Here is a 72,089-nt window from a genome sequence, read left to right as displayed (position 1 = left end):
CCCATGTCCATCAGGGGTCCCTGTCAACTACAAATTGACACTTACCATCGGCACTTGCAATCTTGTGCTGCTGCAGCTGCTGACCTTCAACATCCCCTAAAAGGAATTCAGAATGGAGAGCAGAAATGAGGCATTTTCTACCCAGGGAATATCTGGGAAGACATGTCTTCAGATAGATAATTTCAGGAATGAATTTTATGAGCCCAATTCTTGTATCTCCTCATATGTAGAAAAGCACTAAAATCCTTCATGGTGATGACTGTTCCTTTTAATTAGCAGAATACTTCACAAGAAAATGCTTCACTAGCAGAAAATTTCTGTAAAAAATATGTGCTTGATTGTGTGTATTCCTCTTCACAAAACCACATATATACTGATCTTTCCCATTGCCTCTTTGGAGCAGTCCCAATAAGGGACTGTACTTCGGATAACTCTGCTTTTCAGAGTTATCCAAAGTGCTGTCCCCAAAGTTGCAGTCTTCATTTTGTCTCCAATAAAACATAACTTGCAACTCTCACATTGTGTATTTTTTTTTTAAGTTAACAACTATTTTAGACAAAGGGACAGACACTGGAAGAAGTCATAAACTAGCATGGAATGTTAGAGCAGTTATTATTGCATTCTGAAAAAAAAGAAGGGGGGAAGTGGATAGGCAACCAATAAGGTCTATCACAGCATCTTTCAGTAGGGGAATAGATATCAAGGATATGAGGGGACTACCAGAAAAATGATTGAATGAATAGTTTGGATACACATGCTCATCTACTGAAATATGGGAGTTTTATGTTTAGTATTTGTATTGATAAGAATAGCTATAAAAAGTAGTGCATGGGTACTGCTTCTTAAATTTTCTGATTCTGTTGCTTTTTTGATATGTTTACATTTGAAAAATCACAATAAATATGTAATGAATTTTGTTAGTGATCTTCAGTTGTCTTCTCAAAATTTAATCCCATTTTGTTGTTTGGGGTCTTACATATAAATATAACATTTAATAAAGTTTTCTCATCAGCTTTATAAAATTGCCTTTTTTAAATAAGTTCTTCTGATTCTGTGATTCACAATTGTGTGTGTGGATGCATGTGTTTATAGTACTTTGAAAATGAGAATTTCTGAGCACATGTTTCAAATAAGACTACCTAAAGCTATAGAAGACCACAATAATTGCAACACAACACCTACTTTAGCTTCCCTGATAGCTCAGTTGGTAAAGAATCCATCTGCAATGCAGGAGACCCGGGCTCAATTCCTGGGTCAGGAAGATCCCCTGGAGAAGGGATAGGCCACCCACTCCAGTATTCTTGGGCTTCCCTTGTGTCTTCAGCTGGTAAAGAATCCACCTGCAATGCAGAAGACCTGGGTTTGATCCCTGGGTTGGGAAAATCCCCTGGAGAAGGGAATAGCTACCCACTCTAGCCTGGGGAATTCCATGGATTGTATAGTCCATGAGATCACAAAGAGTCGGACACGACTAAAAGACTTTCACTTTCACCTACTTTAGTATTAAATGTCACTCAGGAGCTATAAAAATATCCACTTTTGTACTATTTAAGTTGTAACCTCTCAGCCCTTTATCTCTACTTTACTAAACTCTTTGCTTCTCATACAGTCTCTTACACATCTATGCATTCAACAAACCTTTGGTGACCATCTACTCTGAAGCAACACTCTGCTATGCATGGGAGATTAAATTATGAACAACAACAATAGCAGAAAACAAAACTGACTAGCCAAAACTTAATGTAGGGCTTGGATTTCCCAGATGGTGCTAGTGGTAAAGAACCTGCCTGCCAGTGCAGAAGGCAGAGGAGATGCAGGTTAGACCCTGGGTCCAGAAGATACCCTGGAGTAAGAAATGGCAACCCACTCCAGTATTTTTGCCTGGAAAATTTCATGGACAGAGGAGCTTGGCAGGGTATAGTCTATGGGGCCACAAAGAGTCCGACACAACTGAACACATGCATACACACACACACACACACACACATACACACACGTAGGGCTTGCTTTTCATGTTCCAGGAAACATAAGATCATTGGCTCGTTTCACATTACACTTTACCCCTTTTAATTTGCTCCAAGTTTATTCAGATTATTGACTCACCTCAAGGTTTATTTTGGTAAACCTTTAAGTGTTAATCTTCACTTATAACATCCATGAGTAATTAAAATATAAGAGTTGATGAAAATATATCCAACTCTTTTTAACCTACTGGAGCTTCCTGGGTAATGGTAAGAATAGGTGGAAGAGACATTTCAGATTTTATTTTTAACCATAAAGTTATAATATTAACATTTATCTTCATTACATAGGTTTGCCAATCAGAATGCCTCATCAATATGAAATAAAGATATTACCTTACTGGGCTAATATTTTATATGCAAAGCATTCAAATTTCTTTGTTTTACATAGGATGTATCAACACGAGATTCAACTTAATTCCGTTTTTGAAATGTGTAATATAGCTCTGGATGACTCTATTACTACCTTCCTACATCCTTAACATTCTATGTCATGCCAGGTAAACCAGTTATTTGATCCATCTCTATTACACATTGAAACCCTAGAGGAAATTTAGCTTGTCCAGGGCCGCCATATTAGTGACAAAGACCAACATTTGAACACTGGTCTCCTGAATCCCAATTTAATTTTTTTTTACTTCTGAGTTCTTATGTGCTATGTTACTTCAGTTGTGTTTTACTCTATGCAACCCTATGGACTGCAACTTGCCAGGCTCCTCTGTCCATGGAATTCTCCAGGCAAGAATACTGGAGTGGGCTGCCATCCCCTCCTCCAAGAGATCATCCTGACCCAAGTGTCGAACCCACGTCTCTTATATCTACCTGCATTGGCAGATGCATTCTTTTCCATTTAGGCCACCTGGGAAGTATGTGTGTGTGCATGTGTGTATGCTTGTGTGCATGTGTGTATGCTCAGTCGTGTCCAACTCTTTGTGACCCCACAGACTGTAGCCCACCAGGCTCCCCTTTCCATGGGATTTTTCAGGCAAGAATACTAGAGTGGGTTTCCACTTCCTTCTCCAGGGGCTTCCAAGTATACCTCTTCAAAAAAATTTCATCTTCATCACCAGGGTCACCTGGAGACCAGTGCAAAGTGAAAGTGCAGCATAGTCATAAATTCTGACTCAAAATAAATGGCCAGCTTGGTCGCATAAATAGTAGATAACAGAACCTATGTTGACAAAACTTGAACATTTCAGTCTCAGTTTTTAAGTGACTCAGACTTTAATGATGAAAGAAAGCAACTGACAGAGCCAACATTTCCTTACATAATAATAATTTAAATTGTAGCATTTATTTTTTCATTCAATAAAAAACTTTGCATGCCATCACTGTGCTAAGCACTGGGGATATATAAGTAAATCAAATAGACAAAAAAATCATTGTCTTCATGGACCTTATATTCTAGTAGTTGGAGATTAAAAATAAATAAGTTATAAAGAAGTTAATAAGTGCTATGGGAAAAAAAAAATAATGAAACAGGGTGACAGGGAGGGTCAGAATAGAGGAGAAGGTAGATGAGATCTTTAGGTTCAATTGAAGACATGATCTCCTGACAGTCTGCCTGTGAATGTTGTTAAAGAGAGAAACTGATAACTGAAAAGAGAAAATGTTTGTTTCTTCTTCAAAGCTCGAGATCATCCTTGGAGAAGCTCAGAAACCAGGCCAAAACTCATTGTGTACAGTGCACATATATCCTTTTACTCTTCCTGCTTTACTTCCAGGTATTGAGTCTGAGAAAGGCTTGAGGTGGAAAATAGATGTCACAAAAGATAAAGAGAAAGAGATCATCAGCTTCAGTTATGCTTCGATATTGCCTCAATGATTGGGCCCCATATCTTTTCTAGTGTTTACTTCTGTGGTTCTTTTAGGTTCTTTTAGGTTCTTCTAGGTTCTTCTGTGGTCCTTTTCCCACTCATTTTCTTCCCTAAGGATATGTACACAATGAAACTTCAAACTTCAATAAAGATATGTACACAATGAAAAATTATAAGTTTGAGCATAATCTCCATAAGACTTAGAATAAGCCATTTACAGGTTTATGTTTTCATAGATATTACCTAGTTATTACTCCTTAATTAACTAGGAGTTAATCCTTGGAAATTTTGACAACACTTTTTTTGGTCCATTAATGCTGAATTTATATGTATTTGACTATTTTCATTGACTTAATAAGTACGTTTTAAAAATAAAGTAGGGGGAGGAGCTAAGATGGTGTAGGAGTAGGACAGGGAGAACACTTTCTCCCCCACAAATTCATCAAAAGAACATTTAAACGCCGAATAAATTCCACAAAACAACTTCTGAAAGCCAGCAGAGGACATCAGGCACCCAGAAAAGCAACCCAAGTCTTCGAAAGGAGGTAGGGAAAAATATAAAAGACAAAAAAAGGGACAAAAGAGGGAGGGACGGAGTTCCGTCCTGGGAAGGGAGTCTTAAAAAGAGAGAAGTTTCCAAACACCAGGAAACCTTCTCACTGCCGAATCTGTGCTGAGCCTTGGAAGCACAGAGGGCAACATAACAGGGAGGAAAAATAAATAATTAAAACCTGCACATTGCGAGCCCTACGGTAACTCCCCCAGTGGAGAAGCAGCACAGACGCCTGCATACGCCATTAGCAAGCGGGGGCTGGGCAGGGAGGCGCGGCACAGGCTGCATTGCAAGAATCTGGCCTGAATACCCCGAGCACCATCTGAGCGAAATAATTTGGGCTAGCAAACCAGACTGTGGGATATCTACCACGCGAAAAGCCAGCCCTAACCTATGACACCGCCAGGCCCGCGCACGGAATAAAGGACTGAACAGAGATAGCCGGAGGCAGACCATCCCCCTCCGGTGATAGGCAGCCAGAGCCGGAAGAGGACAATCGCAGCCCCAGAGAGACATTATCTATAAAACTGTAAGCAGGCTTCTTTGCTAACTAAAACTTCTTGGGGGTCTGGATGGTCAACATCTGCCTAAGAAAGTGTGCCGGTGCACAACTAGATAACCGAGCGGCAGGGAGGCGATAAGTCGCAGCAATTGCACGCACAAAACACCTCATCACCTGAGCTGCTCCGATCTGGGAAGGGCACAAAACGCAGGCGCAACTGAGAGTCTGCGCCTCTGAGGACTACCCGAGTGCCTGAACCTGAGTGGCTTGGACCTGGGAAGTACAGGCAGCCCAGGGCGGGCCGCAGATGATTCGCAGCGGAGCAACCTAGAGCCTGAGCAGCGTGGGCAGAGAGGCTACACGCGCCGTGAACTGGGGGCAGACCCAGTGTGGCTGAGGCACTGCGAGCACACGCCAGTGTTATTTGTTTGCAGCATCCCTCCCTACCTCCCCTCAGTGCAACTGAACAAGTGAGCCTATAAAAAAAAAAAAAAATAATAAGTCCTCTATTATTCCTTTAATTTCCACTTTTATAACCGATTATTTTTGCAAAAAAAAAAAAAAAAGACCCTATTTTTTTAAAGCAAACTTCATATATATATTTTTAATAATATTTGACTTTTTTTTTTTTTCCTTCTTTTCTTTAACATTGTATTTTTTGAAATTCCAAACTCTACTCTAGATTTTTAATTTTAGCTTTTTAGTATTTGTTATCAATTTTGTAGCTATAGTTTTTTTGTTTTTGTTTTTGTTTTTATATAATTTCTGTGACCCTTTTTTTTTTTTTCTTTTCCGCTTTCTCTGTTTCTTTCTCTTCTTCTTTAAATAACATTGTATATCTGAAATTCCAAACTCTATTCTAGATTTTTAATTTATGGTTTTTGGTATTTGTTATCAATTTTGTACCTGTATTTTTTATATATATAATTTATGCGACCTTGTTTGTTTTTGTTTGTTTTTTTCCCTCTCTCTCTTTCTTTTTCTTCTTCTTTTTTTAACATTGTATTTTTGAAATTCCAAACTCTACTCTAGATTTTTAACTTTTGCTTTTTGGTATTAGTTATCAATTTTGTACCTATATTTTCTTTATAATTTTTGCGACCTTGTTTGTTTTTGTTTGTTCGTTTTTTCTCTCTTTCTTTTCCTTCTTCTTTTCTTTAACATCGTATTTTTGAAATTCCAAACTCTACTCTAGATTTTAAATTCTTGCTTTTATGTATTTGTTACCAATTTAGTACCTTTAAGAACCCAATCTTCAGTACCCATTTTTCACTAGGGAGCGAGATTACTGGCTTAACTGCTCTCACTCCCTTTGGACTCTCCTTTTTCTCCACTAGGTCGCCTGTGTCTCCTCCCTAACCCCTCTCTACTCTACCCAACTCTGTGAATTTCTGTGTGTTCCAGACGGTGGAGAACACTTAGGGAACTGATTACTGGCTGGATCTGTCTCCTTCCTTTTCATTCCCCCCATTTATCCTACTGTCCACCTCTGCCAACTTATTCCTTCTTCTCTTCTCTGTATAACTCTGTGAACAACTCTGAGTGGTCCAGTTGTGGAGTGCACATAAGGAAGAGATTACTGAATAGCCCACTGTCTCCTCTGTTGACTCCACCTCATCTCATTCGGGTCACCTCTAACTCCCTCCTCACTCTTCTCTTCTCCATATAATGCTGTAAACCTCTCTGGGTGAAACAAGTTTCAGGGCAAGACATACCAAGCAAATTCCCCAGCAGCAAGGAAAACAGCCCTGAGCTCCAAGATACAGGCAGCCCAAAGTCACCCCAAAACCATAGACATCCCATAACTCATTACTGGGCATTTCATTGCACACCAGAGAGAAGAAATACAGCTCCACTCACCAGAACACGACACAAGTTTCCCTAACCAAGAAACCTTGACAAGCCACCTGTACAAACCCACACAGAGCGAGGAAACGCCACAATAAAGAGAGCTCCACAAACTGCCAGAATACAGAAAGGACACCCCAAACTCAGCAATTTAAACAAGATGAAGAGACATAGGAATACCCAGCAGATAAAGGAACAGGATAAAAGCCCACCAAAACAAACAAAAGAGGAAGAGATAGGGAATCTACCGGATAAAGAATTCTGAATAATGATAGAGAAATTGATCCAAAATCTTGAAATCAAAATGGAATCACAGATAAATAGCTTGGAGACAAAGATTGAGAAGATGCAAGAAAGGTTTAACAAGGACCTAGAAGAAATAAAAGAGAGTCAATATAAAATGAATAATGCAATAAATGAAATTAAAAACACTCTGGAGGCAACAAATAGTAGAATAACAGAGACAGAAGATAGGATTAGTGAATTAGAAGATAGAATGGTAGAAATAAATGAATCAGAGAGGAAAAAAGGAAAACGAATTAAAAGAAATGAGGACAATCTCAGAGACCTCCAAGGACAATATTAAACACTACAACATTCAAATCATAGGGTCCCAGAAGAAGAAGACAAAAAGAAAGACCATGAGAAAATACTTGAGGAGATAATAGTTGAAAACTTCCCTAAAATGGGGAAGGAAATAATCACCCAAGTCCAAGAAACCCAGAGAGTCCCAAACAGGATAAACCCAAGGCGAAACACCCCAAGACACATATTAATCAAATTAACAAAGATCAAACACAAAGAAAAAATATTAAAAGCAGCAAGGGAAAAACAACAAATAACACACAAGGGAATTCCCATTAGGATAACAGCTGATCTTTCAATAGAAACTCTTCAAGCCAGGAGGGAATGGCAAGACATACTTAAAGTGATGAAAGAAAATAACCTACAGCCCAGATTATTGTATCCAGCAAGGATGTCATTCAAATATGAAGGAGAAATCAAAAGCTTCTCAGACAAGCAAAAGCTGAGAGAATTCAGCACCACCAAACCAGCTCTCCAACAAATACTAAAGGATATTCTCTAGACAGGAAACACAAAAACAGTGTATAAGCTCGAACCCAAAACAATAAAGTAAATGGGAATGGGATCATACTTATCAGTAATTACCTTAAATGTAAATCGGTTGAATGCCCCAACCAAAAGACAAAGACTGGCTGAATGGATACAAAAACAAGACCGCTATATATGTTGTCTACAAGAGACCCAACTCAAAACAGGGGACACATACAGACTGAAAGTGAAGGGCTGGAAAAAGATTTTCCATGCAAATAGGGACCAAAAGAAAGCAGGGGTAGCAATACTTATATCAGATAAAATAGACTTTAAAACAAAGGCTGTGAAAAGAGACAAAGAAGGTCACTACATAATGATCAAAGGATCAATCCAAGAAGAAGATATAACAATTATAAATATATATGCACCTAACACGGGACCACCAATATGTAAGACAAATGCTAACAAGTATGAAAGGAGAAATTAACAATAACACAATAATAGTGGGAGACTTTAATACCCCACTCACACCTATGGATAGATCAACTAAACAGAAAATTAACAAGGAAACATAAACATTAAATGATACAATAGACCAGTTAGAACTAATTGATATCTATAGGACATTTCATCCCAAAACAATGAATTTCACCTTTTTCAAGCGCACATGGAACCTTCTCCAGGATAGATCACATCCTGAGCCATAAATCTAGCCTTGGTAAATTCAAAAAATATAAATCATTCCAAGCATCTTTTTCTGACCACAATGCAATAAGATTAGATCTCAATTACAGGAGAAAAACTATTAAAAATTCCAACATATGGAGGATGAACAACACCCTGCTGAATAACCAACAAATCACAGAAGAAATCAAAAAAGAAATCAAAATTTGCATAGAAACTAATGAAAATGAAAACACAACAACTCAAAACCTGTGGGACACTTTAAAAGCAGTCCTAAGGGGAAAGTTCATAGCGATACAGGCATACCTCAAGAAACAAGAAAAAAGTCAGATAAATAACCTAACCCTACATCTAAAGCAACTAGAAAAGGAAGAAATGAAGAACCCCAGGGTTAGTAGAAGGAAAGAAATCTTAAAAATTAGGCAGAAATAAATGCAAAAGAAACAAAAGAGACCATAGCAAAAATCAACAAAGCCAAAAGCTGGTTCTTTGAAAGGAAAAATAAAATTGACAAACCATTAGCCATACTCATCAAGAAACAAAGGGAGAAAAATCAAATCAATAAAATTAGAAATGAAAATGGAGAGATCACAACAGACAACACAGAAATACAAAGGATCATAAGAGACTACTATCAACAATTATATGCCAATAAAATGGACAACGTGGAAGAAATGGACAAATTCTTAGAAAAGTACAACTTTCCAAAACCGACCAGGAAGAAATAGAAAATCTTAACAGACTCATCATAAGCACGGAAATTGAAACTGTAATCAAAAATCTTCCAGCAAACAAAAGCCCGGGTCCAGACGGCTTGAAAGCTGAATTCTACCAAAAATTTAGAGAAGAGCTAACACCTATCCTGCTCAAACTCTTCCAGAAAATTGCAGAGGAGGGTAAACTTCCAAACTCATTCTATGAGGCCACCATTACCCTAATACCAAAACCTGACAAAGATCCCACAAAAAAAGAAAACTACAGGCCAATATCACTGATGAACATAGATGCAAAAATCCTTAACAAAATCCTAGCAATCAGAATCCAACAACACATTAAAAAGATCATACACCATGACCAAGTGGGCTTTATCCCAGAGATGCAAGGATTCTTCAATATCTGCAAATCAATCAATGTTATACACCACATTAACAAATTGAAAAACAAAAACCGTATGATTATCTCAATAGATGCAGAGAAAGCCTTTAACAAAATTCAACATCCATTTATGATAAGAACTCTCCAGAAAGCAGGAATAGAAGGAACATACCTCAACATAATAAAAGCTTTATATGACAAACCCACAGCAAACATTATCCTCAATGGTGAAAACTTGAAAGCATTTTCTCTAAAGTCAGGAACAAGACAAGGGTGCCCACTTTCACCATTACTATGCAACATAGTTTTGGAAGTTTTGGCCACAGCAATAAGAGCAGAAAAAGAAATAAAAGGAATCCAAATTGGAAAAGAAGAAGTAAAACTCTCAGTGTTTGCAGATGACATGATCCTTTACATAGAAAACCCTAAAGACTCCACCAGAAAATTACTAGAACTAATCAATGACTATAGTAAAGTTGCAGGATATAAAATCAACACACAGAAATCCCTTGCATTTCTATACACTAATAATGAGAAAACTGAAAGAGAAATTAAGGAAACAATTCCATTCACCATTGCAACAGAAAGAATAAAATACTTAGAAATATATCTACCTAAAGAAACTAAAGACCTATATATAGAAAACTATAAAACACTGGTGAAAGAAATCAAAGAGGACACTAATAGATGGAGAAATATACCATGTTCATTGACTGGAAGAATCAATATAGTGAAAATGAGTATACTACCCAAAGCAATTTATAGATTCAATGCAATCCCTATCAAGCTACCAATGGTATTCTTCACAGAGCTAGAACAAATAATTTCACAATTTGTATGGAAATACAAAAAACCTCAAATAGCCAACGCTATCTTGAGAAAGAAGAATGGAACTGGAGGAATCAACCTACCTGACTTCAGGCTCTACTACAAAGCCACAGTTATCAAGACAGTATGGTACGCGCACAAAGACAGAAATATTGATCAATGGAACAAAATAGAAAGCCCAGAGATAAATCCATGCACATATGGACACCTTATCTTTGACAAAGGAGGCAAGAATATACAATGGATTAAAGACAATCTCTTTAGCAAGTGGTGCTGGGAAAACTGGTCAACCACTTGTAAAAGAATGAAACTAGAACACTTTCTAACACCATACACAAAAATAAACTCAAAATTGATTAAAGATCTAAACGTAAGACCAGAAACTATAAAACTCCTAAAGGAGAACATAGGCAAAACTCTCCGACATACATCACAGCAGGATCTGCTATGACCCACCTCTCAGAATATTGGAAATAAAAGCAAAAATAAACAAATGGGACCTAATTAACCTTAAAAGCTTCTGCACAACAAAGGAAACTATTAGCAAGGTGAAAAGGCAGCCTTCAGAATGGGAGAATATAATAGCAAATGAAGCAATGAACAAACAACTAATCTCAAAAATATACAAGCAACTCCTACAGCTCAACTCCAGAAAAATAAATGACCCAATCAAAAAATGGGCCAAAGAACTAAATAGACATTTCTCCAATGAAGACATACAGATGGCTAACAGACACATGAAAAGATGCTCAACATCACTCATTATCAGAGAAATGCAAATCAAAACCACTATGAGGTACCATTTCACGCCAGTCAGAATGGCTGCAATCCATAAGTCTACAAGCAATAAATGCTGGAGAGGGTGTGGAGAAAAGGGAACTCTCTTACACTGTTGGTGGGAATGCAAACTAGTACAGCTACTATGGAGAACAAGTGTGGAGATTCCTTAAAAAACTGGAAATAGAACTGCCTTATGATCCAGCAATCCCACTGCTGGGCATACACACTGAGGAAACCAGAAGGGAAAGAGACACATGTACCCCAATGTTCATCACAGCACTGTTTATAATAGCCAGGACATGGAAGCAACCTAGACGCCCATCAGCAGATGAATGGATAAGAAAGCAGTGGTACATATACACAATGGAGTATTACTCAGCCATTAAAAAGAATACATTTGAATCAGTTCTAATGAGATGGATGAAACTGGATCCTATTATACAGAGTGAAGTAAGCCAGAAAGAAAAACACCAATACAGTATACTAATGCATATATATGGAATTTAGAAAGATGGTAACAATAACCCTGTGTACGTGATAGCAAAAGAGATACCGATATATAGATCAGTCTTATGGACTCTGTGGGAGAGGGAGAGGGTGGGGAGATTTGGGAGAATGGCATTGAAACATGTATAATATCATGTATGAAACGAGTCGCCAGTCCCGGTTCGATGCACGGTACTGGATGCTTGGGGCTGGTGCACTGGGATGACCCAGAGGGATGGTAGGGGAGGGAGGAGGGAGGAGGGTTCAGGATGGGGAATGCGGGTATACCTGTGGCGGATTCATTTCGATATTTGGCAAAACTAATACAATATTGTAAAGTTTAAAAATAAAATAAAATTTTAAAAAATAAAAATAAAGTAGTCCTTTATCAAGACTATTTTTTTTGTTGTTGAAAAGATTTTTATTTTCCCATTGAATTGCTTTGACATCTGGGTCAGAAATCAAATGACTATATAAATGTGGGTCTGTTCGTAGGTTCTTTATCACAGCAAGTATTGCATTAATAATAGTACCAAAACACTCTGATTTTTTTAAACAGGCACAATATTTGAGGAGTATTACTCAGCCATTAAAAAGAATACATTTGAATCAGTTCTAATGAGGTGGATGAAACTGGAGCCTATCAAGACTATTTTTAATTGATTTTTACCTCAACAGTTTTCCTAAAGTAATGCTTATTTTTTTATTGACACCAATAATCCAAAAACATAAATGTTCCACATATAATTCCTATTTTCTTTTGCCACACTTTACATATATTTCTATTACTATATTTTTAGCTTTTCAATATGGGCATACTTTGTAGGAATTTTTAAATGCAAAAGATTATATTCATAAATCAAATTACCCATAATCTCACTATTAGCATTTTGATGTGTTTACTTCCTTTCTTTTCACAATAAATGTATTGGTTTTATGTAGTAGATAGCAAACTATATGTACAGCTTTATGTTCTTGGTTTTTTCATATGAATGGTAATGCTACAATGATGAATAAAACAAACAAGATTCCTGTGGAATAAAATTCATAGTCGAATTTTAATCTTGTGATTTACTGAAACCACTCCCTAATTTGTACACTTAGAGTGTTTTCAAATTTTAATATTTTATGTAAAACTATAATGAATGTCTTTGTGTGACAATAATGTTACTTAGGATGCATCTCTAGGAGTGAAATTGGTGGACCTGAGGGTAGGAACATTTTTAAAGGCTCTTTATACATAGTTGGTATTCTTTTTATTCCTTTATATGATTATGGTCCATTTCTTACTTAGAAATTGAGTGGCTTTGCAATACTTTCCTTCAGAAGGCAATACCTTTTGACAGATTTGTGGAATTTGGCTAACAGAAGGATTCTGGGATATACTGCATACCATTGCTCAAGTAGAAACTAATTTGATGCCTTGAATCATACTTCCTTCCATTTTCTAAAATAAAATGGGCCAGTTTTATATAAGAAACATAAATTTTTAAAAATAAAGAAAAAATTGGAGATACGTTAAGATGGCTGAGGAATAGGATGGGAAGAACATTTTCTCCCCAAAAAATTCAACAAAAGAGCATTTAAGTGCTAAGCAACTTCCCCAAAACCACTTCTGAACACTGGCGGAGGACACCAGGCACCCAGAAAGGCAGCCCATTCTCTTCAAAAGGAGGTAGGGCAAAATATAAAACACAAAAATACAGACAAGAGTTAGGGATGGAGACCCATCCTGAGGAAGGAGTCGTGAAGGAGGAGCAGTTGTTTCCAAACAGCAGGAAAACCTCTCACTGGTGGGTCTGTGGGGAGTTTTGGAATCTCAAAGGGCAACATAACCCGGAGGAAAAAAAAAACAACAAAACAAACAAACAAACAAAAAAACCCACAGATTACACGTCTAACTGTAACTCACAGCGGAGATGTAGCCCAGATGCTCACATCTGCTACCAGTGGCAGGAGCTGTACAGGGAGGCATGGGTTGCATGCTTAGGGTAAGGACTGGGCCTGAATGCCCTGAGGACAATCTGAAGGAGCTAACCTGAGATAGCAACCCAAACTGTGGGATAGCCAAAGAGAGAAAACAAAGAGAGAGAGAACTTTCCCATGAAAAGCTCTAACCTAAGGCACAGCCTGGCCCACTTACAGAACAAAGGATTAAGCGAATACCAAGGAGAGCTAGCCGGCTGCAGACCAGCCCCTCTCCCTGCTGGAGGTAGAGAGGCAGATGTGTGACAGCCAGAGCCAGAAGGCAAGGGGCAATCTCAGCCCCAGAGACTGCATCCTCCACCAAAAAGTAAGTAGGCTCCCAGTTGCTAACCAAGTCTTCCTGGGATCCTGGATGTTTAACATCTACCAGGAGGGTTGCAGCCATAGATCAGCTCCCCAGAGGAGACACATGGCACACCTGAGATGGTGCTCTTGCAGCACACCCAGGAAACCGAGTGGCTGGGACCAGGGAGGTAATTAAGATACACAGCCCACCTGGGAGTGTGCTTGCGAAGCACCTGGTCACCTGAGCTCCTCAGGCCTGGGGAGGGCAGAAAACGCACGCCCAACCGAGTGCCTTTGTGAAGTACCCAAGAACCTGAACCTGAGTAGCTTAGACCTTGAAAAGAAGTATAAGCTGGAACAAGGAACTCTCTAAAACTGAACTGACCCCACACTACACTCAAAATCTCCTGAAAAATTCCTAGATATATTTTTAGTATTATCATTTTATTTTTTTTCTTTTTAAGTTCTTATTATTCCTTTAATTTTCATTTTTATAACCCGCTATTACCTTGCAATTAAAATTTTTGTGATTCATTTTGTTTTGTATTTTTAATGTATTTTTGAGAGTTTAACCTCTACTCTAGATTTTTAATCTTTGCTTTTTGATAGTTGTTATCAATTTTGTACCTTTAAGAATAAAATCCTCAGTACCCATTTTCACTCAGGAATGTGATTACTGTCTTGATTGCTCTCTCCCCTTTTGACTCTTCCTTTTCTCCCAAAGGTCACCTCTATATCCTCCCTCGCCCTTCTCTTATCTACTTAACTCTGTGAATCTCTTTGGGTGTTCCAGTCTGAAGAGAGCACACAGGGAATTGATTACTGGCTAGATGGCTTTCTGACCTTTTGTCTCTCCCTCTTCAACACCTAGTCACCTCTATCTCCCTTCTCACTCTTCTTTTCTCCATGTAAGTCTGTGAACCTCTCTGGGTGTTCCTCACTGTGGAGAATCTTTTACCCATTAACCTAGATGTTCTATCACCTGTGCTGTATGGATGGAGAATTCTTGAGGCTACTGTAAGAATAACACTGAAAGCCACAAGCAGGAGGCTTAAATCCAAAACTTGAGAACACCAGAAAACTCCTGACTCCAGGGAACATTAATTGACAAGATCTCATCCAAAAGCCTCCATACCTACACTGAAACCAAGTTCCACCCAGGAGGGAACAAGTTCCAGAGCAAGACATACCACACTAATTCTCCAACAACACAGGAACACAGCCATGAGCATTAAAACACAGGCTTCCCAAAGTCACACCAAATCCATAGAAACCCTAAAACTCACTAATGGACACTTCATTGCACTCCAGAGAAAAGAGGTCCAGCTCCACCCACCAGAACACTGAAGCAAGCTTCCCTAAGCAGGAAACCTTGACAAGCCATTAGTCCAACCCCACCCACAGGGAGGAACCTACACCAAAAAGAGGAACCACAAACTGCCATAATACAGAAAGGCCACCACATACACAACAATCTAAACAAGATGAAAAGGCAGAGAAATATTTAGGTGGTAAAAGAACATGATAAATGCTCACCAAACCAAACCAAAGAGGAGGAGATAGGGAGTCTACCTGAAAAAAAGTGCAGAATAATGATAGTAAAGATGATTCAAAATCTTGAAAACAAAATGGACTTACAGATAAATAGACTAGAGACAAGGATTGAGAAGATGCAAGAAATGTTTAACAAGCATAGAAAAAATAATAAAGAGTCATCAATAATGAATAATGCAATAACCAAGATCAAAAACACTCTGGAGGGAAGCAACAGTAGAATAACTGAGGCAGAATACAGCATAAGTGAGGTGGAAGATGGAATGGCAGAAATGAATGAAGCAGAGAGGAAAAAAGAATTTAAAGAAATAAGAACAGCCTCAGATACCTCTGGGACAGTGTTAAATGCCCCAACATTCAAGTCATAGGAGTCCCAGAAGAAGAATACAAAAAGAAAGACCGTGAAAAAATACCTGAGGAGATAATCATTGAAAACTTCCTTAAAATGGGGAAAGAAATAGCCACCCAAGTCCAAGAAACCCAGAGATTTCCAAACAGGATAAACCCAAGGTGAAACATCCCAGACACATATTAATCAAATTAACGAAGGTCAAACACAAAGAGCAAATATAAAAAGCAAAAAGGGAAATTAAACAAATAACACACAAGGGAATCCCCATGAGGATAACAGCTGATCAATCAGTTGAAACTCTTCAGGCCAAAGGGGACTGGCAGGACATAAAGTGATGAAAGAGAAAAACCTACAAAACAGATTACTGTACCCAGCAAGGATATCATTCAAATATGAAGTAGAAATCAAAAGCTTTATAGGCAAGCAAAAACTGAGAGAATTCAACACCACAAAACCAGCTCTTCAACAAATACTAAAGGATCTTCTCTAGACAGGAAACACAGAAAATGTGTATAAACTCGAACCCAAAACAACAAAGTAAATGGCAATGGGACCATACTTATCAATAATTACCTTAAATGTAAGTGGGTTGAATGCCCCAACCATAAGACAAAGACTGGATGAATGGATACAAAAACAAAACCCCTATATATGCTGTCTACAAGAGACCCACTTCAAAACAAGGTAGACATACAGACTGAAAGTGAAGAGCTGGAAAGAGACATTTCACACAAATGGGTACTAAAGTAAAGCAGGAGTAGTGATACTCATATCAAATAAAATAGACTTTGAAATAAAGGCCATGAAAAGAGACAAAGACGGACCCTACATATGACCAAAGGATCAATCCAAGAAGATATAACAATTATAAATATATATGCATCCAACATAGGAGTACTGCCATATGTAAGGCAAATGCTAACAAGTATGAAAGGGGAAATTAACAGTAACATAATAATAGTGGGAGACTTTAATACCCCACTCACACCTATGGATAGATCAACTAAACAGAAAATTAGCTAGGAAACACAAACTTTAAATGATACAATGGACCAGTTAGACCTAACTGATACCTATAGGACATTTCATCCCCAAAAAATGAATTTCAACTTTTTCTCAAGTGCACACGGAACATTCTCCAGGATAGAGCATATCCTGGGCCATAACTCTAGTGCAACTTTTCTTATCACAATGTGATTAAGATTAGGTGTCAACTATTAAAAACTATTAAAAATGCAAGCATACAGAGGCTAAACAACACACTTTTGAATAACCAATAAATCACAGAAGAAATAAAAAAAGAGTTAAAAATATGCATAGAAACAAATGAAAATGAAAACACAACAACCCAAAACCTGTGGGATTCAGTAAGAGCAGTGCTAAGGGGAAGATTCATAGCAATACAAGCTTACCTCAAGAAAACAAGAGAAAAATCAAATAAATAATGTAACTTTACACATAAAGCAACTAGAAAAAGAAGAAATGAAGAAACTCAGGGTTAGTTGAAGGAAAGAAATCAAAAAAATTAGGGCAGAAATAAATGAAAAAGAAATAAAGGAGACTGTAGCAAAACTCAACAAAATTAAAGCTGGTTCTTTGAGAAGATAAATAAAATTCATCCATAGAAAAGGATGAATTTCTAAGAAAATGAACTCAGAAAAGCATAACTTTCCAAAACTGAACCAGGAAGAAATAGAAAAACTTAACAGACCTATCACAAGCACAAAAATGGAAACTGTAATCAGAAATCTTCCAAGAAACAAAATCCCAGGAACAGATGGCTTCACAGCAGAATTCTACCAAAAATTTAGAGAAGAGCTAACATCTATCCTGCTCAAACTCTTCCAGAAAGTTGCATAGAAAGGTAAACTGTCAAACTCATTCTATGAGACCATCACCCTAATACCAAAACCAGACAAAGATGTCAAAAAATAAAAAAACTACACGCCAATATCACTGATGAAGAAAGATGCAAAAATCTTCACCAAAATTCGAACAACCACAATCCAACAAGATATTTTAAAGATCATTCATCATAACCAAGTGAGCTTTATCCCAGGGATGCAAGGATTCTAAAATATTTACAAATCAATAAATGTGATATGCCATATTAACAAATAATTGAAAGATAAAAACCATATACCTGTGGCGGATTCATTTTGATATTTGGCAAAACTAAAACAATTATGTAAAGTTTAAAAATAAAATAAAATAAAAATTAAAAAAAAAACATATGATTATCTCAATAGATGCTGAGAAAGCCTTTGAAAAAATTCGACATCTATTTATGATAAAAAAAAAAAAAACTTCCAGAAATCAGGCATAGAAGGAACATACCTCAACATAATAAAAGCCATATATGATAAACCCACAGCAAGCATTATCCTCAATGATGAAAAATTGAAAGCATTTCCCCTAAAGGTAGGAACAAGAAAAGGGTGCCCACTCTCACCACTACTATTCAGCATAGTTTTGGACGTTTTAGCAACAGCAATCAGAGAAGAAAAAGAAATAAAAGGAATGCAGATTGAAAAAAGGAGAAAAAACTCTCACTGTTTGCAGATGACATGATCCTCTACATAGAAAACCCTAAAGACTCCACAAGAAAATTACTAGAGCTAATCAATGAATATAGTAAAGTGGCAGGGCATAAAATTAACACAGAGAAATCCTTGCATTCCTATACACTAACAATGAGAAAACAGAAAGAGAAATTAAGGAAACAATTACATTCACCATTGCAACGAAAAGAATAAAATACTTAGGAATAAATTTACCTAAAGAAACAAAAGGCCTGTATATAGAAAACTGTAAAACACTAATGAAAGGAATCAAAGATGGCATAAATAAATGGAGAAATATACCATGTTCATGGATCGGAGGAATCAATATAATGAAAATGAGTATACTACCCAAAGAAACGGAGAAGGCAATGGAACCCCACTCCAGTACTCTTGCCTGGAAAATCCCATGGATGGAGGAGCCTGATAGGCTGCAGTCCATGGGGTCGCTAGGAGTCGAACACAACTGAGCGACTTCACTTTCACTTTTCACTTTCATGCATTGGAGAAGGCAATGGCAACCCACTCCAGTGTTCTTGCCTGGAGAATCCCAGGGACGGCGGGGCCTGGTGGGCTGCCATCTCTGGGGTCACACAGAGTCAGACACGACTGAAGCGACTTAGCAGCAGCAGCAACCCAAAGTAATCTATATATTCAATGCAAACCTTATCAAGCCACCAATGGTATTTTTCACAGAACTAGAACAAATAATTTCACAATTTGTATGGAAATACAAAGAACCTCGAATAGCCAAAGCAATCTTGAGAAAGAAGAATGAAACTGGAGGAATCAACCTGACTGACTTCAGACTATACTGCAAGGCTACAGTCATCAAGACAGTATGGTACTGGCATAAAGACAGAAATATAGATCAATGAAACAAAATAGAAAGCCCAGAGATAAATCCATGCACTTATGAACACCTTATCTTTGACAAAGTAGGCACAAATACACACTAAGAGAAGACGATCTCTTCAACAAGTGGTTCAAGGAAAAATGGTCAAGCATCTGTAAAAGAATGAAACTAGAACACTTTCTAACACCATACACAAAAATAAACTCAAAATGGATTAAAGATCTAAAGGTAAGACCAGAAACTATAAAACTCCTAGAGGAGAACATAGGCAAAACATTCTCTGACATTAATCACAGCAGGATCCTCTATGACCCTCCTACCAGAGTAATGAAAATAAAAGCAAAAATAAACAAAAGGGACCTAATTAAATTTAAAACTTTTGTATAATGAAGGAAACTCTAAGCAGGGTGAAAAGACAGCCTTCAGAATGAAAGAAAATAGTAGCCAATGAAGCAAATGACAAAGAATTAATCTCAAAAATATACAAGTAACTCCTGTAGCTCAATACGAGAAAAATAAACAACCCAAGAAAAAATTGGGCCAAAGATCTAAACAGACATTTCTCCAAAAAAAGACATATAGATGTCTAACAAACACATGAAAAGATGCTCAACATCACTCATTTTCAGATAAATGCAAATCAGAAACACAATGAGGTACCATCTCATGCCAGTCAGAATGGCTGCCATCAAAAAGTCTACAAGCAATACATTTTATAGAGGGTGTGGAGAAAAGGGAACCCTCTTACACTGTTGGTGGGAGCGCAAACTAGTACAGCCACTATGGAGAACAGTGTGGAGATTTTTAAAAACCTGGAAATAGAACTGCCATACGACCCAGCAATCCCACTGCTGGGCATACACACTGAGGAAATCAAAATTGAAAGAGACATGTGCATCCCAATGTTCACTGCAACACAGTTTAAAATAGCTAGGACAAGGAAGCAACCTAGATGTCGATCAGCAGATGAATGGATAAGAAAGCTGAGGTATATATACACAATGGAATATTACTCAGTTATTAAAAAGAATGCATTTGAATCAGTTCTAATGAGGTGAATGAAACTGGAGTCTATTATACAGAGTGAAGTAAGCCAGAAAGAAAAACACCACTACAGTATATTAACGCATGTATATGGAATTTAGAAAGATGGTGATGATGACCCTATATTCAAGACAGCAAAAGAGACACAGATGTAAAGAACAGAATGTTGGACTCTGTTGGAAAAGGTGAGGGTGGGATGATTTGAAAGAATAGCATTGAAACATGTATATTACCATATGTGAACTAGATCACCAGTCCAGGTTTGATGCATGAGACAGGGTGCTCAGGACTGGTGCATTGGGATAACCCTGAGGGATGGGATGGGGAGGGAGGTTGGAGGGGGTTTCGGGACGGGCGATACATGTACTCTCATGGCTGATTCATGTCAATGTTTGGCAAAAACCACTATAGTATTATAAAATAATTAGCCTCCAATTAAAATAAGTAAATTAATTAAAAAATAATGACAAATTCAATGACAAATTAGTTAAAAAAAAAAAAAAACTAATGAGAATAGCTAATGAATTACTCTTCCTCCCAGGGTCAAAACAATGCTCACTTATGTTCATCTAGGACAGATAAGAGACAATTATACCTGTACACATCATTACCTACTGCACAAGTTTTCATTTCGTATGATGAAAAGTTCACATTTGTAAATTTCCTACCAAGTACAATTTGATAAGTTGTTCTAACGTAACTCTGTACACAACCAACAGTTATGTTCAGATTTGGAGATGGAAAAAAAAACATTTTTCATACTCTTTGGTACTATTTTAATAGGCATTTTACCTTTGCTTAATTTATATATCTAAGAATAAACTATATTTAAGTTTTTTTTTTTTTTTTGAGGAACGTATCTTCAAGCATATATATAGTTTTGTAGGAAAAGGAGCCTGAATGTGAAGAAAATGTACACACTACAGTTGCTCTTTAGAGAGGAATATTCTTGTATTTTCCTTTTGGCCCATATATCTCTCATGCACACATACACAGGTGCATGTGTACACAGTTACACAGATTTGTGTGGACATATACATGTCCAAAACTCATGTTAAACTGATATCAAGCAATTAGATGTGTCTTAAGCAATTAGATTCATTTCTAGTTTAAGTAATCACCGTACTATACTCCATAATGGCTCTATCAGTTTACATTCTCACCAAATATGTAGGAAGGTTCCCTTTTCTGCATATCCTCTCCAGCATTTATTGTTTGTAGATTTTTTTGATGATGGCCATTCTGACTGGTGGACTTCCCTGGTAGCTCAGACAGTAAAGCGTCTGCCTACAATGCGGGAGACCTGGGTTCAATCCCTGGGTCGGGAAGATCCCCTGGAGAAGGAAATGGCAATCCACTCCAGTATTCTTGCCTGGAAAATCCCATGGACTGAAGAGCCTGGTAAGCTACGGTCCATGGAGTCACAAAGAGTCGGACACGACTGAGCAACTTCACTTTCATTTCACTTTCATTCTGACTGGTGTGAGGTGATACCTCACTGTAATTTTGATTTGCATTTCTCTAATAATTAATGAGATTTAGCATCTTTTCATGTGTTTATTGGTCATCTGTCTTCTTTGCAGAAATTTCTGCCCAGATCTTTTGCCCATTTTTTGATTGAGCTGGGTTTTTTTCTTTCTGATTTTGAGCTGCTTATATATTATGGAGATTAATCACTTGTCAGTTGTTCCATTTGCAATTATTTTCTCCTATTCTGAGGATTGTCTTTTAATCTTGTTTATCATTTCCTTTGCCTTTCAAAACCTTTCAGTTTAATTAGATTCCATTTGTTTGTTTTATTTTCATTTCCGTTACTCTATGAGATGGGTCAAAGAATAAATCTGCCATATAACCCAGCAGTCCCACTTACAGGGACTATACCCTGAGAAAGCCACAACTCTAAAAGACACAAGTACCCCAATATTCATTGCATCACCATTTACAGTAGCCAGGACATGAAAACAACCTAGATATCCATCTACAGATGAATGGATAAAGCAGAAGTGGTACATATATACAATGGAGTATTATTAAACCATAAAAAATAATGAATTTGAGTCAGTTCCAGTGAGGTGGATGAACCTAGAGCCTGTTATACAGAGCGAAGTAAGTCAGAAAGAGAAAAACAAATATTGTATATTAACACATATGTATGAAATCTCAGAAAATGTTATTGATGAATTTATTTGCAGGGAAGGAATGGAGACATAGATTTAGAGACTGCATCTGTGGATACAGTCAGGCAAGGAGAGAGTGGAATGAATGGAGAAAGTAACATTGACATATATACACTACCATATGTAAAACAGATAACTGGTAAGAAGTTGCTGTGTAACACATAGAGCCCAGACTGGAGCTCCGTGATGACTTAGAGAGGTGGGATAGGGAGAAGGTTGGGAGGTTCAAGACGGGGGTGATATATGTATAATTATGGCTGATTTGTGTTGTTGTAGGGCAGAAATCAACACAGCATTGTAAAGCAATTTTACTCTAATTTAAAAAAATAATAAAAATAGATTCAATCAATGAAAACCTGATTCTCTCAGTTCAAACTGTGAAATATTGTGTGTGAACACATCTAAAGTTATTGAATAGATTTCAGAAGCACTTATGCACTGCAAAATGTAATTACTGTGTCTTATCCCTTTAAGTTCCTGCTGTTTACAGTCTCTTTATGATGTCATCACTCAGCGTTACCAGTTTGAACTTACAGTGTTAAAGTCCTGGCAACCTATAGGCAGGGGAAATGTCTCTTCCAAGATTGTAAGTCCTCTTTTCAATAATTTTTAGTGTTTTTAACGGTTAGTATGCTCAATTTAGCTTCATATTTATATTTTAATATAATGTTCCTCTAATAGTAGCTACTTATAGATTAAAATTTGTATTTTACTAGCATCATGCTCTACCCAACTGAGCTACCTGGCCATGAATGAAAGTTGTATTTTAAACAGAGGTACAAAATTTCCATAACATCTTAAGTGTTTTACTTTGAAATTTAACTAGTTCAGGCTCTTTCACAAAATAGCTGCATGGCCTTGAATATTTTAATCACTCTGAATGTGTGTATATGTGTACTTATAACCACATCTTATTTTAGGGAGAAGGGAAGTAATTACTGTGTGTGAAGGCACTTCAAAATGAAAAGCATAATGAAACATAGTAAGACTTTATTATGGTACTCTGGTATACTTAATTTTCTATGTAAAGAACATTAGGCCATCCTGTTTTTCTGATAAAAAGGAAGACTTTATATTATTGCCAATTAAGACATTATAGTTAGTTGATTTTTCAAGGTATCATTAAGTGGATGATAAAATTTTATTCATAGGAATTAAACAAAAGTATTTCTTCAGGATTTAGTGGCTACATCATTCAGTGTTAGTCTCTATTTTAAAAGCCAATCTCCTTTAAAAGAGTATTACTGACAGTAATACAAAAAATTATGATGATGTAAGTGATATTGACTTAGAGCTAACAGCTAATATCCATATATATTAAGTTGAACCATATAAAACTATCAATATTCAGCCATTTTAACTCACAAAAATGGAAAATTCTTATGACACAACCTATTTTTAAAAGCATGTAAAAACCAGTAAGAAAGCTATAGTTAAGATGGAAGAGGTAATTTGCAGAAAAAAAGTCAAAGATCAGTAAAAATATGAAAAACTGCACAACTTCAACAGTGAAAATAAAGTTTAGAAAACCTTTGTCTCAGAAATTAAAATTCTAAAGAATTATAGAGATCTATTCCCTTTTAAAATGATATATTTCTATAATGTTTGGATTTTTTTTTCCAAAAAGTATGTATTATTTTTAGAATCAGAAAATGCAACATAGTTTGAAAAAAAAAACAAAGGAAAGAATTATTTTATCTAGAAATTAATGATTTAGTTCCCTAGTGCTTTTAAAATGTATTTCTAGTTTGATGTTGCCTATGTCTATTCTTGCCTCTTACATCACAAAGGGCTCAGATTATGTCACTACTGGACATTATTATCTCTTTTAAACACAGTGTTATAAGTAAATCCTTCTCTAGTGAGAAGTATTTTCTCCCATATCCCTTCATAAAACAGAACTCAGAGGTACTGTAGATTTGTTTCCTCAATGGCATTTCCAAATCTTTTCTCTTCTCTATTCCTTAAAAAGAGCTTGCTTGGAATCTCGTGCCATCAGATTATGTCACCTGATAGCTTTCTCTACTATATCCATTTGCTGATTCCATTGTTGCTCCACTTCATTTTGCCATGATTTTCTTATGCGGCCTACTACCATGCTGTACAGTACTATCAACTGTACTCTTGTCAATTCCTTGTGATTTTTCTGTTGTTGTTCAGCCTCTCAGTCATCACCAACTGTTTGTTACACCATGGACTGCAGCACACCAGGCTTCCCTTTCCTTCAACATATCCCAGAGCTTGCTCAAACTCATGTCCATTGAGTCGGTGATGTCATACAATGATTTCTACCTCTGTTGTCCCCTTCTACTTCTGCCTTCAGTCTTTCCCAGCATCAGGATCTTTTCCAATGAGTCAGTTCTTCAAATAAGGTGGCCAAAGTATTAGTGTTTTGGCTTCAGTATCAGTCCTTCCAATGAATATTCAGGATTGATTTCCTTTAGAATTAAGTGATTTGATGTCCTTGCAGTCTAAGGGACTCTCAAGAGTCTTCTACAACACCACAGTTCATAGGCATAAATTCTTCCATGCTCAGCCTTCTTTATGGTCCAACTCTCACATATGTACATTACTACTGGAAACACCATAGCTTTGACTAGATGGATTTTTGTCCACAAAGTAATGCCCCTGCTTTTTAATTTGCTGTCTAGGGTTTCAATGATTTTTTTCTCCAAGGAGCAAGTGTCTTTTAATTTCATGGCTACAGTCACCATCTGCAGTTATTTTGGAGCCCAAGAAAATAAAGTCCGGCACTGTTTCCATTGCTTCTCCATTTATTTGTCATGAAGTGATGAAACTGGATGCCATTATCTTCATTTTTTTGAATGTTGAGTTTTAAGCCAGCTTTTGCACTCTCCATTTTCACTTTCATTAAGAGACCCTTTAGTTCCTCTTCACTTTCTGCCATAAGGGTGGCGACATCTGCATATCTGAGGTTACTGAAATTTCTCCCAGCAATCTTGATTCCAGCTTGTGCTTCATTTAACCTGACATTTCACTTGATGTACTTTGCATATAAATTAAATGAACAGGGTGACAATATACAGTTTTGACGTGCTCCTTTCCCAATTTGGAACTAGTCCATGGTTTCATTTCCTGTTCTGTTGCCTCTTGACCTGCATACAGGTTTCTCAGGAGGCAGGTAAGGTGGTCTGGTATTCCTATCTGCTTAGGAATTTTCCACAGTTTGTTGTGATTCACACAGCCACAGGCTTTAGCATAGTCAATGAATCAGAAATAGATGTCTTTCTGGAACTCTCTTGCTTTTTCTATGATCCAACAGATGTTGGCAATTTGATCTCTGGTTCCTCTGCCTTTTCTAAATCCAACTTAAACATCTGGAAGTTCTTGGCTTACATACTGTTGGAGCCTAGCTTGGTGAATTTTGGGCATTACTTTGCTAGTGTGTGAAAGAGTGATTGTGGGGTAGCTTGAACATTCTTTGTGATTGCCTTTGTTTGGGACTGGAGTAAAAACTGACCTTTTCCAGTCTTGTGGCCACTGCGGAGTTTTCCATATTTGCTGGCATATTGAGTGCAGAACTTTCACAGCATTGTCTTTGAGGATTTCAAATAGATCAGCTGGCATTTCACCAACTCCACTAGCTTTGTTCGTAGTGATGCTTCTTAAGGCCCACTTGACTGTGGACTCCAGGATATCTGGCTCTAAGTGAGTGATCACACCATCATGGCCATCTAGGTCATGAAGATCTTTTTTCGTATAGTTCTTCTGTCTATTCTTGCTGCCTCTTCTTGATATCTTCTCCTTCTGTTAGGTCCATACAGTTTCTGTCCTTTATTGTTCCTATCTTTGTATTAAATGTTTCCTTATTATCTCTAGTTTTCTTGAAGACATCTCTAGTCTTTCCACTCTTGTTTTCCTCTATTTCTTTCCATTGTTCACTTAAAAAGGCTTTTTACAACCCCCCATGTATATGTGTCCTTTTCTACTTTGCCTTTTGCTTCTTTTCTTTTCTCAGCTATTTGTAAGGGCACCCTAAGGCAACCATTTTGCCTTTTTGCATTTCTTTCTTGGTGATGGTTTTGATCACTGCCTCCTGTACAATGTCACAAACTTTCATCTGTAGTTTTTCAAGCTCTCTGTCTATCAGATCTAATCTCTTGAATCTATATGTCACTTCCATTGTTTAATCGTAAGGGACTTGTTTTAGGTCATACCTGAGTGACCTATTGTTTTTGCCTACTTTCTTCAAATGAAGTCTAAATTTGACACTAAGGAGTTCATGATCTGAGCCACAGTCAGCTCCCAATTTTCTTTCAGACTGTATAAAACTTCTCCATCTTAAGCTGCAAAGAACAATCAGTCTGATTTTGGTATTGACCATCTGTTGATGTTCATGTGTAAAGTCGTCTGTTGTGTTATTGGAAGAGGATGTTTGCTATGATCAGTGTGTTCTCTTGGCAAAACTCTGTTAGCCTTTGCCCTGCTTCATTTTGTACTCCAAGGCCAAGCTTGCTCATTACTCCAGGTATCTCTTGACTTCCTACTTTTGCATTCCAGTCAGCTATGATGAAAACGACATCTCTTTTTTTGGTATTAGTTCTAGAAGGTCTTGTAGGTCTTCATAGAACCATTCAATTTGAGCTTCTTTGGCATTAGTGGTCAGGGCACAGATTTGGATTACTATGATATTGAATGGTTTGTCTTAGAAACAGAGATCATTCTGTCGTTTTTGAGATTGCACCCAAGTCCATTCTAAAGGAGATCAGTCCTGGGTGTTCTTTGGAAGGAATGATGTTAAAGCTGAAACTCCAGTACTTTGGCCACCTCATGAGAAGAGTTGACTCATTGGAAAAGACTCTGATGCTGGGAGGGGTTGGGGACAGGAGGAAAAGGGGACAACAAAGGATGAGGTGGCTGGATGGCATCACCGACTCGATGGACGTGAGTTTGAGTGAACACCAGGAGTTGGTATTGGACAGGGAGGCCTAGCGTGCTGAAATTCATGGGGTCACAAAGAGTCGGACACAACTGAGTGAACTAAACTGAACTGATTACAATTTTTACTCTCTTATTAACTATGAGGTCTACTCCATTTCTTCTAAGGGATTCTTGCCCACAGTAGTAGATGTAAAGGTCATCTGAATTAAATTCATGCATCCCAGCCCACTTTAGTTCACTGATTCCTAAAATGTCAATGTTCACTTTTGCCATCTCCTGTTTGACCACTTCCAATTTACTTTGACTCATGGACTTAACATTCCAGGTTTCTATGCATTATTGTTCTTACAGCATTGGACTTTACTTTAACTACCAGACACATCCAGAACTCGGCATTGTTTCCACTTTGGCTCAACTTATTCATTCCTTCTGGAGATATTTCTCCACTCTTCTCCAGTAGCATATTGGGCACATACTGATCTGAGGAGTTCATCTTTCAGTTTCGTATCCCTTTGCTTTTCCATACTGTCCATGGGGTTCTCAAGGCAAGAATGTTGAAGTGGCTTGTCATTCCTTTCTTCAGTGAACCATTTTTATCAGAATCTCCATCATGACTCATCTGTCTTGGGTATCCCTACACGCCATGGCTCATAGTTTCACTGTGTCACATAAGGCTGTGATGTATGTGATCAGTTTGTTTAGTTTTCTGTAATTGTCCTATTCATTCTGTTTGCCTTATGATGGATAAGGATAAGAAGCTTGTGGAAGCTTCCTGATGCTAGGTACTGAAAGTGAAAGTGAAGTCGCTCAGTCGTGTCTGACTCTGCAACCACATGGACTGTAGCCTATCAGGCTCCTCCATCCATGGGATTTTCCAGGCAAGAGTTCTGGAATGGATTGCCATTTCCTTCTCCAGGGGATCTGCCTGACCCAGAAATTGAACCCAGGTCCCTCGCATTGCAGGCAGATGCTTTACTGTCTGAGCCACCAGGGAAGCCCTGCTTGGTACTGGCTGTGGGCAAACTGGGTTTTGCTCTGATAGGTGGGGCCTTGCTTAGTAGAATTGTAATCCAATTTTCTGCTGATGTGGTGCTGTGTCCCCTCCCTGTACTTTGGCCTGAGGCAAAACTATGGTAAGAGTAATGGCAGTAATGGTGACCTCTTTCAAAAGACTTATGCCAGCACCATGTGGATCCCAGGACTGTTGAAGTCAGTGCCCCTTACCCTGCAGCATGCCACTGTTGAGCCATGCCTTCACCAGAGACTCCTGGACACTCACAGGCAACTCTGGCTCCGTCTATTGCGGGGTCACTGCTCCTTTCTCCTGGGTCCTGGTGTGCACAAGATTTTGTTTATGCCATCCAAAAGTTTGATTCCCCAGTCCTGTGGGTGTTCTGTAGTCAAATCCCACTGGCGTTCAAATTCCCTGGGGGTTCACAGTCCCTTTGCCAGATCCCCAGGTTGGGAAATCTGTTGTGGGCCATAGAACTTTTGTAACACTACAAGAACTTCTTTGGTATTACTTTTCTCCAGTTTGTTAGTCCTCTGCTCTGTGGCTTTATGATGGGGCTAATGTCAATCTCCTCCAAAAGGTCTGATGCCACATATCGTGCCTCCCAGGCCTTCTGCAGTCAGAGATCCTGTCACTGAGGCAGGCCACTTACTGACCTGTGCCTCTGCAGGAAACGCTCAGACACTCAAAGGCAGGTATGGCTCAGTCTCCTGTGCGGTCCCTAGGTCCTGTGAACACAAGACTTTGTTTGCACCCTTCAAGCATCTCTGGCCTGTGTAAGGTTTGAATCTAAATGAAATTTTGCCCCTCCTGCCATCTTGTTGGGACTTCTTCTTTGCCCTTGGATGTGGGGTATCATATTTTGGTTGGATCCAACTTTTTCCTGTGGATGGTTGTTCAGCAGCTAATTTCAATTTTGGAGTTCTCACAGGAAAAGGTGAGTGCACATCCTTCTTCTCCGCCATCTTTAATGTCCAATTATCTTGCCTTTCATCTAATTTCAATGGCTCACTTCCATACATAGCCCTCCAAAACCTCACTTTATAGCATTTCACTCTGCAACCACTGCCTCAGGTAACTTTAATAACCCCACTCCAACAATGTTTCCACCCCTCCAAAACTTACCATTGATTTACAATCATTGAACTCATCAATCCCTTCTCCATGGCTTTACTAATATTCTTACCCATTATAAATTCTTACCTATCTTAGATTCTTACACTCTCATGGTGAATCAGCACAAGTGTTTCCCTTCATAAAGCCTCAATTCCATCTCCCCACTCTCCTTTTGACATTTCTGCTAACAAAAACCCTAATTTTAGTTAAATCCGATTCTCCTATTACTCCACAGTGGTTGGTGGCACTTTTGCAACTGAACATGACTAAGGAAAGACATGTAACCATGATGATTGGCTTCAATTCATATTTATGATGACAAACTGCAAGTGTACTGTTAATGGTACCTGGCAATAATATTAAACTTCTATCATCTATTTATAGCTCTCCTATTCTTGAAGATGAGTGTTCCTCACTTTTTCCTCTCTTCTCAAATCTATAATAGCTACACTCTATCCTACTCTCAGCTAGGGGAAAATTTCATCATCATCACTACTGAATATATACTAATCTACAGGCATATTACAACCCTATTTTCTGCCTTCTCTTTTATTATAGATGCCCTTTTCCTGCTCATGCCTGAGTATAATTTGAAGTGTGACAATTTCTTAAGGCAGTCAAAACAAATTACCATAAACTGAGTGGCTTAATTGTCTCATACTTCAGGAAGCTTTAAGTCCAAAGTTAAGGTGTCAGCAGATTTGGCTCCTTGAGGCTCTGAGGGAGGCCTATGCCTCTACCCTAGGTTACAGCAGTTGCTGGCAATCATTGGTATTCTTTGGTTTATAGATGCATCACTTCAATCTCTGCCTCCAACATCACAAAATTCACTCTCCCTGTGTGTGTGCCAAGTTTCCCCTTTTCATAATGACACCAGTCATTGTAGTCGGCCCCACTTTAATCCAGAATTATCTCATCTTAACTTGATTACATCTGTAAAAGACACTATTCCCAAATAAGGTCAAATTCACAAGTACCAACTGGTAAGACTTGTGTTTATCTTTATAAGGGACACAAATAAACTCACAACACTGGGTGCTGGATTTTCTCCACCAAAAGTATAGCTCCTATACTGGTAAGACTTGTGTTTATTTTTATAAGGGGCACAAATCAACTCACAACACTGGGTGCTGGATTTTCTCCACCAAAAGTATAGCTCCTATTCTGTTCTTCTCTATTCTCATTGTCTTTCCTTTTATTACAGAATTTTGCTGATACAGTTAACATGTAATATTGTTTAAGTTTAAGGTGTACAATGTGATGATTTTTTATGCATGCATATTGCAAAATAATTACCACAGTAGGATTACTTAACACTTCCATTACATCACAAAAATACTATTTCTTTTTGTGGTGAGAACATTTATGGTCTACTCTCATACCAAATTTCAAGTATATAATATAGTGTTGTTAACTATAGTCAACACAATAAATACCAGAAATTATCCATATTTTAACTGAACGTTTGTACACTTTGAATGATACCTCTGAATTTTCCCCCACCTCTCAGTTTGTTCTTTAAGTATGGCTTCTTTAGAATCCATTTATAAGTGAGATTGTACTGTATATGTCTTTCACTAACTTACTTCACTTATCATAATGCCTCAAGGTCCTTCCATGTTGTCATAAATGCCAGAACTCCCTTCTTTATCATGGCTAAATTAGATAAATGATTGATAGATGATAGATAAGTCTCATATCTCTTCAAGTGTGATTTCTTTTCCTTTAGATATATGTCCAGTAGTAGAGTTGCTATAAAAATATGGTAGTTTTGTTTTTAATTTTTGAAGAACCTCCCTCTTGTTGCCCACAGTGGCTATACCAATTGACATCTGTACCAAAGTGCCCAAATTTCCTTTTATCCACAGCTTCACCAATACTTGTCTCTACTATTTTTGATAAGAGCCATTCTAACATATATGAGATGATATCACACTCTAGTTTTGATATTAGTTACCCTGATTATTATGTTGGGCATCTTTTCATATACTTGTTGGCCATTTTTATAAATACTCTGGCAAAGTATCTCCAGTTTCTTTGCTCACTTTAAAAAAAAAATAGGGTTGTTTGGATTATTTCTGCTGATGAGCTGTATCAGTGTCTCATATATTTTGAATATTAACCCTTTATCAGATAGACAATTTGAAAACATGTTGTCTCATTCCATAGGCTGTTGTTGTTGTTTTTTGGTATTGTTTCTTTTGCTGTAAAAAAGCTTTTCAGCTTATTCATTTCTCTTTTTGTTAGCCTGTACTTTCTTGCTGTCATATCAAAAAAAAAAAAAAAAATCAGTGACAAGAGAATATCAAAAAGCTTTTTTCCTGTTTTCTTCTAGGAGCTGAACAGTTTCAGCTTCATTGAAGAGCTATCTTTTCCCCATTTTTTTATCTTGGTATTTCTGGGTTGTCGATTCTGTTATAACAGTCTGTATAATTTTTTTATGCAAGTACATTCTAGTTTTTAAGAGTAGTTTACAATCAGGAACTGTGAGTCTTCAACATTTGTTCTTTCTCAAGAATGCTTTGGATATTCATAGTCTTTTGTGGTTTTGTACAAATTTTAGATTTGTGTTTTCAATTTTTGTGAAAAACGCCATTGACATTTTCATAAGGATTGCATTTAAACTATAAATGGCTTTTGGTTGGTAGTCTGGACATTTTAACAACATTATTCTTCTGATTCATGAACTTGAAATGCCTTTCCATTTATTTGTATCTTATATATTTTCTTTCATCAAAATCTTATAGCTTTTAGTGTGTAGCTATTTAACTTCTTTGGCTAAATATATTTATAAGGATTGTGTTACTTTAAACTTTTGTAAATCAGATAGTTTTCTTTAGTTTTCAGATATTTTGGTTTTAGTGTATTAAAGTGCAACTGATTTCTATATGTTTTGTATCCTGCAAATGTACTGAACTTGCTGATTAGTTCTAATAGTTTTTGGTAGAATCTTCAAGACTTTCTATATTCAAGACCACATATTTGCAAACAAAAATAATTTGACTTATTCCTAATTTGGATGCTGTGTATTTATTTTCTTGCCTAATTGCTCTGGCTAAGGTTTCCTCTACTATGTTGACTAAGAGTGGCAAGAGTGGTTGTACTTGTTCCTGATCACAGAGGAAAAGCTTTCAACATTTAAACATTTAGTGTAATGTAAAATGAGAGTTTGCCATTGATGGCCTTTATTACATTAAGGTACATTTCTTCTATAGCCAATTTGTTGAGAGTATTTTTTCTATATGGAAGAATGTTATATTTTGTCAATGCTTTTTCTGTGCCTATTGAAATTATTATGTGATTTTCAGTTTTCATTCTATTAATATAGAGTCACATTTACAGATTTGTAATCATACTGTATAATATTTGTAATATCATGGTGATTGGAAAAGATGTCTGATATTATTTCAATCTTCTTAAACTTTCTAAAACATGTTCTTTGACATATGATCTTTTGTGGAGACTGTTCTGTGTGCTCTTCAGAGGCATATGTATCCTGATGTTATTGGATGGACTGTTAGGCCCTTTTGGTATAAAATATATTCCAAATTTAATTGTTCCTTATTGATTTTTATATCTGTAGAATCTATCTATTGTTGCAAGTTGGTATTGAAGTCCCACACTATTATTGTATTAGTGCATATTTTTGCCTAAAGACCTGTTAGTATCTACTTAATATATTTAGGTATTCTAATCTTTGCTGAATATATATTTATCATTGTTATATCTTCTTATGAATTGATCTCTTTATAATCATAAAAGGACCTTCTTTTTCTCTGATTATGGTTTTTTACTTAATGTCTATTTTTTCTGATGAAAGCTCTCTTTTGATTTCCACTTGTATGGAATATATTTTTCCATCACTTCATTTTGAATCTATATGTGATCTTAAAACTGAAGTGACTCTCTTGTGAGTATCATATAGTTATGTCTTGTTTTTACATTCATTCAGCTACTCTATGTATTTTATTTGGAGAATTTAATCCATTTACTTTTAGAGTAATTACTAATAAATAAAAACTTACTAATGTCATGTTATTCTTTCTTATTGTTTTATAGTTCTCTTGTTTCTTTCTTCCTTCATCTCTTGCTGCCTTCCTTTTTAAATTGATTAATATCATAGTAAGTTGTTTTTATTCCCCTTTTCCTTTATCTTTTGTGTATCTACTAAAAGTTTTTGCCTTGCAGTTCCATCAGTTTAAAAAAACTCTTAATGTTATAGTTTATTTTTCACTGATAAATACTTAACTTCGATTAAGTTAACATATAATCATATTATAGTATTAAAGTATTCTGAATTTGACTATATACTCCTTTTCCAAGTGTGTTGAATATATTCATGTCTTTTCATGTTATCAGTTATTATCCTTTAATTTCACATTGAAGAACTTTCATTTCTTGTAAGAAACATCTAATGGTAATGAACTCTGTAATTTTTTTTTTGGTCTGAGTTCTTTTTTTCTCATTTATTTAGGAAGGAAAACTTTTGTTAGATAAAATGTTCTTTGTTGGCAGGGTGTTTTTTTTTTTTTTTTTTCAACTGGAAGTTAATTACTTTATAATATTGTGGTGTGGTTTTTGCCATACAATGACGTGAATCAGCCATGGGTGTACATGTGTCCCCCCATCTTGAACTTCCTTCCGCATCCCATCCCTCTGGGTTGTCCCAGTGCATCTGCTTTGAGTGCCCTGCTTCATGCATCAAACTTGCACTGGTCATCTATTTTACATATGGTAATATTCATGTTTCAATAATATTCTCTCAAATCATTCCACCCCTTCCTTCTCTGACATAGTCCAAGTCTGTTCTTTATGCCTGTGTCTCTTTTTCTGTTTTGCACACAGGGTTGTTATTACTGTCTTTCTAAATTCCATATATATGCATTAATATACTGTATTGATGTTTCTCTTCTCACTTACTCTGTGTAATAGGCTCCAGGTTCATCCACCTCATTAGAACTGACTCAAATGTGTTGTTTTTTATAGCTGAGTAATAGTCCTTTTTTCTCCTTCAGCCCTTTGAATATACCATCTCATTCTCTTCTGAATTGTAAGATTTCTTCAATAATTCATGAATTGTTTCTCTTAATGGTATCCTGTAGATCACATAGGATTTCTTCAGTCTTTTTCATTTGTGTTCTTTGTTCTATTCTGAATGAATAATTTCAAAAGTCCTGTTTTTCCATTCTTAGGCTTTTTCTTCTGTTTGATCTATTCAGCTTTGTGCTCTGCTGTGTATTGCATTTTTATTTAATTCACTATATTCTTCAGCTTGAGAATTTTTTTTAATGATTTCCACCACTTTATTAAACTGTTAAATTTGTTAGTGTATTGTTTCCCTAATTTCAGTGAATTGTCTTTCTGTGCTTTCTTGTAGCTTATTGAACTCTAAAACAGCTGTTTTGAATTCTTTATTAGATAAATCACAAATCACTATGTCTTTGTGATTGGTTGCTGGAAGATAATTATGATACTTTTGTGGTATCATGTTTCTTTGATTTTTCACGTTTCTTGAAGTCTTACATTACTGGCTTCACATTTGAAGAAGCAGTAACCTCCTCTATTCTTTGGGAGATAAATACCTTCCATCAGACCTGCTAGGGGTTCTGGGGTTTCCTCAGACCCTCTATGGCTGTTTCTTGATCCCTTTTGCAGCAGAATTCTTAAGCTTGTAACCATCTTTCGATCTTACAGTGTACCAGGGCCACTGCTGAAAGTCTCCATTTTACTTTCTTAGTGGCAGAACCAAAGCTCATATTTGTGGTTTCTTTTTGGCCCACAGATTCATGCCAGCTTTCTGTGCATGCTCACTAACTCTCTTTCAAAGCTCACACTCACCATTATTAAAAATATATACAAGGAACCAGCCACAGGGTGGGAGTATGTATGGATAAAGCACATGATATTCTGGGGATGCCTGAGGGCCAGTTGTGGATATTCCTGAGCAAGTCATCTCCAGCAGCTTGTGGGTAGGCTTCATGATGTAGTTTGCAACACTATCAGATCAGATCAGATCAGTCGCTCAGTCGTGTCCGACTCTTTGCAACCCCATGAATCGCAGCACACCAGGCCTCCCTGTCCATTACCAACTCCCGGAGTTCACTCAGACTCACATCCATCGAGTCAGTGATACCATCCAGTCATCTCATCTTCTGTCATCCCCTTCTCCTCCTGCCCCCAATCCCTCCCAGCATCAGAGTCTTTTTCAATGAGTCAACTCTTCGCATGAGGTGGCCAAAGTACTGGAGTTTCAGCTTTAGCATCATTCCTTCCAAAGAAATCCCAGGGCTATAGGATTTACTTTCCTTTAATGCCCTAGGAGGGTCATATCTGCTGCTCTCTCAGCTTCTTCTTGCTTCCATCCATGCTGCTCATGACTCAGTATTCTATATGTGGTGACAGAGAAATGATCCTTTTTGACAGCATCATACACTGCAAGGAAGCTGGATGCTCACTCACACAACCTTACTGTCTCTTATGGGAGAAATTATAGGCCAAGGAGATTTCTTTTAGCAGTATACTGTGCTACCTTAAGGGAGGGATGATGTCTATAAAGTCAAGTATTGCTCTGACCCTCTCCAAGCACCCAAATTTATATTTTTTGCTCTCATTATAACCTATAATCATTCTCCTGGAAATTTGGACTTCCACAAAGGCTGTCTTATCTGTGGGAGATTGTCTAAAACAATGTTCTCCAGGGACTCCTGGACGCTAGTTGAGGGGGGTTGAGGCTAGTTCTTGGGCCACAATGGAAACAAGGCCTATCATCAAACTGCTTTATTCTTCTCTAACCCCATTGTTTCCCTCTTTATAAGAACTCTGGTGACTATATCTAGTATCTTCTAGGGTAATCAAATAATTTCCTGTTCACAAGGTTTTAATTTAGTCACATGTGCAAAGTCCTTTTTTCCATATAAAACAACATTCACAGGTTTCAGGGATTTGGATATGAATACTTTGAGGAGTCATTTATCAACTTTTTACAATGCTCAATATTAATTAGCTGAATGAATAAATTAATGAAAATCACATAATACTTTCTTGTTCAAATTTGAAGGATTGACTCATTCAGTTACCAGGGGATACAACTGCAAGAATAGTAATGAATGAAAACAAGTGGAGCAAAAACAATAGGACAATAAGGAAGTCAGCTTTATAAAAGGTAGATTTGAAGTAAGATACACATAAACTGAAAAAGAATGGAGATTTTTTTTTAATGTAAAGTGATTAGCCTCCAGTTAAAACAAACAAATTTATATTAAAAGAACAGAAAATTTTGAAGGAAAATTTTCACTTCAGAAAAATTTAAATGAGTAAAAAATTGTAAAATTATATGAAATGATATAGTATCTTTGAAAGCATATTTTAAACAGCAACTATTTTAAACAGAAAGGATAATAAGCATATTAATTATTATTGTTATTACTATTGTCATGACTATACTATCTCTCTTAAGATATTGAAAGAACAAATGTCTTTTCTATACTTTTTTTTTTTTTTTTACATTTCCATTACTGTAAAAAGAAAGAGTATTAGAGTTAATGATAACTGGATAACAGAAGCCAAATCTGTCGTTCTATTCCATTATGGTTATATATTTTTGTGTCATGTTTAAGAAACATTTACTCCACTATCACTAAGATAGTCTCCTTTGTTACCTCCTGGAAACTTTACTCTTTTACCTTTCACTTTTGGGTCTACTTTGCATCTAGGATTGATTTGAGTGTGTAATGTGAGATCAGGTCAAGAATCACTTTTTTTTTTTTTTTCCCCTAGAAGATATCCAGTTGATTAGTACTGTTTATTGAAAATCTAATTTTTCTTCAATGTGTAACAACTTTGAGACAATTCATATGACCATATCTATATAGGTCTCTCTTTTTTTAACTCCTTAGTCTGTATTGTAGGCTACTTGTCTTCAGGCTGATACTTCTTGTTATTGCTCAGTTGCTCAGTGGTGTATGACTCTGTGATCCCATGGACTGCAGCATGCCAAGCTTCCCTATCCTTCACCATCTCCCAGAGCTTGCTCAAACTCATGTCCATTGAGTCAGTGATGCCATCCCACCATCTCATCCTCTATCATCCCCTTCTTCTTCTGACTTCTATTTTTCCCAGAATCAGGGTCTTCTCTAATGAGTTAGCTCTTTGCATCAAGTACCAAAAGTATTGGCGATTCAGCTTCAACATAAGTCCTTGCTTCCCTGATAGCTCAGTTGTTAAAGAATTCACCTGCAATTCAAGAGACCCTGGCTCAATTCCTGGGTTGGGAAGATCCCCTGAGAAGTGATAGACTACCCACTTCAGTATTTTGGGGCTTCCTTTGTGGCTCAGCTGGCAAAGAATCCTCCTGCAATGAGGGAGACCTGGGTTCAAATCCCTGGGTTGGGAAAATCCCCTGGAGCAGGGAAAGGTGACCCACTCCAGTATTCTGGCCTGGAGAATTCCATAGGCTGTATAGTCCATTGGGTTACAAAGAGTTGGACGTGAATAATCAGGGTTTGTTTTCTTTAGGATTGACTGGTTTGATCTCCTTGCAGCCCAGGGACTCTCAACCTGGTCTTCTCCAACACCAGAGTTCAAAAGCATCAGTTCTTTGGCGCTCAGTTCTCTTTATGGTCCAACTCTCACATCCATACATGACCACTGGAAAAACCATAGCTTTGACTATATGGACCTTTGTCTGCAAAGTAATGTCTCTTCTTTTTAATATGCTGTCTAAGTTTATCACAGTTTTTCTTCCAAGAGCAAGTATCTTTTAATTTCATGGCTACAGTCACTCTTCACAGTGATTCTGGAGCCCAAGAAAATAAAATCTCTCACTGTTTCCATTGTTTCCCCATATATTTGCCATGAAGTGATGGGGCCAGATAACATGATCTTCGTTTTTTGAACGTTGACTTTTAAGCCAGCATTTTAACTCTCCTCTTTCACCTTCATCAAGACACTCTTTAATTCATTTTTGCTTTCTGCCATAAGGGTGGTGTCATCTGCATACATGAGGTTATTGATATTTCTCCTGGCAATCTTGATTCCAACTTGTGCTTCATCCAGCCAGGCATTTCACACATTATACCCTGCATGTAGTTCAAATAAGAGGGGTGACAATACACAGCCTCATTGTACTCCTTTTCCAATTTTGAATCAGTGCATGTTCCATATCAGGTTCTAATTGTTGCTTCTTGACCTGCATACATCATCTTAATTGCTGTCACTTTTTAATAATTGATATATGGTAAAATATGTCAATATATAATATTGATATTTAATAATACATATCCTTCACATTGGTTATTTATCTTTCAAATTGTCTTGTATATTCTTGGTTCTTATTTCCATATAAAATTTTAAATTATCTAGTCAGTTATCACAAAAAGTCAGGGCAAATTTTATTGGGATTACATTGAATGATTTGGGAAGAATTGTTACATTTATAGCATTGAACCTTCTGAATATAGTATATAGCTCTATTTACTTATGTTTTCTTTAATTTATCTTAACATTGATTTGTATCCTTCAGTGTAGAGGCATTGCACATATATCTCTAAATTTATTTTGAGTATTTTGTACTTATGCTATATGTCATTAACATAAGTACAAAATGCTTAAAACCACATGCAGGTATGACCTAAATCAAATCCCTTATGATTATACACTGGAAGTAACAAATAGATTTAAGAAATTAGGTCTGATAGACAGAGTGCCTGATGAGCTATGGATAGAGATTCATGACATTTTACAGGAGGCAGTGATCAAGATCATCCCCAAGAAAAAGAAATGCAAAAAGGCAAAATGGTTGTCTGAGGAGGCCCTACAAATAGCTGTGAAAAGAAGAGAAGCTAAAGGCAAAGGAGAAAAGGAAAGATATCGATTTGAATTCAGAGTTCCAAAGAATAGTAAGGAGAGATAAGAAAGCCTTCCTCAATGATCAATGCAAAGAAATAGAAGAAAACAGAGAATTTCTGGGAGAGGCTAGAGATCGCTTCAAAAAAAATTAGAGCTACCAAGGGAATATTTCACTCAAACATGGTCACAATAAGGGACAAAAATGGCATGGACTTAACAGAAGCAGAAGATATTAAGAAGAGGTGGCAAGAATACACAGAAGAACTACACAAAAAGATCTTCATGACCTAGATAACAACGATGGTGTGAACACTCACCTAGAGCCAGACATCCTGGAATGTATAGTGAAATGTGCTTTAGGAAGCACCCCTATGAACAAAACTAGTGGAGGTGATGGCATTCCAGTTGAGCTATTTCAAATCCTAAGAGATGATGTTGTTAAGGTGCTATACTCAATATGCCAGCAAATTTGGAAAAGTCAGCAGTGGTCAAAGGACTGGAAAAGTTTAGTTTTCATTTCAATCCCAAAAATGGGAAATGCCAAAGAATGTTCAAACTACCACACAATTGCACTCATTTCACGTGCTAGCAAATAATGTTCAAAATTCTCCATTCAGTCTTCAACAGTACGTGAACCAAAAATTTCCAGATGTTCAAGTGGAATTTAGATAAGGCATAGGAACCAGAGATCAAATTGTCAACATCTGTTTGATCATAGAAAAAGCAAGAGAGTTTCATAAAAACATCTACTTCTGCTTTATTAATTACACCAAAGCCTTTGAATGTATAGATCACAACGAACTGTGGAAAATTTTTCAAGAGGTGGGTATACCAGACCACTTTACATGCCTCCTGATAAATCTGTATGAAGGTCAAGAAGCAACAGCTAGAACTGGACATGGAACAATAGTCTGGTTCCAAATTGGGAAAGGACTATGTCAAGGCTGTATATTGTCACCCTGCTTATTTAATATATATGCAGAGTTCAGGTCAGTTCAGTCCCTCAGTTGTGTCCGACTCTTTGCACCCCATGGACTGCAGCACACCAGGCCTTCCTGTCCATCACCAACTCCTGGAGTTTACTCAAACTCATGTCCATTGAGTCAGTGATGCCATCCAACAATCTCATCCTCTGTCGTCCCTTTCTCCTCCTGCCTTCAGCCTTTTCCAGCATCAGAGTCTTTTCCAGTGAGTCAGTTCTTTGCATCAGGTAGCCAAAGTATTGGAGTTTCAGCTTCAGCATCAGTCCTTCCAATGAATATTCAGGACTGATTTCCTTTAGGATGGACTGGTTGGATCTCCTTGCAGTCCAAGGGACTCTCAAGAGTCTTCTCCAACACTGCAGTTCAATTCTTTGGTGCTCTGTCTTCTTTATAGTCCACCTCTCACATACATACATGACTACTGGAAAAACATAGCTTTGACTAGACAGGCCTTTGTTGGCAAAGTAATGTCTGTGCTTTTTAATATGCTGTTTAGGTTGATCATGAGTTTTCTTCAAAGAGCAAGCTTCTTTTAATTTCATAGCTACAGTCACCATCTGCAGTGATTTTGGAACCCCCAAAAAATAGTCTGTCACTGTTTTCACTGTTTCCTCATCTACTTGCCATGAAGTGATGGGACCAGATGCCATGATGCAGAGTGAAAAGTGAAAGTGAAGTCGCTCAGTCATGTCCGACTCTTTACGACTCCGTGGACTGTAGCCCGCCAGGATCCTCCATCCATGGGATTCTCCAGGCAAGAATACTGGAGTGGGTTGCCATTTCCTTCTCCAGGGGATCTTCCTGACCCAGGGATTGAACCCACGTCTCCTGCATTGCAGGCAGACGCTTTAACCTCCGAGCCACCAGGGAAGCCCATGATGCAGAGTACATCTTTCCTCAAGAGGCTCTTTGGTTCCTCTTTACTTTCTGCCACAAGGGTGGTGTCATCTATGTATTTGATTCCTCTTTACTTTCTGCCACAAGGGTGGTGTCATCTATGTATACTTTGATGACACCACCCTTGTGGCAGAAAGTAAAGAGGAACCAAAGAGCCTCTTGAGGAAAGTGGAAGAGGAGAGTGAAAAAGCTGGCTTAAAACTCAACATTCAAAAAACTAAGATCCTACATCCAGTCCCATCACTCCATGGCAAATAGATGGGGAAACAATAGAAAAAATGACAGACTTTATTTTTCTTTGACTCTAAAATTATTGCAAATGGTGACTGCAGCCATGAAATTAAAATACGCTTGCTCTTGGAAGAAAAGCTATGACCAACCTAGACAGCATATGAAAAAGCAAAGACATTATTTTGCAGACAAATTGCGTCTAGTCAAAGCTATGGTTTTTCCAGCAGTCATGTATGGATGTGAGAGTTGGACTATAAAGAAAGTTGAATGTCAAAGAATTGATGCTTTTGAACTGTGGTCTTGGAGAAGACTCTCGAGAGTCTTGGACTGCAAAGAGATCAAACCAGTTAGTCCTAAAGAAATCAGTCCTGATATTCATTGGAAAGACTGATGCTGAAGCTGTAGCTCCAATACTTTGGCCACCGGATGTGAAGAACTGATTCATTGGAAAAGACTCTGATGCTGGGAAAGGTTGAAGGTGGGATGAGAAGGGGACTAACAGAGAATGAGATGGTTGAATGGCATCACTGACTTGATGGACATGAGTTTGAACAAGTTCTGGGAGTTTGTGAGGGACAGGGAAGCCTGGTGTGCTACAGTCCATGGGTCTCAAAGAGTCAGACACATCTGAGTAACTGAACTGAACTGACAAATTGTATTATTAAAATATTTTCTAATTGGTTGTATACCTAAATATAATTGATTTTCACATTTAATCTTATATCTATTTTGCTAAATTATCTTATTAATTCTAATTGTGTGGATTTTCTACATAAACATGCTGCCTGTAAATACTAACAGTTTTATTTATTTTTCCCCCTATTCTTGACATTTTGTTTATATTTTTCTTTCCTTATTGCACTAGCTAGAACCTCCAGTGAAATATTACATTGAAGTTTTACTAGCAGATATCCTTTTGTTGTTTCTGAGCTTAAGGGGAATATTTCTAATGCTTCAGCACTGTGTATTTGTATTTTCTCTAGTCTTCTTAAATATCCTCTATCAGGTTAAGGAAGTTTCTTTCCAATTTTTATTTGCTAAAATTTTACCATGAATTTGTTAGACTGCATATTGAAATGTTCATATAATTTTCCCTTCTTTATTTTGATGTGTTAATGTGGTGAATTTCAAATGTTAAACTAACCTGAATTAAATCCTGCTTTATTGTGGTAGATTATCCTTTCTATGTATTGAATTAGATTGAATGTTTAAGGGTAGGGGTATTTATATTTATGAGAGATATAAGTCTGTGATTTTTTTCTATTAATGACCTCATCAGATTTTGGTATCAACGTTATGTTTTTTTTCATATAATAAATTCAAAAGTCATTCTTCTTTTTCTGTTCTTTGGAAGATTTTTTGAATAATTGTTACTTTCTCTTCCTTAGGTGTTTGGGAGAATTAATCAATGAAGACATCCACACCTGGAATTCTCTATGTCGGTAAGTTTTTAATGATCAAACAATGTCTTTAGTATACATATAGCAATCCATATTTTCTTTTTTTTTTTTATCTTTATTTTTATTTTTTATGCTGAATTTATTTTTTTAATTTTATTTTATTTTTAAACTTTACATAATTGTATTAGTTTTTGCCAAATATCAAAATGAATCCACCACAGGTATACATGTGCTCCCCATCCTGAACCCTCCTCCCTTCTCCCTCCCCATACCATCCCTCTGGGTCATATTTTCTACTTAACCCTTGTTTCAGATTTAATATGTTTTCTTTTTAAAGGAATTTGCTTATTTCACCTAAATTTTCAATACATTAGCATAAAGCTTTTGCATCTTTTATTTCTTTCTGATGATAATTTTATTATTTTTTCCTCATATATGTTGGCTTTGTTTTGCTGTTCTGTTTTTAGCTTCTTAAACTAGATACTTAAGTCATTAACTTTTCAGCTATTCCTCTTTTCTAATTTACAAATTTAAAGTTATAAAGTTTTAAATAGGTTTTTACATCCAAAGTTTCAAATAGGTTTTTACACCCCACAAATATTTAAATACTGTATTTACCTTATGCTCTTCAAAATGTTTTAAAAATATTTTCTTGTTTCCATTGTAATTTATTCTTTGATCCATAGATTGTATTTTTAATTTCCAATTGTTTAGATTTTTTTTTTTTTTTTAGTTTCTGTTGTTGATTTCTAGCTTTAGTCAACTGTGAGTAGCAAACATATGCCATATGATTTAGTACTTTGATACTTGTTTAGACTTGCTTATTGCCTAGCCTATGGTCACTTTTTGTTAAATGTTCCATGTGAACTTGAAGAAAATGTATAGTATTGTGCAGTTATTTGGTGTAATGTCTTTATATTATGCCAACTTTTGTCAGTCATGTTATTCAACTTTTTTGTATCTCTACTGTATATTCTTTTCTTCTTGTTCTATTAATTATTTAAATAAATATGCTGAAGTTCCCAACTATAATTGTCAGTTTCCACATTACTTTTCCTTTTATAAATTATAGTTTTATGGTTTTTAGAGCTATGTCAGTGGGTACATGCATATTTAGAATTATTACATCTTTCTGTTGGATTAACCCCTTTACCATTATAAAATATTCCTATTTACCTTTATGTATCTTAAAGGTAACTTTGACATTAGTTTAGCTCCACAAGCTTATTATCCATTAAGGTACACAGTGTATCCCTTTTCCATTAAAAAAAATCATGTTCTCTTATATTTTAGGTTTATTATAATCCACTGTGCAGATTCATGTTTTAAGTGGTGTACTTAGTCCATATAGTTTTCTGTGGTAAGAAAATTAAACATGAGAACTACTCACCAAATTTTTAAGTGTAAAATACAGTATTGTTAATTATAGGCCCAATGTTATGCAGAAAACCTCTATAACTTGTTGATTTTAGTCCATTTGATTTTTAAAATTGTATTTATTTTTGGCAGCAATGGGTCTTTCTTGGATTTCCCTGGTAGCTCAGGTGGTAAAGAACCCATCTACAATGCAAGAGACCCTTGTTCGATTCCTGGGTCAGGAAAATCCCCTGGAGAAGGGACAGGCTACCCACTCCAGTATTCTTGGGTTCCCCTGGTGGCTCAGAGGGTAAAGAATTTGCTGTATTGTTGCTGCGTGCGGGCGTTTTTCTAGCTGTGGTGAGCGGGAGCTACTCTTGTTGGGCATGAGCTTCTCACTGCAGTAGCTTCTCGTTACAGACCACAGGATCTAGATGCACAGGCTTCAGCAGTTGTGGCAAACAAACTCAGTAGTTGAGGCACTCAGGCTTAGTTGTTTTACAGCATGTGGAAACTTCAGAGGCCAGGGATCAAACCTGTGTCTCCTGCTTTGGCAGACAGATTCTTACTCACTGCACACCAGGGAAGTCCCCAGTCCATTTGCTTTTAATGTAATAGCTTTATGTTTGAATTTACACCTATCATTTTAGTTTTATTATTTATCCCATGTTTTTGTTTATTTATCCTTTATTGCTTTCCTTTATATTAATCAAACATTTTAATTACATTTCCTTCTCTATTATTTTATTTATACAATTTTAGTTATTATTTAGTGGTTATGTTTTAATTTATAGAAGTATATCACAGATTTGTCTTTACAACTCCTAATCAAGCTTCTTATAACACCTTAACTCCAATTATTTCACCAATCTTTATTACCACTATCAATTTTGAATTTAAATTTATAAATTTTATTTTAAGCTTACCAGATTATCATTATTATGTGTAAATACTTAATATTCATGTTCTGCACCCAAATATGTGCTGTCTTATGCTCTTTTTTTTATCTTAAGTATGTATTATCTTAGGTCATTTCCTTCTACCTGAAGAATTCTTACTTGTATTTTTGTACTTTCTGCTAGCCATACAACTCTCACAATTTTTTTTATTTTAATATAAAAACAATGTCTATTTCACACTCACTTTTGAAAAATATTTGTGCTATGATAAAAACCTTAAATTGTCAGGGCTTTTAGCTGTTTTGTTGTTTGTTTGTTTGTTTGTTTTTAGAACTAAATATGACTTCCATTCTCTTCTGACTTCCGTCACTAATTTTCCCCTTTATTTCAAAATATAGGTTCAGATCACTTATGTAACAAACTGTATGCACACAATCATTTATTGCACTAAAATGTACACTTTGGAATGAATAAAAACTCTCAGGATTTTAACTATATTACAGCCCTAATGATGTGAGACTGAGGCCAGTTGTATACAAGGCAGTGCATGCTAAGTCACTTCAGTAGTGTCCAACTCTTTGTGACCCTATGGGCCATAGCCTGCGAGGCTTCTCCAATCATGACATTCTCCAGGCAAAAACAGTGGCAGAAATCTTCCCAACCAAAAGATCAAACGCACATCTCTTTCGTGTCCTGAATTGGGAGACAGGTTCTTTACCACCTGGGAAGCCCATATACAAGATAGACATGTTGCGATATTTGACTGTTTTCCCATTTCTCATTGTTTCTTGATTGCCTTCTCTAGTGTGTTCCAAAATGAGATGCACATGCAAGATAATCAATTGAAATGTGTGAATAGCATATTACAGCTTCAATTTATGTATTTTATTTCATCTCTTAAAATTTTCTGTCTTCAGTTCAGTTCAGTTGAGTTCAGTCACTCAGTCGTGTCTGACTCTTTGCGACCACATGAATCACAGTGCGCCAGGCCTCCCTGTGCATCACCAACTACTGGAGTTCACTCAGACTCACCTCCATCGAGTCAGTGATGCCATCCAGCCATCTCATCCTCTGTCGTCCCCTTCTCCTCTTACCCCCAATCCCTCCCAGCATCAGAGTCTTTTCCAATGAGTCAGCTCTTCGCATGAGGTGGCCAAAGTACTGGAGTTTCAGCTTTAGCATCATTCCTTCCAAAGAAATCCCAGAGCTGATCTCCTTCAGAATGGACTGTTTGGATCTCCTTGCAGTCCAAGGGACGCTCGAGAGTCTTCTTCAACACCACAGTTCAAAAGCATCAATTCTTTGGCGCTCAGCCTTCTTCAGAGTCCAACTCTCACACCCATACATGACCACAGGAAAAACCATAGCCTTGACTAGGCAGACCTTTGTTGGCAAAGTAATGTCTCCGCTTTTGAATTTCCTATCTAGGTTGGTCATAACTTCCCTTCCAAAGAGTAAGCATCTTTTAATTTCATGGTTGCAGTCACCATCTGCAGTGATTTTGGAGCCCCAAAAAATAAAGTCTGACACTGTTTCCACTGTTTCCACTGTTTCCCATCTATTTCCCATGAAGTGATGGGACCGGATGCCATGATCTTCGTTTTCTGAATGTTGAGCTTTAAGCCACCTTTTTCACTCTCCTCTTTCACTTTCATCAAGAGGCTTTTTAGTTCCTCTTCACTTTCTGCCATAAGGGTGGTGTCATCTGCATATATGAGGTTATTGATATTTCTCCTGGAAATCTTGATTCCAGCTTGTGCTTCTTCCAGTCGTTTTTCTCATGATGTACTCTACATATAAGTTAAATAAGCAGGGTGACAATATACAGCCTTGACGTACTCCTTTTCCTATTTGGAACCAGTCTGTTGTTCCATGTCCAATTCTAACTGTTGCTTCTTGACCTGCATACAAATTTCCCAAGAGGCAGGTCAGGTGGTCTGGTATTCCAATCTCTTTCAGAATTTTCCACAGTTTATTGTGATCCACACATTCAAAGGCTTTGGCATAGTCAATAAAGCAGAAATAGATGTTTTTCTGGAGCTCTCTTCCTTTTCCCATGATCCAGCAGATGTTGGCAATTTGATTTCTGGTTCCTCTGCCTTTTCTAAAACCAGCTTGAACATCAGGAAGTTCATGGTTCATGTATTGCTGAAGCCTGGCTTGGAGAATTTTGAGCATTACTTTACTAGCATGTGAGATGAGTGCAATTGTGCCGTAGTTTGAGCATTCTTTGGCATTGCCTTTCTTTGGGATTGGAATGAAAACTGACCTTTTCCAGTCCTGTGGCCACTGCTGAGTTTTCCAAATGTGCTGGCATTTTGAGTGCAGCACTTTCACAGCATCATATTTCAGGATTTGAAATACTCAACTGGAATTCCATCACCTCCACTAGTTTTGTTCGTAGTGATGCTTTCTAAGGCCCACTTGACTTCACATTCCAGGATGTCTGGCTATGCATGATTTATAAACTATATTATTACAGTAGAATTTGAATTATCCACATATCACACACATTGAGTTGTGCTCAAAAGAAAGTTTGAAAAAGATTACTTTAGCCTGTAGCAAAGAAGTCAAAAACAATACAGGTGCAAAGTATTTTTCCCAGTATGTGAAGGCAGTGACCCAGCCAGCATTTCAAAGTTTCAAACAATTAAGTTTCCAGGATCCCAGGACATTTAACCTTTTAGCTCTGCTATAGAATAAATGTGGTTTCAATACAAATGAATAGACCATTGATCTATTTTTTTGAAAAAGCAAACATCACAAGCTTGGACTATTTCAAAAATCTATGAAGTTTTCTTTTTCAAGACCATGAATTCATACATAGAACTGAGTGTGATTCATAACTAGAACTGAGTGTCCAAATAACCTGTGAGAGTTTTTAAATAGACTTGATTGAGCCACACCTAGAGACTCTGGGTTGCAAAGAGTCGGACACAACTGAAGTGACTTAGCACACACAAGTACAATCTCAGAATTAGCAATGGTCACAATCTACTGTTCCTGCTAATTAATAAGGAAGTAATACTTAAATAAAATAAAATTTTAAAAAGATACAAATTTTAAAATTAAAAACAAATTATACCATGTGTGTCTTTGATAAACAACACAATCATTACAATATTACATGTGTAATTTCCAAATGGAAAATACCGTGGACCAATTTTCCCATGTGTAGGAGCAACTCAAAATACAGATCAACATTTATATGTTCCCCTCTCACAGATAATTAGTGGTTTAAATACTAAGAATATTAAAATGTGGTAGGTTGTCTTCAAAATATATGTAGTGAATTTAGAAGATATATGGTTCATACTGATTTAGATGTTTTCATTAGAAAATTGCAGGGGAACTAATTTTATTTATTGCTCTATATAATTAAATAAGATATTTTGCAGGTTATAGAATTTTTCAAATTAGTGGTTTTTTTTTTTTTACTAAGTTAAATTTGTCATTAGTAAGTTTATTTAGATATGCCCATAAGATTATATTTCCTTCTCTTTACCAAGTTTTTTTAAATTGATTTATTTATTTTAACTGAAGTGTTTTTATTTCAGTTTTGATCTATAGTCTATTTTTATTCAAGTTTTGATGAGAAATACAGTCATATACATCTATAACTTGATTTAGAGGACGGGAATTGTGGATTATAGTTAAACAGTCTTAGATAATGGAATTCAGAGAACACATCAGATTTCTGACAGCATTACTATTAAAGGTATCTTAGTAATAATAGTCGTTATTATTATTATTAGACATAGTACAAATTCAATTAAAATATTTTCTTTTTTAAACAGGCAAGAAATAACCATCAAAACATATGATAATTCCATACCAAGTAAGAATTAAAATTATATTTGAAAATAATTTTAGGGAAAATGACTGGTCTCTTCCATTCCATGTGATAAAGTGTAAAAAACCCTGAGTTTTTGTTAAAATCTAAGAGAAGCATGAATATTGGTATGTGTGTGTGTGTTTAAAGTATTTCTATAGTCAGAAAGAAAAAAGTTGACAGTTCATGTGTTGAACAGCTAAAACTTTAGGAAATTTCTTAATATATTGAGTTGAAATCCACCTGCACTGCTACAAATTTTATCCATTGAGTCTAGTTATTCCCTCAGGAAACAAAGAAGTCTCTGACATTATAATTAAGAGCATGGACTCTTGAGCCAAACTATCTGTGCTTGAATCTTAACTCTTATGCTAAATTTATGATTTGGGGGCAAGTAATTTAACCTCTCTAGGTGCTTTATTTTTCTACATCTGTACAATGGAGTCAATCATAAATAATATTAACTAATTCAAAGTGTTGCAGTGACTAAGACTTGATATATATAAAGTGCTTAAAACACAGTCCAGCATATAGTAAGTGCTATGTATGTGTTAGCAGTTGCAGCTATCTTATTACTACTATTACTACTACTCTTTTATGTAACAGCTCTTTAAATATTTGAGTATAATGATCACATCTCTTGTTAATCTCCAGAAGAACTATCTAAACGATCCCACTTTTCTTCCTTTGATAGCTTCCAGATGGCTTGATCCTCCTGATCACTCTATTCTGGGTGCCCTCAAATGTGTACATGCCCTTTCTCTTTTGTTTTTTTTTATTAATTTTTTAAATTTATTTATTTTAATTGAAGACTAAATACTTTACAATATTGTATTGGTTTTGCCATACATTGACTTTAATCCGCCATGGGTGTACATGTGTTCCCCATCCTGAACCCCCTCCCACCTCCCTCCCCATCCCATCCCTCTGGGTCATCCCAGTGCACCAGCCGCAAGCACCCTGTATCATGCATCGAACCTGGAGTGGTGATTCATTACACATATAATAATACACATGTTTCAATGCCATAAGGGTGTCAGAACTGAATGAAGCATTTGGGTCTGTGGCCTTAGTTTTTATGGCTTGGGATGTCATTGAGGTTAGAGGAGGAGTAACCTAAGCACTTAATCAATTGAGACATTTAGCCGATGCTCTGTTAATAGCTACTATGCTATTGTGCTATTAATAGCTATTATGGGGACTGTAGAAGAAGTCATATGCTCTGCAATCTAAACAAAATGAAGGTAGTGGAGATGATGAAGATGTTTGGAAGGAAAAAGTTAATCTTTATATTCCATTCCTATTCTTTGTATTACTGTAACTATTATTTTCATTAATTTTTTAAATTGGAGGATAATTGCTATACAATGTTCTGTTAGTTTCTGCTGCGTGGCAACATGAATCAGATATAAATATACATATCAGATAAGTTCAGTTCAGTTCAGTAACTCAGTCATGTCAGACTCTTTGCAAACCCATGAATTGCAACACACCAGGCCGCCCTGTCCATCACCAACTCCCGGAGTTCACTCAAACTTATGTGCATTGAGTCACTGATGTCATCCAGCCATCTCATCTTCTGTTGTCCCTTTCTCCTCCTGCCCCCAATCCCTCCCAACATCAGAGTCTTTTCCAATGAGTCAACTCTTCGCATGAAATGGCCAAAGTATTGGAGTTTCAGCTTCAGGATCAGTCCCTCCAATGAACACAAAGGACTGATCTCCTTTAGGATGGACTGGTTGGATCTCCTTGCAGTCCAAGGGACTCTCAAGAGTCTTCTCCAACACCACAGTTCAAAAGCATCAATTCCTCGGCACTCAGCTTTCTTCACAGTCCAACTCTCACATCCATATATGACCAATAGAAAAACCATAGCTTTCACTAGATGGTCCTTTGCTGGCAAAGTAATGTCTCTGCTTTTGAATATGCTATCTAGGTTGGTCATAACTTTCCTTCCAAGGAGTAAGTGTCTTCTAATTTCTTGGCTGCAATCACCATCTGCAGTGATTTTGGAGCCCCCCCAAAAATAAAGTCTGAGACTGTTTCCACTGTTTCCCGATCTATTTCCCATGAAGTGATGGGGCAAGAGCCATGATCTTAGTTTTCTGAATGTTAAGCTTTAAGCCAACTTTTTCACTCTCCTCTTTCACTTTCATCAAGAGGCTTCTTAATTCCTCTTCACTTTCTGCCATAAGGGTGGTGTCATCTGGATATCTGAGGTTATTGATATTTCCCCTGGCAATCTTGATTCCAGCTTGTGCTTCTTCCAGCCCAGCGTTCCTCATAATGTTCTCTACATATAACTTAAATAATCAGGGTAACAATATACACCTTGACGTGCTCCTTTTTCTATTTGGAACCAGTCTGTTGTTCCCTGTCCAGTTCTAACTGTTGCTTCCTGATCTGCATATAGGTTTCTCAAGAGGCAGGTCAGGTGGTCTGGTATTCCCATCTCTTTCAGAATTTTCCACAATTTATTGTGATCCACACAGTCAAAGGCTTTAGCACAGTCAATAAAACAGAAATAGATGTTTTTTCTGGAACTCTCTTCCTTTTTCCATGATCCAGCAGATGTTGAAAATTTGATCTCTGGTTCCTCTGTCTTTCCTATAACCAGCTTGAACATCTGGAAGTTCAAGGTTCACACATTGCTGAAGCCTGGCTTGGAGAATTTTGAGCATTACTTTACTAGCGTGTGAGATGAGTGCAATTGTGCCATAGTTTGAGCATTCTTTGGCATTGCCTTTCTTTGGGATTGGAATGAAAACTGACCTTTTCCAGTCCTGTGGCCACTGCTGAGTTTTCCACATTTGCTGGCATTATAAGTGCAGCTCTTTCACAGCATCATCTTCCAGGATTTGAAATAGCTCAACTGGAATTCCATCACCTCCACTAGCTTTGTTCGTAGTGATGCTTTCTAAGGCCCACTTGACTTCACATTCCAGGATATCTGGCTCTAAGTGAGTGATCACACCATCATGATTATCTGTGTCGTGAAGATCTTTTTTGTACAGTTCATCTGTGTATTCTTGCCCCCTCTTCTTAATATCTTCTGCTTCTGTTAGGTCCGTACCATTTCTGTCCTTTATCGAGCCTATCTTTGCATGAAATGTTCCCCTGGTATCTCTAATTTTCTTGAAGGGATCTCTAGTCTTCCCCATTCTGTTGTTTTCCTCTATTTTTTTGCATTGACCGCTGAGGAAAGTTTTCTTATCTCTCCTTGCTATTCTTTGGAACTCTGCATTCTGATGCTTATATCTTTCTTTTCTCCTTTGCTTTTCACTTCCCTTATTTTCACAGCTATTTGTAAGGCCTCCTCAGACAGCCATTTTGCTTTTTTGCACTTATTTTCCATTGCGTTGGTTTTCATCCCTGTCTCCTGTACAATGTCATGAATGTCCATCCATAGTTGATCAGGTACTCTATCTATCAGATCTAGTCCCTGAAATCTATTTCTCATTTCCACTGTATAATCATAAGGGATTTGATTTAGGTCATATCTGAATGGTCTAGTGGTTTTCCCTACTTTTCTTCGATTTAAGTCTGAATTTGGCAATAAGGAGTTTATTATCAGAGCTTCTCCATCTTTGGCTGCAAAGAATATAATCAATCTGATTTCTGTCTTGGCCATCTGGTTATGTTCATGTGTAGAGTCTTATCTTGTGTTGTTGAAAGAAGGTATTTGCTATGACCTGTGCATTTTCTTGGCAAAACTCTATTAACCTTTGCCCTACTTCATTCCATATTCCAAGGCCAAATTTGCCTGTTACCCTAGGTATTTCTTGACTTTCTACTTTTGCATTCTAGTCCCCTATAATGAAAAGGATATCTTTTTGGGGTGTTAGTTCTAAAAAGTCTTGGAGGTCTTCATAGAACCATTCGACTTCAGCTTCTTCAGCATTACCGGTTGGGTCATAGACTTGGATTACTGTGATATTGAATGGTTTGCCTTGGAAATGAACAGAGATCATTCTGTCATTTTTGAGATTGCATCCAAGTACTGCATTTTGGACTCTTTTGTTGAACATGATGGCTACTGCATTTCTTCTAAGAGATTCCTGTTCACAGTAGTAGATATAATGGTCATCTGAGTTAAATTCATCCATTCCAGTCCTTTTTAGTTTGCTGATTCCTAGAATGTCGATATTCACTCTTGCCATCTCCTGTTTGATGACTTCCAATTTGCCGTGATTCATGGAGCTAACATTCCAGGTTCCTATGCAATATTGCTCTTTACAGCATCGAACCTTGCTTCTATCACCAGTCACATCTGCAACTGGGTATTGTTTTTGCTTTGGCTTCATCCCTTCATTCTTTCTGGAGTTATTTCTCCACTGATCTCCAGTAGCATATTGGGCATCTACCAAACTGGGGAGTTCCTCTTTCAGTATCCTATCATTTTGCCTTTTCAAACTGTTCATAGGGTTCTCAAGGCAAGAATACTGAAGTGGTTTGCCATTCCCTTCTTCAGTGGACCACATTCTGTCAGACCTCTCCACCATGACCCACCGGTCTTGGGTGGCCCCACACGGCATGGCTTAGTTTCATTGAGTTAGACAAGGCTGTGGTCTGTGTGATCAGATTGGCTAGTTTTCTGTGATTCTGATTTCAGTGTTTCTGCCCTCTTATGCCCTCTCACCACATCTACCATCTTATTTGGGTTTCTCTTATCTTGGACATGGGGTATCTCTTCACGGCTGCTCCAGCAAAGTGCAGCCGCTGCTCCTCACCTTGGACGTGGAGTAGCTCCTCTTGGCCCGGCATATATACTCTCCCTATTGAGCCTCCCCCAACTCCCCCATCCCACCCCTTCTGGCATCACAGAGCACCGAGCTGAGCTCCCTGTGTTATACAGCAGCTTCCCATTAGCTATCTATTTTACACATAGTAGTACATGTATTGGTTTAATCTAGAAAATAAAATTACAAATATCATTTTAAACTTAATTTGGTTCTAAATGGACTAATAATTTTTTGTTTTTTCTTAACTGGCATGCAAGTAAACTATAAACTCTAGGAGGGGGGAACTATATTTTGAGTTATAATTTAGTTTAAATTAAACTATATTTCTTGCTCAGCAATATTTCAGAACTGATCAAAGTCTGGCTGTTAGCTGCAAAATTGTTTCTTTTCCTCTCTCATTTCAGTCAGTGAATCAAGCAAAAAAATACGGAATCAACAATACTTAACTATAACATTTCCCAAATCATCCCAGCCAGGTGGAAATAAGAGATTAAGACCTTCAGAAATACAAGTCACAGTTCCTGTGAGTACCGACAAGATCATTTTTAACTAAATATAATATGTTACAATGCATACATACAAATAAAATACATAATTTGAATTTTGATATCTTTAGGATGGAGATATTTTAGGTGTATAATTCCCTGTATAGCAGATTGTCCCCAACTGTTTCTTATTGAACTTTTATTTATATGTGTTCCTCCATTTCAAAGGCATTTTAAAGCTCATTGGCTAGGTAAGCTGGAGAATGTAATACTGAAACTGGTGGGATCTCTGAGGCAATGTTTACCAGCTGCAAAAACATATAAAATTTGAGTCTTAGGAGCCAATCTTGAGGTTTCAGGGCCTTTACGTTTTCTTTAATCTAGCATTCAAATACTAGATACTTGGAGATTCCAGTTTTCTATTGCTTTTACAAAATGGAGTTATTCTTACAAGTAACCAAAATAAAAGTTAGCTTACAGAGGTCACCCATAGTTATAGCAAAATATGTTTTAAAAGCATCTCCCAAAGCAGATCAATAGTCAATGCATTTATTCAAGGGCCATTTATTTACATCTATTGAGATCCAAGTTTTGTGCTTCTCTTCATGGTCTTCCTTTCATTCCATATAATAATGGAAGAAATATAAGAACTAAATGTAAAATTAGTCTATATGGTCACTGTGACAACCAGCCTTGACAAATGTTTGGACAGAAATAAAAAAATAATAATTATAATATGCTGCTGGAGAAGGCAATGGCACCCCACTCAAGTACTTTTGCCTGGAAAATCCCATGGACAGAGGAGCCTGGTAGGCTGCAGTCCGTGGGGTCGCTAGAGTTGGACACGACTGAGCGACTTCACTTTCACTTTTCACTTTCATGCATTGGAGAAGGAAATGGCAACCCACTCCAGTGTTCTTGCCTGGAGAATCCCAGGGACGGGGAACTCTGGTGGGCTGCCGTCGATGGGGTCGCACAGAGTCGGACACGACTGAAGCGACTTAGCAGCAGCAGCAACTGCTACACTAATTAATGAGAATAAGACACTTGTTTTATTTTATGTATTTATTTTCAGCAGTGCTTCACAGCAGAGATATTAGGCTCTCAATTTGGTAAGAAAATCTTGAAAGTATAAGTAGAAATCAGGCTAACCCAGAAGCCTGCAGAATTGTAAACTATCGTAAGAATTATCATGACACACTTCAAGAGTATCAGCTTATTATTTTTTTTTTTTTATCTATTTTGGGGCAGAAGGGTACATGAAATGTTTCAAAATATCTCTCTCATGTAGGAGTTCTAAAGGAATTTATTATCTATTGTGAGGCCAGGTCCTGAAGTGTCATGAATCATTGTGGACCCCTTCTTATCTTAGTAGGAATCGCTGAAGATATTCTGAGGTTCTTCTTAAATTCATTTTATTTCCAAAGTGGAGTTTTCTCACACACACATACAAACACACACAGAATGTTGAAACAGAAACAAGACACAATCTAAATATATGGTCATAGAAAAGCTAGACTATTTGTTTCAATATAAAAAAGATATAACTCATTTAAAAACTTATTATTCTAACCATTTTTTTCAGAGACATGATAAAAGAAATTTAGATGAACTTCAGAAGCCAGCTCATATATGGATAAGGCATTCTTTAAGGAAAAAATTTCAAAGTCCATCTATTAATTTAATCGTCAGGAGACAGGCCTCATTCAGACATCCTTATACTCATATAACCCATTCTAAAAAGGCAGAATCTAAAAAGTACAAAGATGACAAAAAAGAAACAGCTTTGAAGAAAATTTCCAAGAAAGATACAGGCCCACATGAAGTAGATGAGAAACCTAAAAGAAGAAATAAAGCAGATAAAACTCCATCAAAATCATCACATGGAAGTCAACTATCTAAGAAGTCAAAGTCCAAATCAGAAACAAACCCAGAATCCAAAGATTCTATATCAGTTTCAATAAAGCATCAAAAAAAAGAAAAGAGATATTCAAAAGATTCCAAGGAGATGGATTTTGAATCCACAAGTACGAAGAAGTACTCTAAGAGCTCAAAGAATAATTCTGATGCCATATCAGAGACTTGCTCAAAAAATAGTTCAAATGTGGGTTTAATGGTGCATTTAGGGGAATCGGATGCTGAATCCATGGAATTTGATATGTGGTTAAAGAATTATTCACAGAATAATTCAAAGAAGCCAACAAAGAAGGATGCAAAAAAAGATGCAAAGGGGAAGGGCTCTGATGCTGAATCTGTAGATTCAAAAGATGCAAATAAAGATGCAAAGAAAGATAAGAAGGGTGCAACAAAAGACACCAAGAAAGGTGCAAAGAAGGATACAGAGTCTACTGATGCAGAATCTGGAGACTCAAAGGATGCAAAGAAAGGCAAGAAAGAGTCAAAGAAAGATAAGAAAAAGGATGCTAAGAAGGATGCTGCATCTGATGCAGAATCTGGAGACTCAAAGGATGCAAAGAAGGATTCGAAAAAGGGCAAGAAAGATTCAAAGAAAGATAATAAGAAAAAGGATGCTAAGAAAGATGCAGAGTCTACTGATGCAGAATCTGGAGACTCAAAGGATGCAAAGAAAGATTCAAAAAAGGGCAAGAAAGATTCAAAGAAAGATGATAAGAAAAAGGATGCCAAGAAAGATGCAGAGTCTACTGATGCAGAATCTGGAGACTCAAAGAATGCAAAGAAAGATTCGAAAAAGGGCAAGAAAGATGATAAGAAAAAGGATGCCAAGAAGGATGCTGTGTCTACTGATGCTGATTCTGAATCTGAAGGGGATGCAAAAAAGAGTAAAAAAGATTCAAAGAAAGATAAGAAAGATTTAAAGAAAGATGACCAAAAAAAGCCTGCAATGAAGTCCGAAGAGTCTACTGAAACTGAGTCTGATTGGGAGTCAAAGAAGGTTAAGCGAGATTCAAAGAAAGACACCAAGAAGACTGCAAAGAAGGCCACAGAGCCTAGTGGTGCTGAATCTGATGTGTCTTCCAAAAGATACCTAAAGAAGACTGAAATGTTCAAAAGTTCAGATGCTGAATCTGAAGAGTCTCTATTTAAACCTGGGTCTAAAAAGAGAGTTGATGAATCAGATGCCACATCTACAGATTCAAAGAAGGATGCAGTGGAACCAAAAAGAGGAATCAAAATGCCATCCCGGAGGACTACATTCAAAGAAAAAGGAAAAAAAATAGGTACAGGTAGAGTTCCTCCATCAAGAGAAAGACCACCACTACCTCCTTGTGAGCCTATACTGCCATCACCTAGAGTCAAACGTCTCTGTCGGTGCCAGATGCCTCCTCCACCTCCAAAGCCAAGATACGCTCCTTTGGTATGTTTGCTTCTGTTTTATTTTTAGAGAAAATTGGATTAAAAATGAAAAATATATTTTAAATTTTGAATTCATATTTTCTCTGCAGATTAGTTCTCTTTTACTGGAATATTGACAATTTTGAGACTCACAGATGAGAAAAGATAGAGTACTTCCACAGGACCCAAAAGAGTTGCAAAATAAATGTCAAAAAGTTAAGACTAGTATTTAGATTGGAGCAGAGAGAACTGGCTTGGGTTTTAAGAAACTTTTCATAATTATTTGTAAAAATGATCATATTACAAATGTGTTTAACTGTCCCACACTTATGAAAGAACAAAAAGGAAAATGGCTAAAATTTTTAAGGGGCATGTTTTAGTAGGATATAAATACATTTCCTAGGAAGTTGCTGAATATGGTAAAAACTCAACCAAATTCAGACACAGCAAGATAGAAACATAACATACTAGGATTCAGATATGCAAAAAGCATATTTAATTATTTAATTTTTAACCATATCTTTATGAGTTGTCACTAGTACTGATAATTGGGGGGCGGGGGGGAGTATTTTCAAGGTTGATCCAATCTCTTTGGATCTGTAATTTTAAAGTTTTCTATTGTTCTCCTACAGAGGATCTCCCTTTAAATCCCCCTTCCTTTAAAACATGGCTGTAAAGGGATGCTTAGTTAAACATCTCACTTTGGATGGAAGGTCTGCTCTTCCCATTCTTGTCCTCCCTTGTTGGGTCTCTGATCTTTGGTTGAGATGTGATTCATTTGCATGGTTTCTGGGCATCAGTCTGTGTTTCCTTTGCTTTCCCACAGTGTTAATCGACTATTCTCAGCATGGTAGGTTTCATGTTCTCTGTCCTGCTAAATTCAGAACATCTGTAAATATGGCTGGGATTGGACCTTATATTTAATTAATTTTCCCCCACCCTTTCTTCCTCACCCTCTCTGCCCCCCCCATTCTTGTTCTTATCTTTTAAAGGGCTTCCATTTCCTCTTCTGAATGGTGGGAATCTCACTTTACATTGTATTCCAAGTTTTTTCTATCCTTGGTTTATTTATAATAAAACTTTATGTATTGATTCCCATTTGCTCTTCATATATTTTACATTTGTGGGAGAGATTAATTAATCCATATTATCTCTTTCAAAAAAGGCTGATTTTAAGTCCATTTTTCTCCTGGCAGACTCAAAATGTCAGCTTTGTGACAAAGCTGGTTAACGACCCCATTGTTTAAAGGCTCATTCTAAGTCAACGGGCAGATAACCAGTAAAGCAACAAAATTTTTAAGGAATAAAAATATATTGGTGGATAATTTTAAGGCAATTGAGAAAAAGAGACCCTTGAAAAGCTGAACTCTCTTCCAAAAGTAGTTTTTATGAAAAATATGTACACTTATATGTGGAATTTAAAACCAAAACAAATGAACAAACAACAAAAACTGACTTATAAAGCGAACAAATTGGTGGTCACCATAGTGGAGACAGATGTGAAGATAAGTGAAATAGGTGAGGAAGATTAAGAGATATAAAATTCTAGTTATAAAATAAATGTCATAGTGATTACTGTATAGTGTAAGGAATATAATCAATAATATCATAATAACTTTGGTGATAAATGGTAACTAGACTTGTGATTGTTTCATAATGTATAAAAATATCAAATCACTATGTAGAATACCTGAAACTGATATAATATTGTAAGTAAATTTCAATAAAAATTCTAAATAAAAATTGTTAAATTAAAAAATATGTAAAATATAAGAAATATAACAAAATCCTTGAGTCTGAGGATTAATTTTAATTGTAAAAAAAAAAAAAAAAAAAAACTTTCAGGATATGTTCTGGCCTTGCATATATTCATATCATCACTGTAATAAGCTTAAATTTGTATAGCTACCATCTAATCAGGCTCTTCCATCCCTACCACTTTGCTAAAAGTGCTCTTTTCAAGATTACAAAATATGTTCTTGTAGTCACACATACTGAGCTCTCTTCTCTCCTCATGTTACTCTATAGTCCAGCAGCATTTAAACCAACCTCTTCTTTCACAAAACACTTAGTTAACTTGACTCTATCCTATCCATACTCACAGAAAACTAGTCAATCTGATCACACTAGGAACACAGCCTTATCTAACTCAATGAAACTAAGCCATGCCCGTGGGGCAACCCAAGATGGGCGGGTCATGGTGGAGAGATCTGACAGAATGGTCCACTGGAGAAGGGAATGGCAAACCACTTCAGTATTCTTGCCTTGAGAATCCCATTAACAGTGTGAAAAGGCAAAATGATAGGATACTGAAGGAGAAACTCCCCAGGTCAGTGGGTGCCCAATATGCTACTGGAGATCAGTGGAGAAATGGCTCCAGAAAGGATGAAGGGATGGAGCCAAGACAAAAAGAATACCCAGCTGTGGATGTGACTGGTGATAGAAGCAAGGTCCAATGCTGTAAATAGCAATACTGCATAGGAACCTGGAATGTCAGGTCCATGAATCAAGGCAAATTGGAAGTGGTCAAACAAGAAATGGCAAGAGTGAATGTCAACATTCTAGGAATCAGCGAACTGAAATGGACTGGAATGGGTGAATTTAAATCAGATGACCATTATATCTACTACTGTGGGCAGGAATCCCTCAGAAGAAATGAAGTGGCCATCATGGTCAACAAAATAATCCAAAATGCAGTACTTGGATGCAATCTCAAAAACAAAAGAAGGCTCTCTGTTCATTTCCAAGGCAAACCATTCAATATCACAGTAATCCAAGTCTATGCCCCAATGAGTAATGCTGAAGAAGCTGAAATTGAACAGTTCTATGAAGACCTACAAGTCCTTTTAGAACTAACACCCAAAAAAGATGTCCTTTTCATTATAGGGGACTGGAATGCAAAAGTAGGAAGTCAAGAAACACCTGGAGTAACAGGCAAATTTGGCCTTGGAATATGGAATGAATCAGGGCAAAGACTAATACAGTTTTGCCAAGAAAATGCACTGGTCATAACAAACACCCTCTTCCAACAACACAAGAGAAGACTCTATACATGGACATCACCAGATGGTCAACACTGAAATCAGATTGATTATATTCTTTGTAGCCAAAATGGAGAAGCTCTATACAGTCAGCAAAAAAAAAGACCAGGAGCTGACTGTGGCTCAGACCATGAACTCCTTATTGCCAAATTCAGACTTAAATAGAAGAAAGTAGGGAAAACCACTAGACCATTCAGGTATGACCTAAATCAAATCCCTTATGATTATACAGTGGAAGTGAGAAATAGATTTAAGGGCCTAGATCTGATAGATAGAGTGCCTGATGAACTATGGAATGAGGTTCGTGACACTGTACAGGAGACAGGGATCAAGACCATCCTCATGGAAAAGAAAAGCGAAAAAGCAAAATGGCTGTCTGAGGAGGCCTTACAAATAGCTGTGAAAAGAAGAGAAGCAAAAAACAAAGGAGAAAAAGAAAGATATAAGCATCTGAATGCGGAGTTCCAAAGAATAGCAAGAAGAGATAAGAAAGCCTTCCTCAGCGATCAATGCAAAGAAATAGAGGAAAACAACAGAATGGGAAAGACTAGAGATCACTTCAAGAAAATCAGAGATACCAAAGGAACATTTCATGCAAACATGGGCTCGATAAAGGACAGAAATGGTATGGACCTAAAAGAAGCAGAAGATATTAAGAAGAGATGGCAAGAATACACAGAAGAACTGTACAAAAAAGATCTTCACAACCCAGATAATCACGATGGTGTGATCACTGACCTAGAGCCAGACATTCTGGAATGTGAAGTCAAATGGGCCTTAGAAAGCATCACTACGAACAAAGCTATAGGAGGTGATGGAATTCCAGTTGAGCTATTCCAAATCCTGAAAGATGATGCTGTGAAACTGCTGCACTCAATATGCCAGCAAATGTAGAAAACTCAGCAGTGGCCACAGGACTGGAAAAGCTCAGTTTTCATTCCAATCCCAAAGAATGCTCAAACTACGGCACAACTGCACTCATCTCACATGCTAGTAAAGTAATGCTCAAAATTCTCCAAGCCAGGCTTCAGCAATATGTGAACCATGAACTTCCTGATGTTCAAGCTGGTTTTAGGAAAGGCAGAGGAATCAGAGATCAAATTGCCAACATCTGCTGGATCATGGAAAAAAACAAGAGAGTTCCAGAAAAGCATCTATTTCTGCTTTATTGACTATGCCAAGGCTTTTGACTGTGTGGATCACAATAAACTGTGGACAATTCTGAAAGAGATGGGAATACCAGAGTACCTGATCTGCTTCTTGAGAAGTTTGTATGCAGGTCAGGAAGCAACAGTTAGAACTGGACATGGAACAACAGACTGGTTCCAAATAGGAAAAGGCGTTCGTCAAGGCTGTATATTGTCACCCTGCTTATTTAACTTCTATGCAGAGTACATCATGAGAAACTCTGGGCTGGATGAAGCACCAGCTGAAATCAAGATTGCCAGGAGAAATATCAATAACCTCAGATATGCAGATGACACCACCCTTATGGCAGAAAGTGAAGAGGAACTACAAAGCCTCTTGATGAAAGTGAAAGTGGAGAGTGAAAAAGGTGGCTTAAAGCTCAACATTCAGAAAACGAAGATCATGGCATCCGGTCCCATCACTTCATGGGAAATAGATGGGAAAACAGTGGAAACAGTGTCAGACTTTATTTTTCTGGGCTCCAAAATCACTACAGATGATGACTGCAGCCATGAAATTAAAAGACGCTTACTCCTTGAAAGGAAAGTTATGACCAACCTAGACAGCATATTCAAAAGCAGATGCATTACTTTGCCAACAAACGTTTGTCTAGTCAAGGCTATGGTTTTTCCTTTGGTCATGTATGGATGTGAGAGTTGGACTGTGAAGAAGGCTGAGCGCTGAAGAATTGATGCTTTTGAACTGTGGTGTTGGAGAAGACTCTTGAGAGTCCCTTGGACTGCAAGGAGATCCAACCAGTCCATTCTGAAGGAGATCAGCCTTGGGATTTCTTTGGAAGGAATGATGCTAAAGCTGAAACTCCAGTACTTTGGCCACCTCATGCGAAAAGTTGACTCATTTGAAAAGACTCTGATTCTGCGAGGGATTGGGGGAAAGAAGAGAAGGGGACGACAGAGGACAAGATGGCTGAATGGCTCGATGGACGTGAGTCTGAGTGAACTCTGGGAGTTGGTGATGGACAGGTAGGCCTGGTGTGCTGCAATTCATGATGTCGCAAACCGTCGGACACGACTGACCTGATCTGATCTGATATGATCCTATCCTGTTCTTTCTACTTACTGGTAGCTTTCCACCACCTTTATTATATCTTACACTTCCTCACCTTTAATGTTAGAATGATCTAAGACTTGATCCTGGACCTTCTCTCTAAAATTCTCCTTTGATAAGTTCATCCAATTTAATAGTTTTAAATGTCTTTTATGTACTAATTACTCCTAAAGTAACATAACCAACTTTAGTCTTTCCAATGAGTTCCAAATTCTAAACACCTCCTTGGAAGTTTCCGTGTAGATTCTAGTGGACATCTCAAATTTAGTATATATGAATAACATTCTTAACCAATTTCAAAACCTAATCCTTCCCAGTATTCTCCATCTTAGTAGTAAATGGCACTGCCATCCACCCATTTAATCTTTTAAAATCTGGATATCATCTATGATTCTGCTCTTTTCCTTATCCCCCATATGTGATCAATCACTAAAACTTGTCTACCTTACCTCCAAAATATATCCTGAATCAGTCCACTTCTTCCATCTCAATTACTACTACCTAAATGGTCCCAATATTCATCATAATCTTTGCTGAAGTACTGCAAGAGTCTTGCTGCCTCTACTGTCCACTGCTTAAAACACTAACGGTTTCCTTTTACATTCATAATAAACTCAGGCTTCTTACCCTGGCTTTCAATGCTTAAATTATCCATCCTCATCTATTTTCTACCTTCATCTTGAACCAGTTTGCCATTTTATTTTTTGACCTACCCAAACTACTATTATTTTTGCTTCTCATATATATTAAGATTGCTCTCTTGCCAAGTTTTTGCATATACTGTTCCCTCTGCTTGGAATTCTTCTCCCCAGTTTTTGCATGACTAGTCCTTCTCATCATTTGGTTTTTCAACTTAAATATTATTTTTTTGGAGAAGCCGTCCCTGATTTACTATATCTTATGTTATCCCCTCCCACAACTGTCCAGTTACTCTTCTAACCCAGAATCTTACTTTATTTTTCTTCATAGAATATTGCTGCTGTTGTTGCTGTTTTTTAGTTGCTACATCATGTCTGACTTTTTGCAACCCTATGGGCTATAGTCTGCCAAATTCCTCTGTCCATGGGATTTCCCAGGCAAGAATACTGGTGTGAGTTGTCATTTCCTTCTCCAGGAAATCTTCCTGACCCAAGGACTAAACTTCTGTCTCCTGCTTGGCTGGCAGATTCTTTACCACTGAGCCACCTGGGAAGCTCCCTGAGAATACAAACAGTCAAAATACCACACAAACTTTCCATCTTTATGTTCTCTCCTCATCTACTTTATTCTTGAGAACTGGAATTGCAGGTGTGTGGAAAAGTATTTGATAAATTTCAGCATTTACTTAAGATGAAAACACCAATTTAAAAAGGAATAGAGAATTTCCTTATCTTGATAATAGCTATCTAACAAAGACTGAAAGGAAACAGTAAATTCTCAAGATACATTTTCTTGAAGATCAAGAATAAGATTATAGTTCATTAGAAGCATCTTAATTATTTTTCTTTCACAATCCTTCTTGGATCCTTTTGACTCAGTATACATCTAAAATCTGACCACTTGTGAACCATATTGTACCAGCCAGGTCCTCATCACTATTATCTCTCTCCTTTACTACTGCAGTAGCCTCCTAAGATATCTCTTGCTTCTAATCTTTCCTCTTCATATCCTCAACATGGATTCAATTTATTGAACATCATTTAATTGATAAAGTGTATTAAAATGTATACTTAGAATTAACAAAGTTAAATTAAACCTAATGAAACAAAACTTGAGAACAACAACAAACTCTAGTACTTAATTTCACTCAGAATGAATGTCAAAATGCTTACAATTGCCAATAAGATCCTAGATAATCTGACTTGCTGTTCTCTCTGATCTCACCTTTTCATCAGTCTGATGAAACCATACTGGCATCCTTCCATACATCCCAGGAATAGGACTTTGCATAGATCCACACTTCAACCTAGAATCTTATTTCTTCAGATTTCCATGTGGTTAATTCTCTCTTCAAATATTTGCTCAAATATCAATTTTTCAATGAGGTTAATTTAATCATACAATTTTAAATTGTAACAATCCCCACTACTGCATACTAGTCCTCAAGTCATCTATTTCTTTTCCTATGAAATTTGCTACCTTGCACTATGTAATTTACTTATTTATTATGTTTATTTTGTGTATTTTTTGGTAAAAGGTAAGCTCTGTGAATACAAAAACTCTTTACTTATATGTCCAAGAGAGTGGCTGGCATTCAATATTAATTTAATAAATCAATTTATTTGTCATTTATTAGAAATTAGCAAGAAATGAATGAAATAATTGCTGGGCATTTTTAAAACTCCAGATGGTACTAGATAGTATGAAATTTTAGTCTGCCAGTTTATGAATTAACTTACACTCATTCACTCATTCAATCAGGGTGAAAAAGTGATATAGGAACTGGATTATGAAAGATAAGAAAGATTTTTGAAAGGCAAAGGCAATGGTAGAAGTTTCTAATCAAGAATACCCAGCTAGTTAATACCAAAACCAGTGTATGAAATTGCATCATGAAATGGAATATGAGTATGACATTGAAAATATTAACTGAAGGAAGAAACAAAGTTTCCAGACCAGGAGGCAGAAAAAATGGTTGATGGGAGTGACACAGAGTTGGAAACAGGCATAGTAAGCATAATGCAAGGCTATGGGGCTTAAATCGGCAATAGAAAATTGTGATACCTCTACTACAATTTCAAGTTTTTTTGTTTTTTTTTAAGAAATGCTAAACTATAAATAAATGGAAGATGAACAAAGTACTGATTTGTTCCATGATGAATCTTTGATTTAAAAAAAAAATTCTATAGTTTCAAGATATTTATTTTTACCTGTTATATAACTGTGTTGATACACTGCTGCTTTGCTCTGCTCTAAGTGTGCAACTAATCTACCCTTTCCACTCACTCACCATTAGTTTTGATGTCTTCTCGCTGACGTCTGATTGTCAAGAATAAGCTCTAATTCCATGATCTGCCTTCCTTAGCAAATTTCCATTTTCTGAACACTGTCAAAACTCTTTTATGTATGGAAAAAATTCTGCTACTACTCTCTGAATAGTGAATAAATGAATAAATACACCATTATCCCTGAAGCCTCAAAAGTTCCAAGTAAGATATATATATATATATATATATATATATATATATATATATACATATATATATACACACACATATATATACACACACACACACACACACACACACACACCCCATTAATTCACTGCTGATGGCAAAAGAGGAACAAGACAAACTGGTTAAATTTATTCTAGACCTATATGGGACTATGTAGGAAGAGTCACAAATGGGATGGTACTATTTGATTCAGTAATCCCATTAGTAAAAACGTACTGTAATTAAAACAAGTCAGCAGAAGGAAAAAAAAAAAAAAAAACCTCTGGGCATAGAGATGATAATTGCAATACTGTCTATAGGACAAAAAATTTGGAATTAAACTAAATGTAGAAAATTAAAAAAATTGGCATACTAAAATATAAAACATAGTATTTATTCATTGGAATACTAGTTGTGAGACCTTGAGTTTAGAGGGGAAAGTTTATACTATAATGTTAAGGAAGAATATAAAGGAAAATACTATAGGTTTGCAACTAGATGAAATTTGCAACTACTGTACAAACACTAGACAATAATGTGCAAATGTGGAAACACTTGTATTAATGTGGTGGAATTTAGAGAGACTATCAGTATTTAAAATGTATTTTTGTGTTTTTATATTATCAGCTTTTGAAGCCCTAGTCCATTAAAGTAGTTGTGTTCATAATGTAACATTCCTTAGGACTTGGTTCCTACACAAATGCTGGTGGTTGGACTAGTATTCAGTACTTCACATCTTGAAGTGAACATTAGGATCATGCAGAGAAATTATTAAACATGCTATTTCTGACCCCATCTCAGGCTTTTAATGCTAACTCTAGGGTGGGATTCAAGGATCTACATTTTTAATAAGAAAACATAAAAATTATATCCAACTTTGCCTCCACTTGTCTGTTTTATTGTGGTCTTTAACACACCAGGAACTCTCTATAATTACTAGCTTCTTTTTAATGCTACCATTTATTTTAATTTTTTTCTACTTTATTCCTCAGCCTGAAGCAAAATGGATTCATAAGCTGCTTTAAAGAACAACTGAGCACTTCATTTCACAGAATGGCCTTACCACAGTTAACAATAGCTACTCTCAAATGAGCATTTCTACTTCTGTGGAACTGTAATAAATAAAAACAAGTCTTCTGTGAGCACAAGGAGTTGATTTTTTTACATGTAATTTATAAAGGTGATGTATAGAGGTGTATGATTTATTTACTAAAAGCCTGATCTACTCAAGACAAAGGTTTGCAGCATTTTACATCACTTCACTTTAGAAGCTACTTCTGTGTTCAGGTTGTAACAGCAATGTTCTTTGGGATTCTCTTACATGTTCTGTTAAATTTCTGTTTTACTTTATATTTAGAAAAAAAAAATAAAGAAAATGGAAAGAACCAGATCTTTCACACCATTAAAATAAACAGAGATATATGTAGATTATAATCCCCACCACCCACATACATAAAAAATATTCCAAATGCTATCATTTATCTTTAGAAATTATCTCTTTAGTTTATTATTTTTTAATGATAAACTGCAAGTGACCATAGGAGGATAAAATATGCTTATCAATCATTATACAAATTCCTATGAATATGCTTTTCATATTCCTTCTGGATGTGGAAGGAAAGATACATGCATGCATCCATGCATGCATATAGACATACAATTACACTGCATATCTTGTAGTTGCTCTTTCTTCCTGACTTTGCTCTTTCAAACCCGACTTTAGACCATCTTTAGAAATGCATTTTGAGAGGCGGTCCTAAGATGGCAGAGGAATAGGATGGGGAGACCACTTTCTCCCCAACAAATTCATCAAAAGAACATTTGAACGCTGAGCAAATTTCACAAAACAACTTCTGAATGCCAGTAGAGGACATCAGGCACCCAGAAAAATCATCCCATTGTCTTCAAAAGGAGATAGGAAAATATAGAAAAGATAAAAAGAGAGACAAAGAGGTAGGGACGGAGGTCCATCCCGGGAAGGGAGTCTTAAAAAAGAGAGAAGTTTCCAAACACCAGGAAACACTCTCACTGGCGAGTCTGGCAAGCCTTGAAGCCTCAGAGGGCAACATAACCGGGAGGAAAAATAAATAATTAAAACCCACAGATTACATGCCCAGTGCCCAATGGTAACTCCCAAGGGAGAAGCAGTGCAGACACCTGCATCCTTCACTAGCAAGCGGGGGCTGGGCAGGGAGGCGTGGGCTGCATTGCTTAGAGTAAGGACCTGGCCCTGAATGCCCTGAGGGCAATCTGAGGGAACTAACTTGGGATAGCAAACCAGACTGTGGGATAGCAAACTAGACTGTGGGATAGCTACCCCGCAAAAAGGCAAAAAGCCCTAACCTAAAACACCACCAGGCCCACTCACAGAACAAAGGACTGACTAGAGCTAGCCGGCTGCAGGCCAGCCCATCCCCCGCCGGAGACAGGCAGGCAAGGACACCCAGAGCCGGAAGGGGGCAATTACAGTGCCAGAGAGGCACCATCTACCAAACTGCAAGCAGGCTTTCTTGCTAACCAAGACTTCTTGGGATACTGGACGGTCGACATCTGCCTGAGAAGGTGCACTGGTTGTAAACCCAGAAAACTGAGTGGCAGGGACGGGGGAGGTGATAAGTCACACCGACCATGCTCACCAAACACCTGGTCACCTGAGCTGCTCGGACAGGGGAAGGGCACAAAATGCAGGCCTAACCAAGTCTGTGCCTTTGTGGAGTACCCGAGTACCTGAACCCAAGTGGCTTAGACCTGGGAAGTGCATGCAACCCAGGGTTGGCGTCAGACAGTTCCCACCACAGCAACCTAGAACCTAACAAGTATAGACTGGGAAAGTACACATGCCATGATGGGGGCAAACCCAGTGTGGCCAAGACACTGCAATCACTCCCCACAGACACCAGTGTTGTTTGTTTGCAGCATTCCTCCCTCCCCACAGCAAGACTGAACAAATGAGCCTAAAAAATTGTCCACCCAAACACAAAGAACAAATATTAAGAGCAGGAAGGGAAAAACAACAAATAACACACAAGGGGATTCCCATAAGGATAACAGCTGATCTTTCAATACAAACTCTTCAGGCCAGGAGGGAATGGCAAGACATACTTAAAGTGATGAAAGAAAATAACCTACAGCCCAGACTACTGTACCCAGCAAGGATCTATTTCAAATACGAAGGAGAAATTAAAAGCTTTACAGACAAGCAAAAGCTGAGAGAATTCAGTACCACAAAATCAGCTCTCAGCATTTGTTAATGCTAAAGGATATTCAATAGACAGAAAACACAAAAAGGGTGTATAAACTCGAACCCAAAACAATAAAGTAAATGGCAACGGGATCATACTTACCAATAATTACCTTAAACGTAAATGGGTTGAATGCCCCAACCAAAAGACAAAGTCTGGCTGAATGGATACAAAAACAAGACCCCTATATATGTTGTCTACAAGGGACCCACCTCAAAACAGGGGACGGATACAGACTGAAAGTGAAGGGCTGGAAAAAGATATTCCATACAAATAGAGACCAAAAGAAAGCAGGAGTAGCAATACTCATATCAGATAAAATGGACTTAACATAAAGACTTTGAAAAGAGACAAAGAAGGACACTGAAAAATGATCAAAGAATCAATCCAAGAAGAAGATATAATAATTATAAATATATATGCACCCAACAGAGGAGCACCGCAATATGTAAGACAAATGCTAACAAGTATGAAAGGGGAGATTAACAATAACACAATAATAGTGGGAGACTTTAATACCCCACTCACAACTATGGATAAATCAACTAAATAGAAAATTAACAAGAAAACACAAACTTTAAACGATACAATAGACCAGTTAGACCTAATTGATATCTATAGGACATTTCATCCCAAAACAATGAATTTCACCTTTTTCTCAAGCGAACACAGAATCTTCTCCAGGATAGACCACATCCTGGGCCATAAATCTAGCCTTGGTAAATTCAAAAAAACTGAAATTTTTCCAAGCATCTTTTCTGACCATATGCTTAAGTAAGATTAGATTTCAATTACAGGAGAAAAACTATTAAAAATTCCAACATATGGAGGATGAACAACACGCTGCTGAATAACCAACAAATCACAGAAGAAATCAAAAATGAAATCAAAGTATGCATAGAAATGAATGAAAATGAAAACACAACAACCCAAAACCTGTGGGACACTGTAAAAGCAGTGCTAAGGGGAAAGTTCATAGCAATACAGACATACCTCAAGAAACAAGAAAAAAGTCAAATAAATAACCTAATTCTACACCTAAAGCAAATAGAAAAGAAAGAAATGAAGAACCCTAGGGTTAGTAGAAGGAAAGAAATCTTAAAAATTAGGGCAGAAATAAATGCAAAAGAAACAAAAGAGACCATAGCAAAAATCAACAAAGCCAAAAGCTGTTTCTTTGAAAGGATAAATAAAATTGACAAATCATTAACCACACTCATCAAGAAACAACAGGGAGAAAAATCAAATCCATAAAATTAGAAATGAAAATGGAGAGATCACAACAGACAACACAAAAATACAAAGGATCATAAGAGACCACTATCAGCAATTATATGCCAATAAAATAGATAATGTGGAAGAAATGGACAAATTCTTAGAAAAGTACAATTTTCCAAAACTGAACCAGGAAGAAATAGAAAATCTTAACAGACCCATCACAATCACAGAAATTGAAACTGTAATCAGAAATCTTCCAGCAAACAAAAGCCCAGGTCCAGACAGCTTCACAGCTGAATTCTACCAAGAATTTAGAGAAGAGCTAACACCTATCCTGCTCAAATTGCAGAGGAATTCCAAACTCATTCTATGAGGGCACCATCATCCTAATACCAAAATCTGACAAAGATGCCACAATAAAAGAAACCTATAGGCCAATATAACTGATGAACATAGATGCAAAAATCCTTAACAAAATTCTAGCAATCAGAATCCAACAACACATTAAAAAGATCATACACCATGACCAAGTGGGCTTTATCCCAGGGATGCAAGAATTCTTCAATATCCGCAAATCAATCAATGTAATACACCACATTTAAAAATTGAAAAATAAAAGCCTTATGATTAATTCAATAGATGCAGAGAAAGCCTTTGACAAAATTCAACATCCATTTATGATAAAAACTCTCCAGAAAGCAGGAATAGAAGGAACATACCTCAACATAATAAAAGCTATATACGACAAACCCACAGCAAACATTATCCTCAATGGTGAAAAATTGAAAGCATTTCCCCTAAAGTCAGGAACAAGACAAGGGTGCCCACTTTCACCACTACTATTCAACATACTTTTGGAAGTTTTGGCCACAGCAATCACAGAAGAAAAAGAAATAAAAGGAATCCAAATTGGAAAAGAAGTAAAACTCTCTCTGTTTGCAGATGACATGATCCTCTACATAGAAAACCCTAAAGACTCTACCAGAAAATTGCTAGAGCTAATCAATGAATACAGTAAAGTTACAGGATATAAAATCAACACACAGAAATCCCTTGCATTCCTGTACACTAATAATGAGAAAATAGAAAGAGAAACTAAGGTAACAATTCCATTCACCATTGCAATAAAAAGAATAAAATACTTAGGAATATATCTACCTAAAGAAACTAAAGACCTATATATAGAAAACTATAAAATACTGGTGAAAGAAATCAAAGAGAATACTAATAGATGGAGAAATATACCATGTTCATGGATTGGAAGAATCAATATAGTGAAAATGAGTATACTACCCAAAGCAATCTATAGATTCAATGCAATCCTGGTCAAGCTACCAATGGTATTTTTCACAGAGCTAGAACAAATAATTTCACGATTTGTATGGAAATACAAAAACCTCAAATAGCCAAAGCAATCTTGGGAAAGAAGAATGGAACCGGAGGAATCAACATGCCTGCCTTCAGGCTCTACTACAAAGCCACGGTCATCAAGACAGTATGGTACTGGCACAAAGACAGAAATATAGATCAATGGAACAAAACAGAAAGCCCAGAGACAAATCCACACACCTATGGACACCTTATCTTTGACAAAGGAGGCAAGAATATACAATGGAGAAAAGACAATCTCTTTAACAAGTGGTGCTGGGAAAACTGGTCAACCACTAGTAAAAGAATGAAACTACAACACTTTCTAA

At 36.9% G+C, this 72,089-nt stretch overlaps 1 protein-coding gene across 1 annotated transcript; it reads left to right on the top strand.

Annotated features, from left to right (window-relative positions):
• Positions 1 to 14,079: 14,079 nt before the first annotated feature.
• CYLC1 (cylicin 1) lies at positions 14,080 to 66,957 on the top strand. The gene is made up of 7 exons (XM_070366585.1): positions 14,080 to 14,129; positions 42,861 to 42,914; positions 48,925 to 48,965; positions 54,106 to 54,224; positions 55,772 to 56,510; positions 56,595 to 57,523; positions 66,925 to 66,957. The coding sequence occupies exons 1-7, from the start codon at positions 14,080 to 14,082 to the stop codon at positions 66,955 to 66,957; spliced, it is 1,965 nt and encodes a 654-aa protein (XP_070222686.1).
• The last annotated feature ends 5,132 nt before the right edge of the window (positions 66,958 to 72,089 follow it).

Source organism: Bos mutus, chromosome X, assembly GCF_027580195.1.
Source record: "Bos mutus isolate GX-2022 chromosome X, NWIPB_WYAK_1.1, whole genome shotgun sequence".
Classification (NCBI taxonomy): domain Eukaryota; kingdom Metazoa; phylum Chordata; class Mammalia; order Artiodactyla; family Bovidae; genus Bos; species Bos mutus.
Note: the sequence above shows the minus strand (reverse complement) of the source record. Positions and strands in the feature narration are given on the sequence as shown.

Bases quoted from the DNA above. Each gene is read 5' to 3' on its own strand.
- CYLC1 (XM_070366585.1), top strand. From the start codon at position 14,080: ATGGTGCTCTTGCAGCACACCCAGGAAACCGAGTGGCTGGGACCAGGG. The intron at 42,915-48,924 runs GTAAGTTTTTAA...TTTTTTAAACAG, and splicing joins ACCTGGAATTCTCTATGTCG to GCAAGAAATAACCATCAAAA. The intron at 54,225-55,771 runs GTGAGTACCGAC...CATTTTTTTCAG, and splicing joins AAATACAAGTCACAGTTCCT to AGACATGATAAAAGAAATTT.